Here is a 72089-nt window from a genome sequence, read left to right as displayed (position 1 = left end):
GCCCCTTTATTCCCGCTGTCACTGGCTCTCCTCTTGCTGTTCTGGGCAGATCACCATTAGAGCCAAGGGGCTTGAGTCCCACAAGGATCAGAGTATCTTTGAATGCAAGGACTAGCTTTTAAGTTACAACACACTGTGAAGAGCGTAGTGTTATTCTTGAATCTTAACCATTAGAAGGCTTCTTCCTTCCTACTTGTAGGGGTAGCATTTTGCCACGTGTTAGAGAGAACTGATGAACAAAAGCATTAATTCAGACTTTCAAAGATGTTTCTGGAAGATGTTTTATCTGTTTTCAGGAAGACAGACACCACCTACCAAGTGTAATTCTTTGAGTGTCTTGCCTTGATATGGTCTCAGACCCAGTGAACTATGGGATGTTCCACGTGGCTTTTAAATCCCATCACAAACTTGGATGTCATCCTAAGCCCAGGCACTGCTGGAACAGGGATCTGGGCTGAGAAACTGCTAAGAAAGATGCAGCAAAGCAACATCAAGGATAGGAAGAGTTAAACGTCTGAAGAAAATTGAAGACAGATAATAATTTGGGATTTTTCCTACTTAAGTCAGCATGAAGGGGAAAAAATGCGGTCACCACAAAGAGTCTGACAAACGGTAGCACAGAGGAAATTGCTGGGGCCAGGAAGTGGGTAGGAGAAAGGCAGTTTACCCACTGGTTTTGATGGAAGCCACAGACTGCTTCGAAAAGGAACAAAGAGTGCTGCAAGAGTCAGAAATTGCAGGCTAAGGCCCAGATCCATCAGAAGCTGAAGGAGGCATAGGCTCAAATTATGGGCCCACCTGGGAGCACTTCTGAGATGCAGGTCTTGATGTGAGCTCTGTCCTCACCCAGATGCCTGTGTGCACAGTTTTCCTCCCCTGGCCTTCCCTCCAATTGCCTTCTCTCCAACTCCTGCTTCTCTTCAATGACTACTGAAAGCCCAGTACAAAACACAAAATCTACTAACTGGGGGCTGTACGCAAATTTCAGAGTTGTATTTTTTCATATTAAAATATTAAAGGCAGTTGGACCCTTTCCATTATAAATCTCCATTTTGTATAAACAAATTTTGTCTGTCAAAATATACAATGTAAGATTTGGGGGGCGTTTCTAGCTCATTTCAGTTTTACCTTGTTTTTCCTCCTTGCACCCTCCCTGGTAAAACTGGCTATTCCCTTTTGCTCAGGCTTTAAAATGTCCCTCATGCAGTCACTTAGCTGGCACATTGAGAACTAGAAAGCAGCAATTTCAAAATCTGATCAGTGCAAAATGCAGCCAGAATGCAAAGTTACACAGACATCTTGGAAAAGTGGTTCTGATTTCTTACAGTTGTTTCATCTTTCTTTTTTTTTATAGACAACTCATTGACCTAACTCTATCATAATGAGAAATAGCAATATCAGAGAGATTTTGAAATAATTAGTGTGATATGGGTAACAGTTTAGAAAATCCCACTCAGTTCAAAAAAATACAGTTCCCTTAAAAAGTTGTCATTTGCAGAGTGTTTAGTGCAAAGTGTTAGCAAAGCTGTTGAAACAGATCAAAACCCAACAACTTTAAAAACAGCAACACAATTTTAAAAGACTGCCTTAGTCAATACCAGTCATTCGTGAAGTAGTCCAAGCACACCAGCCACAGAGGACCCCGTCACCCTACCTGTTTAATATTTTCTCTGTTCTTGGGGAAACCCTTGACTCAATATAAGAGTTTCCTAATGGTTAACACCCATCAAAAACATTAAGATGATTGTGGCAATAGTTCTATTTCTCCATTGTAAATACACAATATAATACTTTGTCACCTGTGAGATATTTCCAGCTTGTTCAATATTATATTTGTTCAGGCCAAATAAATATAAACCGTTAATAGAGCTAAATCTTGACATTTGACCTCTTCTGATGCCTGATAAGGGGGTGGAAATATTTCATTTTGGCTCCTCCCTTTGTCCTGTGTCTCTGCTTGTTTGTTTGGGGTTTTTTATTGTTGTTGTTGTTTTGGTTTTTTGTAGATTTCTATTTAAGACTTTACTAACCAGGTCCCCCTCCCAACCCCAAGTGGAATAATCTACTCCCACTTCCAGGTATGTGCTAAGACTTCTCCATCACATACAAAAGGAAAACAGGAGACACCAGAGATCAGTTTCATCCTCATTCTTCACCCTTGGAAACAGTCAAAAGCAATCGGACATGGTCCTGGGCAACCTGCTCTGGGTGGCCCTATTTGAGTAGGGGGCTTGGACAAGATAACCAATTCATTCACAGTGGAAGTACAGTGCCCACCGTTCTAACATCATTATGTACAGCTGTACCACAGCAGCAAAGTTTGGCAGGTTAAAGCTGTTGGATGTTCAGCCATGAAATATGAACCTGAAGTTGTAGCTGGAAACCCAGGTGCAGACTGACAAAAGGGATGCAGAACAACTCCTGTGGTCACCCTGGCCTCATTCTCCCCCAAACCAGTCTATTTCTTCTACTGTAGCCACATTCCTTGTAGAACCAGAACAGTACACCTGCTTCTAGTCCATTAAGTTTGGCCCTAATTTTCCTTTGTGTAATTTCACTAAAATTCAATAGAATTACACCAGGGTGAAGTCACTATTTTGATTTCTTTTTATGTTAGGTTCTAAACTACCTCCTTATTTGTGCTGTTAGGTCTTAATCTGTTAGAGAGCCATCAACAAATTACAACCTAACTGCATAAATTAGGGATGTAATTTGTTGATTGTTTCCTGTTTTGTTGTTGTTGTGGTTTTTTAAACAGCAATCCCACCAAATCCCAAGAATTACAGTCAACCACAAAACAATTGCAACCATTACTGAACCAGCTAAAAGCAATTCAACAGTTGCATCTTCTAAAATGTTACTGAGTCCAAAGACCTACAAATAATACAGACTCATAATACTAGCTACAATTACAATGTGGCTTATAGAGCATGGATAACTATGAATTACATGATAAGAGAAAGATCTTCAATTTATAAGGTAGTTTAAAAGTTGTGTGTAGTGTATAACAAAAGCAAGCAAATGACAGCTAAAATCTTTCTAATATTTTATATATTTTTATATGCATATGGTTTAAATCTATTATTTCATATTGGTTTTTGTGCTTCTTACAGAATAACTGATCAAGATACTGGGTCTGATGCAGAGACATATATGTATATACACGCACAGTCCTCCATGAGAAGATTCTGCATAACTTGCTATAGAAAAGCTTTGCAAACAGTAATTGATTTATTGGGGGGGGGGGGAGCGAAAGCATCAGTGTGACTTGGTTTTGGTGGACAAGAACCTACCAGATCTTGTCTCCCATTCACAACTAGGCATAAAATCCTGATTTTTATAGTGTATTAGAGAAATGGGCCTCCATTTTTCTAAATCTTTGATATTCCTTGTTGTAACTGCTGAACAGCTGCCCAGATTGTTGAATCTGGGTTTCAGAGAGTACATCAGACTCAAATCAAGTAGAGATAGAATAATCTGTTAGCTCACATTACTGCCTTCACTACTTCCTTGCTAGAAAAATCCTGTGCATTTAAAATTTTATAAATAAGCAGTTAGGAACAGGTAGGTATTCACAAATATTTCAATGTCAAATGTATTCCTACAAAACAACTTAGTTTAAGTTGGTACCTATTTCAATCTATATGCAATGAGTGTCACTTAGTGTCAATTCTGTTATCAAATTATTTCTTGGCTTCTTCTGATGTTTTACCACTTTGAAAATTATTCAGCCTGAAGTGTGTTGTGTATTTCCTTTTTGCCTGATGGGCAATTTTACTATTTTGAAATTGGCCCTGTGGTTCTCTTCTTTGGTGTACCTCCTCGTATCATTTTATCTCTCTTCCCCCTTTCATTTGTACCTGAGAACCCCACCAAAGTCAGAGTGTCTGAATTAGTTTTGTTTTCCTGTGTTAGGACAACCTCCCAATCTACTCTTTTACACCTATCTTTGAATGGAAGACTGGTTTGGTAGCCTAGCAGAGAAGCTTTTCTTGTACACTCTCCCTCTCTTATACACACATATTTGAAAGGATCTGTTGATCCATTCATTGGAAGGATGAGCAATATGCAATGCTGGGGAGGTGGATATACAAAGCATTATTTACTTCTAAAATTTTGTCGATGTCCTGTAACTGAAGAATAATTTGTTGTTGCAAGCCTAGAGGTGTACACTTGTGTATGAATTATGCTCATTTAGAAATTATCTAGGTAGGTAGACAGATGAATTAGTAGTTCACTACATAAACCCCAAACTGAGGACACGGTCCCAAGTAAGGGGCATTTGTTTGTTGAAGCTCTTTTAATTAATTGTTTTTGCTAAAAGATGAAAGGGGAGGAGGCATTCCTGTTGTAAATTCAAGTCACGTACATTTTTCTGAGTATCCAACCAAGTCTCTATGGTGTAATCCAGTTATTTCAGTTCCTTCTTTTGACCACTTTGCCAGCTGAATGGAAACAGCTCTGGGCTGAGCTACACAGTAAGTGAAAGAGTCTCCAAATTCCCCAGAGACCTTCCATTCCACCTCTGGACTGCTTCCAGAACACCAGTAATTGTACAATTATAGCAGCATTATATATAGAAAATCAACATGAGTTCTGAAGTTGTTCAACAGTAGCTAAGCACAATTATTTACATTACAGTCACAGAATTTCTGGGAGAAAAAAACTCAACCACAACCTAAAATCAGGCTTTTGGGGAAGGCAAATTGTAGCAATTACTGGCCTAGCAGCTCTTTTTAAAGTAATGTTGATTTATTCAAAAGGAAGAAATTTTGTTGGGTTTTCTTTCAACTGCAACGCTAGCTCTAATGCTGCAATCAGTCTGTGTGTACTCACTTAAGAAAGCAGATTGAGCTGTCTGATGGCAATTACAGTTCTCACTGCTAGGGAGCCAGGTCACAAATTAGCAATCTGTGACTTCTCATCATATCTTGCAAAAAAGACAGGCTTCATATCCTTGGGAAGACAAGAGAATATGCATTGCATTATACTGTAAGATAGAGTTGGTAATTAATTTATACCTACAGAATTATTACATTTCACTAGGACTGAGTAAAAACAATAAAAACTACTTACTGCTATGGGGTATTTACAGCAGCGAAACTAAACCTGGTTCTTTTGTAGTGGCAAAAAAAGCCTCTTCTTGAAAAATAAGTAGAATAATCAAAGAGCCATGATGATGCAAAACAGTATGAAGAAAAATAGGCCCTGAAACATAACATAATCAGGTACAAGTAATATACTTTTTAAAAGTGTGACCAAGATAAGTGAATGCACCAAATTATTGCAGCAGCATACCTACCAACAAATTAAAACAATCAGTTATTAAAAGTCACAGTTACAATGAATTAGTACAAGTCCTATTTTCCACAAATAGAAAATCCTGCTGTAATCGAAACCACTGTGGTTCTTTGGTTCAGCATTGTCAAACCCCGCATGTAGAGATCTCACCCCCTCGCCCAGTGAAGCTGTACTCCTTGGGATAATCAAGAGCCATGCTAGTGCATTTAGTAATTGCCAGTGCTGTGCGTGTAGCAGAAGAGTGAATTAGCTGAAAGAGACAGTCAGTAAGGGCCTTTTCTTCAAAGGATGCTCACAGCCACAATGCAACAAGGAACCATAAAAAATGGAAATAAAGAGTTCATCACGTACAATCTAGTGGTCAGTCTGGCCCTATGCCCACAAGCACAAATGTCAGTCTTACCCTGCAGGCAGCCTTCCCAAAAGTAAAGGAAGAAGCGTAACTGAAATTAATGGCCTTTTTTGCTGGGGCCCAGGGAAAGCCCTAATTAATAAGAAAATACGTTGAACAGTGAACATAATTTATAACATGTGCAATCTTTAGAAGACATAAAAAGCACTGACCAACATGACACTGAGTGAGAAATGTCTTATGCCTTTCTCACTTTGCTTTTTAGAGACATTTTTACCTGTCCAGTTTAAAGTTAGCATTCAAGTTTTTATTTTTTTGAAGGCCAATATGCTTGCTTTATACACTGGCATTATCCAAACTCTTGCTGATGTCACACCAAGGAGATATGGCTTCAAGTCAGTTTACATTGTGGTCACAGATTATAGGCTTCTGTAAATCTACGTTAAAGTAATTGCACTTATATTTGTTGCTTTTTCTTGTAGTGACATTTTTCTAGGCTTTCTTGAAATGTTAAATTTAGTTTTTCTCCACTTCCTATCACCTTCAATGACCTTACATATTTTTGCTTACACTGTTGTGGGACAACACCTTTCCACATAAAACAAGGCCAAAAATTTTCACACAGTAATTCCTGCCTCAAACCAACTGTTCTCAGATGAAATAGACTGGTATCCTGTTAAAAGGTATATCATTTAAGAATTTCACATCATAGAGATTTAATCATTCATATAACATACACAACACACACGCATACTTTCAAAGGTAAGAGAAAATAATTTACTATTTCTTTCATTACATATTTGTTTAATGTTACACTTCAAGAATCTTTGCAGATGTCCTGAAAAGTCCTGCACAAAACGGTCAACATCATGCAATACTTCATTTTTTCTGATACGCACACGCATGTGTCCTTGTGTTTTATATCAAGAAATATAAATACACTCACAAATACACATATAAAGTATACTTATTCAGTCTGAAATAATTATATTCAGATGCTGAACAGATTACCTAATAAATAGCAGAAATAAATCAGTGTGTAATATTATATCTTCAAATTTTTCTGTTATCATCATTACTAAACAATGCTCTACTTTTCCTCAGTAGACAAATCTATTAAAACAGAGAACCAGATTTTTTTCTTTCTTTACCAGTCTACTTTAAAAATTCTGCTTGCATCTTCTCTTTTATTCTAACCATAATTTTAATTCTGCTTTGTCTAGAAGTCTGATTCTTCGAAATGCTCCAATGAAACCAAAATCCTTCCATGTTGTGCAGCCATCCTTCCTTTTAACCTCTGCTTTCAGTCAATGCTTGCGTCTTCTCATTTACTCTTCACTAGCTTAGTTGCAGTGCTTGAGTGAGTAGCACTGCCAATTCATATATCATCACCCTAAACATAACTGTCACAATCTGCAAATTATAAAACATTCAATAAGAAATTCAGACAGATGTAATTCTGTTGATTGCAGCGAGCTGTACCTAACTACAAACAGTCTCATTGGGCTCCTAACATTTTATTGAACAGCCTGTATGTAAGCTGAATATTCCTTAATACTCACACATAATACAATCATCTTCCATAAATTTTAGTGCTTTACATTATGATATTTGCATGCTATGCTAATGGACTTAATAAATTTCTTTGCAGCATGCATTTTCCTCACACCTAGTTTGCTGCATGAAATTCTTTAACTTGGAAAGAAAACTGTTCTTAAGAAAACTCATCCTACTTGAAGGATGCTCATCCTACCCTAAAGCAAACAAAGTCAAATTTGTTACATACTGTTAAAATGAATGTCAGTTCTATGGATAATGCATAAAGCAGTAATAATTTGTCTATATAATGAAAAAATTCTTTTATACTCCTATGAATTCAAAATGTACTCTTATTTTTCAATATATTTGGTATACAAAAAAAAAAAAGAATTTAAAAAAATTTAATTCCCATTCCCAACAGAATGGCAGGTTGCCCCAAAACATGGTCTAGAATCCAAAATTTTTAATCACCTTTCTAGTGTTATACATGATGATATATCAAGTATATATCATGTATAGATAGATAAAGACATATCATGTACCAAAAGCTTTGCCACAAAAGCTTCAATTCATATCATATTTACACAGGAAAAGACTTGTATTTTGTAATTATTATGCTTCACTCAAGTCCAAAAAAAGTATTTCCCTGAAGTTATGGCATTCTTATAAATTTTACATTTCAACTATTTTATGCTCAAACTCAGTTTCTGGTGTATTTTTAAAAATCTATGATTCTATACAAAATACATTGAATTTGTTTGATGTTACTGCATTATGCATAGCCTTTTTTTAGAGAATATAAGAATTCCAGTATTTTTTTCTACCTCCGACTTAGGGTCTCATTCTGTTGTTTTATTAGGAAATGGTCTCTCATTTCCGAGAATGGGAAAGATTGACTCATGCAGTCAGCAACAATTCTCCCGTTGACTCCTGTGGCGGCAAGATTAGACTTCCCTTGTACACCTTTACAAAATTATTCTTACAAAACATATTTACTTTACTCGCAAAATAAAGCTGCTAATATCTCATTTATTTGTGTTTCAAGGAAACATTTTTACTGTAAAAGACTGAGCATTATAACACTTAATGCAAAGTGGCTGAACAAAACCCAGTTCTAACTGACTCTGTTAGGAATACTCACCAGATTTTCTGCTACGCAAACTTTAAATGCTTTTGCAATCAGGCACCCAGTATTCTTTGGTACTGATTCCACAGTGTACTGTCATATGACCGTGAGGGCTCCTCTCGCCATCTCCACATCCTTTCTTCCCAGACAAGCACAGAAGTGCTGAAAATTAACACTGCTCAAAACACCTTTAGGCCTGGTCCTGTCCTGCATGTTTTTACATACAGAAAAGTAATTTCTCAGTCAAATAGATTTTTGATTGCACAAAAATACCCTAGTTCTGATTAGGTGCAGATTTAAATGTGCTTAATAAACAAACACTGAGATCAACCAGTGGCATTGTAAAGTGTGCAAAGTGAAGCACGTATTCAAGTCTTCCTGGGAGTAAGACCTGTGTTACAAGAATAAGTTTTATAAATATATCCACAGATTAAATAGCAGGGCTTTTACCACAAGGTCTTGATCTTATTCTTTTTACCCGTTCCAAAGCTCCTATTTACTTTCTTGGGTCCTCTGTATAGTTGGATGAGGATCTCAGAAACCACACAAAACACCACACAGAAAGATTTTTAGATTCTCTATTTTTTAGCATTTCTACACTGTACTAATGTCTCAGCAACCCTATTCAAACTGATCAAGGTTCAGAGCTTGGGGTTCTTCCTCAGTCTGTGTTGGCACAAGTTCACATTCAATTCACAATTAAAACTAAACAGTAGCCTTAGCATTTGCCTTACTGTTTTTAATGTGAGGGATAATGTATGACTTTTGTCTCATATTCTTAAGGAAACAAAAGAGCTCACAAAAATTATATGAGACAAATTAGACAGTTTTAGGATTGACTTTTATTGAAAAATTAAAACTGCATTGCATATCTTCTTTATAACTTTGACATTTCTTAAACCACAAAACAGAGATTCTGTTTAAAAAAAATCTCCTCATATTTGTCACCATTCAAAAAACAGATTATGAACTAAGTCAATGATGATTTTAAAATCCTGGGTTATTCCCAAGGCCCCTGTTCTGTCTGTCTCTTGTGAATGGTATCATCTAACTGTCTTCTCTAGAAGTACCTTTAATAATACAATCAGAATTTTTCTCATTCAAAATCAATGGCTGCTGTTGATTTTTATCCAAGGGTCAGTCTTTTCCAAATAAATTACCTTAGTTAATAAACACTCCAGCTACATGTTCAACTAAGGTCTTGCCTATTGTTTATTTGAACTGAAATCATCCACACAAAATTACAGTGGTCATTCGTGTGATTTTAAAGGCAAAATTGCTACCTTAGAGTATCTTTCAAACCTCAGAAAAACAAAGTTACTCACCTGGAATTGCAATGCTTTGACTTAGTCAACACTTCTGTATCCATATTTCCTGATCTCTCACAGTCAATAGTATATGGATTAAAAAGCAGGAAAATTCCAGGTAAGCTTTTATCTGAGAAGCTGTAACATATTACTCAGATGAAAATCACCTACTGAGAAGAAAACACAGATGTGTTTTCCCACTGATGACCATAACTGCTCTGTTAAAGTCAGCTAACCAAGTGGGAAATTAATGAGCCCTGTGCCTGTGGAAGCAGGTACATGTAATAAGGAAACACTCCAGAGTCTGATATTAGAATTAAAAGTTTTGCAAAAATCTAATTGTGGGTATCATCTGTGTCAAGACACACACACTGCAGAAAGGCCAGATAAAATGCAGAGGGTAGGAAGATAAAATTAAACCCCCTGGCTTTAGAGGAGACACCTCTGTGATAATTGTCTCACTTTGAAACAGGCAGGAGGAGCCTCCATTATTCCCACCTAACTGCAAACCATCAACGGCAGTAGGTAGAATCTCTGATGCTTTTGACCTCCAAAACACAAGATACTCTATTAAATGAAGAAGCAGAAACTGTAGTGAGCAAAACATTGTATATATGCTGAAGAGATCTAGATCTATTTCTGACTACATCACAGGACTGTCCAAGGTTTGCTGTATGAATGCCAGTAAGCCATATTATGGTCTTTCCTATAGTTTCATGATCAGTTACATAACAGTGATTCTCTTTACCTAGTTTATATGCTTATAGGAGATAAAACATTTCAAATACAATAAATTATTATTAGAATAATGAGGATGATTTGGATACAAGGTCAATGAGGTTAAAATATTAAGGTTAGAGGATTAAGGGTAAGTTGGGATCTTTAGTAATACTGTTGCTGAAATATCTTAACCAGGGAGATGGAGAAAGTCAGAAATTGCCACCTAAAAACTGGTTGAAGAAATCACAAGGACTATGGTGCTGCTTGTGTGGAAGATGTAAAATCCCCTAGTGAACCTAGGTCAGCAGTTATACATCTTTGCATTGATTATACTGGTTCATATTGTTTCTCATAAACAAGAAGGACTGAGGGAAATCTTTCAATCTTCTGTAGCTGCCTTTAATCAAAGTAAAATTGTGACAGAGACCAGATTTCAGGCAGAAGCCTGTAAATCAAAATGGGATGTGTACTTCCTCTTCAAAATAAACCTCCTTCTGTACTCTAAAAAGAAGTCTCAATGAGAGGCCCTCTAGTTTTGATGAATAGTGGATACCTATGAAGAACAGCATTTAATATTATGGAAGTTGGTACTGAAGTCAATGTTCATGCTGACTACTTCTGTATTGCAGGCCTCAGGTCATACAGCATGGAAGTTTACATCAAGAAAAGTTAAGTTTTGAAGACATGATAAGATATCAGGGTTATAATTAAGGAAGATTGAGGTTTAATATCAAGAAGGCAAGAAACCAACTACACTGTCTTGAGGAAAATAACCTAATGAAAGAAATACTGTGCTGGTGAGATTACTGGGGGGTTTCATGGCATAAAAGTAACAACGTAGATAATCTTTCGAAAGTCATACTCATAAATCTAAAAGACAGTGATAAATTTATAATAATTTTTAGATTCAACTCAAATAATTTCAAGAAGAAGTTTTACAGAAGGTTACAGAAGAGAGTTAAGCAATAGTCCTACGAAAAGCTAGAAAGACTGTGCTATATGATATGGCATTTACCATGACAGCTTCTTCCTTCTCCCTCCTCTGACCCAGCCAAAGATGTGAGACAGCATCCTCAGAAGAAAACCAGTGGGACCTGCACGATGGAAATCTCTCCTGGCTGTAGCTGTCCTTTCACATGACTGAGGGGGGCCAGAGAGGCTGCGAAAACTGCATAGCATGACTCCATTTCACTGAATGTTTCTAAAATAATTTAGTTTTATCACTGATTGGGGGGGGGGGGCGGGGGGGGGGGACACCCAATAATTACTGACTTGCATAGAAGATAGCCATAGAAGCATGTATGAAAAGATTTGAAATTAGCATATTCCATTTATCACCATGACAGTAACTCAGTAGACAGAGGATTATTAAATCTTCATTTTGTTCCACTACTCTGCTTCCAGTATGGAGTTTTCCACTCAGTAGTATTGATTATCTAATGATTAAAACTGAACAAGCTATAGATGACTCTGGTGTCTATATTTTGAAAAGTCTAGCCAGTTTAAACTGTTTTAACAAGCCAGCTGTATTTAAAGATTCTGAGATTACTTTTGTTTTTATTTTATAAGCTCCAAACACATAGTGAATTCCATTTCATTAAAAGAATGATGCTGGTTAAAACTGCCACAGAAATGCTACAGACCTTCAGGAATCTTCCCACAGAGTTTAGTTAAAATGGTCATAGAGATTAGTCCTGAAATACAACTCAAAAACAGGGGCCTTGGTTAGCAACAATATTCACTAGAAAAGCATTCAGAACACTGTACAGTCTAACATTACAATAAATAAACCTGAAAATTCTAATAGATTAAAGGGATCTCATCATTTGACAGTCTATACACAATGTTAGAATTCCTTATATTCAGTAAAATTATCTGTAAGTTATTATTTTAAGGGCACTAGGATTTAAATGAAAGTGTCAACTAATATTTTTGTATTTTTTCTTTGGCTCACAAAGACACTAAAATACCATAAACATTATTTAGAACTTCAATAATATATAAATAGGATACATTACAAATGGAAGAAAATACAAGACAACTCTTCAGCATGGTAGATCTCTGCATATAAATAAACAAATATTTCATATACCTACAATTCAACAGTTATCTTGCTGTAAAACTATTACATTTAAATCCTTTTACACAAAGTCATTTAACAATAATATACACAATCTACACAAATTAACCTCTAAAAATACAGCAATAATATACCTGTTACAATGACTCTGCTACTATTATCCCCTGATGTGACACTAAAGGGGAAATACAACTATTTTACTTGAAGGTGCTGTTAGAGATTGCTGTTTTGTATGTGAGTTTACGCACCAACAATAAGATTTAATACTGTTACACATTTTCTTCAGCTCCTAAGAATCTACATTTTAGAAATGTTTCTATATGTCTATTTTTACCTGGCAGAAAAATCTGTAGCACATTATCCACATCATTAGTTGTTGAAGGAAAAGTTAATTCTCTTAAAGTGGAAAACATGCTGTGCCTTAGATCTACGTTTATAACCACTTTATATTTATATATGTATGTATATATATAATTATATATATTTATTTATACTGTACATATATACTGTGCAGAGTTCTTAATTTGCTATTTTAGTACTTACTAATTTCCTGCTGACTACAATAAACAAGACCAATGCAAGAGTCAATAGTACTTCAACTTCAAGATAATACATTTTCCCTCAGTAATATGATCTACCAATACATGTATGTTTCAGTAGCCTATAGTTGTTTTGTTTAAAGATGTCTTAGGAGATCAGAACTTACAGAAAGAGAATTTCCTTATAACATGTTCTGCAGAACTGGGTTAAAAAAATAGCCAGTGCTGGAAAACAGTGAATTAGAGGAATAAATAGTTCAGCCACTGTACTACAGCTCCTGCCCCAATCTCTCTATTTCCTCAATGAGGAAGTCAATGTCAGACTTAGTTGCTGCTGGGTTTGAAATGACCATTCGGAAGAAGTTGACTTTATCGCCCTGAGGCTGATATCCAACCATGGTAGTACCTGACTCCATCATCAGTGCTTTGATTTTCGGTGCCACCTTTATAATTTAGAAAAGAGAGAGGGAGAAGAGTAATTAAAAAAATTATCCTTTTTTGTATGTCACAGCATTTCTTAATTTGGAAAAAATAAATGGACAGATCAGAAAGGCACTAGTTTTTATAAAATGATCTGTAAGAGAAAAAGCTTGAAAAACTAAATATGTAGGATTGGAAATTTAAAGAAAAATTGACAACAGTAATATTCATCTTTTGATTAATAGACTAATAGCATCCTAGAGTATTCACTATGTAATAATTTAAATATTAAGTGTACATGTCATTTATCTGTGCTGAAGATTTTGTCATGAAGAAATATTTTCTGTCTTTTTATGAAAACCTACTCCAGAACCCCCTTTTTGAGGGTAACAGATGTTTTCCATGAGAATATTATGTATTCTCAAAGTCATTGGGGGGGGGCGGGGCAGAACGATGGTGGAAATTTTTCGACAAGGTCTATATCATAAAGAATATTTTCTGTTAGCATAAGCCATGGAATCCTTCCAGTAGCTTTGCAGTACTGTGTATTTACTGCAATCTCAATTCCTCACTTTAATTTACAAGGAATAATGTTCTGACAATCTTAATATCTGGTATTGACTGAGCCCAGTTTTGCCATTTCTTTCTTCTGCTCTACTCTCTGCCAGCCAAGGTCAGGTGTCTGGCTCTTTTACTGTTTTGTAGGATGCTTTATAATGTCCTCTAACATTTAACAGGGTCAAGTAAAACTTTTCATCCTTCTTCCCAGTCTTATCTATATTCCTGTTTTCTCTCTTTTTTGGCAATTTCTTTACCTAACACGTCACCGAGTTGACCCAGGAATTTCTATTCTCCTGTGTTCTCTTTCCCCAGTGTGATGCAGACATAAAATCCAATCCTCTACAAAAACTCCCAAATTTGCCCATTCTTCTCCCTTCCCAAACAAAAAATTTGCAATTCATTTTGACAACTATAAAATCATTCTTCCGTCTCCTGAATGTATTTCATTCCACTTCTGTCTGTCTAAAATGCTACTACAAAATTAATGTATTTCACTTCCCTCAAGTCCTAAGTAATGTGATACTCTTCCTGGTGGTGCCTCTACGATGCCTTCACTTCCCTCTATCATTTCTTCAAATAAATTTATCCCAAAGTCCTCCAAAGGGTATTCATTTTCACTGAAATGCATTAATGCATGACTAGCCAAGCACATTTAAAATCAAAACAAAGACCTGAGAAGAAGGACTTACAGGTTTCCATGTCCTTTACCTGTCCCAGCATTTCAAATGATTACCCTTCCATTTCTCTTGCTGATATGCTGTCCTATTCAAACAGGACTGGGACATCTTTGTGCCTAGCTACTTTTTAACGATTCATAACAGTTTTGGGATCACATAACACTTTGTATCGCAGAAGTGATACAAAACAAAGAATAATTAAGTATGTTCTGTATCTGGTTCTATAGCGGAAATGTGACTTCAGCCTCAGTATAAATGGGACACAAAGGTGAACAAATATCAAGGTCATAACAAGCAATTGGAGAACTGACATCCCAGAATTTGGAATATGAGTCAACACACAGATACATTATTTTTAATAAATAGAATAGTTTGGGTTGAAAGAGTAGACTATATTTTTGCATTTAACAAAAAACACATACCCTGTGTAACTTCTCCCTTCTCTCATCGCAGTCTGGCATGCCCCTGAGACTTGGCGGAATATACCAAAAACATACATTTGTATGCTCTGGCTGCAAAAAGAACCAAATACATACATCAGTAAACAAAATAATAGAGATCAATCACACACTAAAGGCTAGTCAGTAGCATATTTTAGCACAGACATGGAAGACAAAATATAGTATCCTAGTTCTGCATGTTAAAATAAAATAAATGGATTACAGTACTGCTGCTTGCATCTGCTATCTTAGATTCTCTCCACATTGTCCCATTTACAGTCTTTTAGGGTGCTAATGAAGTGCAAATACTTTTCACCTTCATGCAGTTTTATGAGAAAGTGCAAATACTTTTCACCTTCATGCAGTTTTATGAGAAAGTGTTTTCCAGGATTGCAGCAAGGGCAACACGATTTTCTTTTTCTTAGTAAATGGAAAGACAAAGTATATTTGTTATTCTAACAACCAAGAGCTCATGCAGTGGCACTAGCAACAGAAGATACAGAAAAGATAGCAGATTCTCAGTTACATATGTTAATGTGGAATCTCAGCATGAGTAGATTGTATTAAGGTAGTCCTCATGCCCTAAACTGAGAAGTCCTCTGCAGAAGGGAAGGAGATAAATCTGACATTTATTATACAAAACCACATGCATTTGGCAAAAAAACTGCCCAGATGCCAATAGTCATGTAGTTCTTTAAAAAATAAGAGCAGTTTTGCATAGCTGGCTTGAAGAACTGTGAGCAGTGTGAAGACTGTTTTCTGAATTCCATACAGATTTGCCTCCTACACACAGGTTAAGTGAAAGAAAACTTACCTCTCCTTCAAAAACCATCTCAAATTCTTCTCTGTTTTTGATTTTAGTGTAGAGATATTCTGCCAGCTCCAGGCATTTGTTGATCTGATTTTCAAATCCTACTGTACCCTGTTTTAAAAAGAAAGCAAGTATTAATTGTATGGTCATTTTTCCTCCTCCAACGCAATCATCTTTTCAGACAGGTTTCACTCTTAAATGTTTTCAGTCAGAAAACATTTAGCAGTGCCTTTTCTTGTAATTTAAAAATAAAGTTTACCAACACTACAAAAGTGGCTAAATGTGGCTAAATGTAAAATAACAAGGGCTTTTGATATTTTTAATAGATTATTTTTAGCTCTCTTTTTTTCAGTTCCAAAAAATTTTATGCATATTAAGTCTTGGCTTCCCAGCTCTTGCTGAAAGACTAGGAACATGGAATGGGAACTCAGTTGAAAGGGTAAGTGTTGGGAAGTAATTTATTTCCTCTGAACAGTTTGCTAGAAATTTGCATTTTAAAAAGTCAGCAAACAAAAGCCTGCAATACATTTGCTAAAACTCATTTGCCTACCTAGTGATGTTTTGTCATATCTGATTTGTTTTGAAAGATTATAAACCCAGATAAAGTAGATGGATGTTGAAAATAAATGAAATGAGAAAAAAAAAAAGTTGTGGGTTTTTTTTTTTTTAAGTACACTTCTGTACACAAATGAAGAAGTAAGAAAGACAAGTACACTCTTAATTTATTGCATATTTGCATAAGTTCTTTGTACTAAATAAAATGACTGAAGGTAAAGTCACAAGAATAGTTCTGGACCTAGGCTGTATATTTCTACTATGAGGACAAGAGTATGATAACTCATGGTGGCTATTGCTGAAGGAAAAATTTCCATAACTCACAATGTCTTGTTTTCTTAACATTTTAGTAATCTGCTAGAAACAGGTTCTACCCAATACCTCAGAGCACTTGGGTCCAAGAAATCTGAATCTGTCTCAAGACTAAACATAAATCCAAAGTAACTGGAGAAAATCCAAAGTAATTTCTGGAGAAATTTAAATTCCAGATATACAGATTAACTTAGCAATTTTAATCTACATTATTTTTAAAGAATCACATCCACATATATCCCACTTCTAAATTTTGAATATGACCCACATCCATTATGGTTTCACTGTAATTTTTTTCTTTATGGTGAAGTGCTAGTGAAACCAGTTTAACTGGTGAATATAACAGCAGATAGAGTCAGCATGCTAGTTTTAACAAAATGTGTTCAGCTGGTATTTAGAAAAACGTTCAGCCCGTGCTTTGATGGTGTCTGCAGTCAGCACTTGGTAATTTGAACCATAAACGACACACTTCAAAGTTGCTAGTCACAGTCCTATTCTAATGTGTTATAAGCAGTTTCACGTTACTGGATTACAGTACCAAAATTATTTATTTTGGAGGAAGAACCGAGTCTGAACTGAAATTTACTTAGCCTGTTAATCAAACCTATAACAATTACTTCAGTAATCAGCATAAGTAGTTTGTGTTGAATTGTTGTGTTTCTGAAGTACTTCTTAAAAGAAACAATGACAACTCTACAGTCTGTTTAAAAGTAACCGTATCTAAAGTGCTGTTACTTTCTTTCCTCAGTCTTCAATATGAAGGAAATCTGCATGAAAACATCTTTCACCATCACAGCTTATTTACTATTACTGTCTCTCACCCAAAGTGAAAACTGTTTTTTGATTGTACATTTTGCCATTAGATTTAATCTCAGTTTTATAAAAAAGATTAGACTGTGGACAGGTTACCCAACTGAATTCCCATTTTGTCAGCAGAATAAAAAGAAGAATAGTAATAAGATGACTGCAAATAAAGAAATACAAATGAAATCTGTTTTCTTGACTACATGGACACTCATCTTGTAAACATGTAAGCCTATATGCAAGCCTGTGCTTAAATTCAGCCATCCAGGCATACCACAGTAGTACCAGGGAATCAACTGTTAAATCGTTAGTTGGGCAAAGCTTCTTAAGAAAAAGGCTGTGTTTTCAAAGTTGCTTATAAAATCCATGCATAGAAACATGATCCTCAAAGGACACTTGTAAGTCATCAAGTCTACTCTGCTGCTACTACAAGTAATCTGTAATAAAATACATATGTAAGTGTATAGAATCACAACAGAAGACCATTTCAGTGTACTGCCCTCACTGGTGTTACTGCAGGACGCATCTAGTGACTTAAACATTTCTTCTAATTTCCAGCTGAATTTATTGATGGCTAACATTGTTCTACAATTTAAAAGGCTCTTTTCTGGCTTAATACTCAGATAGCTGTGTGTTTAGAGATTGTAATTACACAAAAATTTATGTTTAAAAAAGTGTTCCGTTACATGAGAATTATAAACTAAATAAATACATTTCTGGTTTTTGAGCTGAACTTTTATTATTTACCTTTGCCTTCCACATCAACCAGAATTTGAAAATGTCCACATGTCGACCACACTGTATTGCCTTATCTCCAGTGTCATAGGATACATCATACTGTTTGTCTTGCTGGAAGAGGTAGCCTGCACACATTTGATTGCAGCCTTGAAGTATACCCTGTAATGAAAAACATGTACTTACATGACTTATATGGCATATGTGCATATGAAACTGTATGCATTAATAATATCTAAAAAAACATACTTCAAATATATACAGAACAATTGTTCTTTAATGGGCCATATTATAAAATACTGACCTTGTTTTGTAAACCTGAACCACAAAAATAATTTCATAACCTAAGGTGGTTCTCTTAGAAGTCCCTGAGTAGTCATATGGTTTTACACACCCACACCTGAAAAAACATTCTCAGATTAATTTGGATTCTTGGTTTTAGATACTAACTTTGTCCACTTCACTTTGTAAAGCTATGTTCATAGGACTTAAATTTTTGGTATGTTAAATTACACACTAAAATGAAGCTGAGGTCTCTCAGTGCAGCAGATAGCTACAGAAAATGAAGGAAAAAAATAATTGAAGTCTTCAATGTTATATATTGTCCAGCTTTATGACATTTAACATTAGTGACAAATATAAGTACAAATGACCTAAACCAGACATTTTTTGCTTACAAATAAATATGGTTCACAGACCAATAGAAACCTACAGATTACTAGTAAACATCTCTGAAGGAAACACAGAGGAGCAAATTCCTGTATGTTACACAGAAGTCTTACACGTGACATTTCTAAAATGGTTTGCATCTCCTTTAGAGTTTATTAGTGGTTCTTGAAGATGCTCAAAGACACTGGTGTATCTGATAAATACAAAAACACCTATAAAAGTTCTCATATAGAGAACAAAAAATTTTGCCAAAATCCTGCAAAAGTTCACATAATAAGCATGTGTGCCACTAAATAATGGCTAGTGCTTCCCTCCAATAGATGTCAAAGTGTTTTATAAAGGGAAATAAAAGCTGCAGTCTTCAGCTTACAGATGGGTCACCTGGAAGAGCAATGGCAGACCTAGAGCTGGAACACACAAGTCCTTCATCCCAGTTCTACGCACAGTTCTACCACTTCTTCAACTAACCTCTTCTAGTAGCTACTGACATGCCAGAAATTAGTAGGCAACAGAATTGGTCCTATCCACAGATGACACGACCTTTTTTTTTAATCATCTAAGGAAAATACATATTGGCTATAAGAGTTAAGACACTGGTCTTGCTTTCGTTGATGACAATGAAGAATCTGGAAGCCCTAAAATATATATATGGAGTCATAATAAAAGCAGCATGGTTTCTTTTCAACATAATTGAGAAATTTTTAAACCACTGTGTAAGGTAAAAAAGTTGCTTTTTATTTAAGCAGTTTAGACTGTGACCAATTACTAAGACCAAGGGTGTATGTTCAATATATCATAGAAACAATGGGGCAGATGCTCAGATGAAGTACATTAGCACGGCTCTAGTGTTGTTATTAGAATATGCAAAGATCTGACCCCTATCGTCTACATCTTTAACAAAAAAAAACCCAAACAAACAAAAAAAAACAACCCAGAAAAGATAAAACCACTTCCTAAACACAATGTAAATCCACACAATTATTCCTTCCAAAAGAAGTTTTGAAATCAAATGGATTTTTCACTACCCTCTTAAAAAGTAAGGCTTGATATTTACTCTCCCCCACCCACCCACCCCCACCCACCCCCGCCAACTGCTTAATTATTAAATATAAGGCAGACCTTCTCCCGGACAAGAATGGCAGAACATTGTAACAACACTCCCATCATCTTGTGTGGATTCCAAGTGACTGAGTTGGCTCTGCAAAAAAATTACACATTCAGATAGCTCTGGAAAACAGAAACTTAACCTGAAGCGATCACCTTTGTTTTCTGCTTTCAGCTGGAAATGTATGGAGTTTTGACAATGATGATTTCACTATGGAGATTATTACTGTCTAAAGTGTCTCCTTTCCCAGTTATACTGTCCAAGAAAGGAATTTTTCATCCGTTAATGTTGCAATGTCAGACTTCTGATTAGTTTACATTATTACTGATACAAGCTAATTAGTGTCAGACTATGCTGATTAACTGATATAGCACCTTCATCCCCAGAAGACTCCACTTCTAGAAATAGCACTAATAAAACTAACAAAACCAGTTTGACAGGTTACATCAATTCAAGGTACTGATTGGAGGAGGGGGTTGTCAGAGAATTAAGACGATAATATGAATTCTGGAAGAATACAGTTCTTTACTGAACAGCTGCTGGAAATGTAGAAAGCAAAGGAAAAGACACTCCTCATGCTTATCTGCTTTTCCAGGCCACAAGAGGCCTTTCCTGTACTAGCCTGTCAAGTTAAAAGGCTATAACACCTTACATCACAATCCTACCATTCTGTATGTAAAGCTTAAAACATTTTATATGGAAACACAGGTGGATGCACAAGATCACCTAATTTACTAGCCAGACAGATGAGCTGTTCTGTATTTTTAACATACTATCCTAGACACTTTAATGATTACGCTAAAATAAATGTGCCAACATTGCACATCTGTTGACCTCTTCACCCTAAGTAATTAATTACCAAATGTCCCGTTGATTCACTGTGTGTTCCAGAGAAGAAAAGTGTGTAATCATATTTCACAGACTATGCATGTGTTCTTAAAGTGTGGTTGAAAGAAAATTCAAAGATATTTCCTCTTCTACACCCTGCTCTCAGAGGACACAGACACAACCACAGTTCCTCTGTTTTGAGCAACACAATGACTCCTTCACCCCAGTCTGAGGACCACTAATTGCATAAAGATTCCAGAGAGAATTCCAACCTCTAGGTTAGATCGTAGCATCCCTCAGCCAAAAAACCAGCACAGCCTCTGCTGTACCTGGGGAGCTCACCATCCCTCTAAAATCTCCTGCTTAGGCAGTGCGAACCAGCAGGTATACAGCTCAGAATTAGGAGGCAATTATCTTTTAAAAAACTTCACTAACAGTTCAGATAGAGTAGTCAAGAAACAGGAATTTATATAACAGCTCATTTCCCTTTGAGAGCACTATGGTTTGAGTTTAGCACATTTATTTAACTTTCAGGGTTCCAAACAAAGACAATTTCAAGTCGTTTTCTCAAGGAGCATTAGGTTTATTTTAACATGACAATGTCACTCTCTGCCCTGCACAGCCAGGCAGCTGGAGGCTATCCCACCAGAGGCTATCCCACCGGAGGCAATCCCAGCTCGGTACCCTGGCAGCACGCCAGCCCTTACGTGCCCATGTCTCCAGGCAGGCCAAATCTGGCCTGAGTGTTAGACCCCAGCTGGGGCCCATGACAAGCAATTACGCAGTACATGTGGGCCCTGTCCCATGTTTGAAGATCTGTACAGCTGACTAGAAAAGAAATAATATCACACTTCGTGGCCTGCTGTTTTCTGTATTTGCTTAAGATTACGGCCTTAATTAGCACCTCTGGGTTGACCTCAGGTCAAGACCTGTGCCAAACTACTGTGGCCAAACCTGTGTAGCTTAAGGAAAGTATGTTACAATGCTGACCTCATATTAGACATGTTGCCATAACATGAGTGCCTAGCAAATTGGATTGGGCAGAAGTTGATAGGATTCTGCTACTTCAGAGTACTCCAGCCATGCCACGCACTGCTGTCCCTGCAACAGAAGGGTCCAGATGGTTCTCCTGCCAGTCCTTCTATACATTATTTTTTATCTTGTACTTGTTCTTCATGTACAGTATGAGATGCCCACTACTAGGAAAGTTTGTTTTCCCTAAGGAAGAGCATTGCTCACTGTTCTCATATTATGCCTTTACACAGTGCCCACATTCAGCACAGGAAGCAATTTGGTGCTAATTTGAGAGTACATGGGTAGAGCTTGTTTCAAATCTTTTTTGCTTCCCTGGAAGCTGATATCTGCAATGATGGCAAAGATCTTATGTTTCTGATTCTCCATTGCTTTTCTGATTTTTATTCAGACAGGCAGCCTTTTATGAAAGAGTAGTTTCAGAGAAAATCTAGAGACAAACACACACATGGGGTTGTAAACACAGCATCTTCTACAGCCTACAACCTTGTCATCATTGGATATGGGAACAACTATGCCAAAGACTACACATGGGACTCCTCGCGAGTCTGAATTGTAAGGGCTGGGGGGAGGGTCACACTCTCACTCTGCTATCACTTCCAACATGAATGTTTTGCCTTTTTAAATTTGGTTCAATTATTTGTTTAATAAAGGCTGGCTTCTGGTCTCAGTGGGCATCTTGGTAATCTGAGTTACGTGCTTGAGGGCACACACACACTCTGTTCTGCAGACTGCCTCTACAAGAGCTTCCTGTTTGTTTCATGTAATCCCCCCATGGCACCAACTCATAGGCCCCTTTACCTCGAGACGCGGTGAGTATCTGTGACTCTTTCTGGCCTCCCTGTAAGTTCCCTCACAGTCTTCTGTTGGGCACCGTAGAACTGTGCCAGTTCTGTGCTATCATAGTCCTTTCCAGACTTAGAGGCACTGAAATTTGGCCCTAAAAATTGCAGTTAATTCAGTCTCTACCACATGCTCCTCTCTTTGTTGTATACACCTATATATTTATGGGTATATCTATATAAAAGCAAGACAAAAGCAAGCATATATATATATATTATAAACTTTCATTTACAGAACACTCGTTTTCAGGCTCTATTTTCTGGAAATAACTGCAAACATCTTTCAGGGGAGAACCTCTACAAATTCCCACCATGTCATGACTTCCCATCATAGGTATTCATCCTCAAACACCCTCCTGGATTCCTCATTTCTCACTGCTATTCTCAAAGCCCTACATTTCAGAGATTGCATAGCCCTCACACTTCATTTTTTCCTAAAACCCTCCTTCACCCATTCCCAGACTTATTATCCCTTCAAAGCTATGCATAAAACAATCTCCTTTCCTTTTTGCCAAGCAATATACTTGTCCTCCTTCAAATCTGCTGAAAACTTACCTTTCACTCAGCTGCACATCACTGTTTTCTTCAGTCTTCCTAGCGTGAACCTTTCCTGTCTGTCTTCCTTTTGTTTAATTTAGTGTTTAAACTCCTTATTGCAGCAAATTCATCTTTTCATGAATTTGTGCAGTGTCATGTACCTCATGAAAATACTTAAATAACAGTATTACAAATAAGCACCATGTAGTACCTTTCTATTCCATTCAATTTATGACGATGCTTTTGGGACATTAAGAGTCCACCTCCCCAGGCAGCCTGGAAGAGAGAGAAACAAAGAGAAGACTCGTTGTTTTGGAAAAGCCTAACATGTTTTAATTTACCCAGGATCTCATAATAAATATTTTATTTCAAGACAAAACACATGTAAACAAAAATCCTCTTTTGCTTGAATAATAGCACTTCATTTAGTTACTTACATCTACGTGGAGCCAAAGGTTATATTTTTCACATATATCTGCAATCTCCTGTATTGGATCAAAGGCTCCATACACTGTTGTGCCTGCAGTTGCATTTACAAAAAGAGGAATGTATCCCTATGATAAAAATAAAAATATTAAATACAAAATCCAACTTCTTTCAGGGGAAAAAAAAAAAAAGTGAAAATCATTTTAGAAATGTTGCTATCCCATTTTCCAGCCTAAAAATATTCTTCTTCCCATGTGAAAGGTACATATAAGCAACAGTAGAAACTAGCAAATTGTATACATGGTAGGAACAAACTCTGTTTTCATTGTACTGTAACTTCACAAAATTAACTAGTCAGAAGGTAAAGAATATTATTTTGTCTAATCTCTTCCAGTGAAGAGATTCAAATGTTCTACTAGAAGACTAGCAATAGTCAAGTAAAGTTGAGACTTTTACAACAGTATAAAGGAAAATTAATGAAATATTATTTGTAAGTTGTGATTTGAAGGCTTGAAGTTGTTCCTTTAGTCTTTATCTACTAATAAACAGAACAAAGCAGAACAAAGCAATCCAAAACAAAAGCAATAAATGTGGAACTATCAGATCAAAGTGAGACAATTTTTAACTAGATGAAATAAATATGAACTGCAGTTTCATAGAGTGCCCAAATGTAAAGAAGTTAAGAAATAAATAATAATCTTGATTGCTCTAATTTTGGTGGGTTTTATACAAAATTAATGGATTTTTCATTGCATTGATTCAAGAAATAACAATGAATGTCTCAGAAATTTAAACTTACTGGCTACATTTACTAACCCTGAAGTCTCACACTTGAAATCTATGGGAATTTTTAGGACTTTAGTAGAATTTTTGATGGTTTTGGCTAAACTGTAAAGTTTGGATAAAAGTAGGTTTAGTTTCATGTTTTCATACTTTTTTCTATTTCCAAATAGGCAGTTATTTTTAAAAGTTATAAAATACAGATGTGCTTCAAGAGTTAAAAATACTTTGTTTTTAAACAGTAAATGGAAACTTCAGCAGGACATATAGATCATTCCCTAAAAAATGCATGAATGTATAATTAAGCAGCTGAAAAATATTATTATAACATTCATATCATTATAATGTTCTCTTTTAATGTTAACCCTCAGCCTTCAAAGGAAGAGGTAATTTTACTAAGCCAAGCATTTACGCACTAATTTTTAAAAACACAAACCTTTTGTTTTGCTTCCAAAATTTTTGCCTCCAAATCAGCTGGTATTATTTTGCCTCTGTAATTATTGTAGAAACAGAAAGACAAAGAAAATTAAAGCATGCATATGGAAATACTAGGTACAGTTGAAATAATTTAACAGGATTTTCTCAACAGGCCCTTAGCAACTTGACACACTGTACTGAACCAGTCCTTAAGCACAATAGAACAAATTTAACAGATGAACACATTTAATATATCAAAACCTTAGCATTCATCCTACCTTTCATTGCATTTTATCAAAATCACATTGTCTGTTCCAAATCCAAGTGCAGCTCCAGCTTTCTTTATTGAGTAGTGACTCTGCAGCAAAACATGCACATTTAATGGAGTGGTTGTTTAATGATGAAGCATCTTCACAACATACATCAATAAATTAAGAATTAGCAGTGTATGGAGCTCACATGTTCCGAGGTAAAGAGGACCAGTTTAGGGACTGCAGCCATGCCTTTAGTTTTGATTTCAGGGAAATACTTGTAGCGTGCAGCCATTATGCTGTACATGTTGGAGATAGCTCCTCCTGCGATTGAATAAATTAATGAATAATAAAATAGCGATAATGAGAAAAAATGCATATTAGACTAAAGACATACAAGTCTCATTTGCATTATGCAGTGAAAGTGGCAATGAACTATGAAAAAATAAATCTCTGAAATGCATTGTCACCTGTCTAAACAACACAGGGACAGACTCTCTAGAAAGTCATACTGATAGTTAGAATTTCCTATCCATCATCTCTTTCAATTGCTAACATTTTGTAACATATTCCTAAAAAGTTCAGCCTTCATTGTGCTGCTTTTGCATGACAACTTGTTGTCAGCAAGAATAACAGGAACTTATCAAATTGTCTGAGGCTGAAGAAATGTCGCATACTGGATGGACTTATCCCATCTCACTGTAGATATAGAAGTAGATGCCTAAAGGTAGATTTCTACAGCTGACCTACTTATGCTAAACTTCCTTATAGTCAGTTAGGGAAAGAGGCACTTTGCAGGCTATGATTCAACTAATCTATTCTGACACTTTCTAAGAATGTGAATTGAGGGAAAGCACCTATTTCTCTTGGTTTACTGCTAAAAACAGCCCAGGACAATTACCTCAGTTCTATGATGCAGACCTCAAGAGTTAGTAATTTGAATCTCATCCATAAAGTCTAGGATAACTTACTCCTCTAATATTTCTTCATCAACGAGAACGCTGAGAAATATCTGTATTTTTCTAGCGGATGGGACTGGAGACCAAGCAAGTGTGCATTCCTGGATTTTATGCGGGCTGTTCCAAAAGGAGGTGGAATTGTCCTTCATCCTCTGAAACACGATGGTGTGTGTCGTCCCCCCAACCCAGAAATGTGAAGTTCTCCTGGGCACCCACATTGTCCACACATGGACCCGTGACCTCCGCATGGTTTACCAGTCTTTTCTGCCACTGCTGACTGTCTTTATATCACCTTCATGGGAAGACACTTTGCCTTGGTCTTCAGAATAATACTTGTGAATCCAGTCAGATTATGTCCCAGCTAATATGTCCCAGAAAGTGACAGGCAGTCACAGTCTTTTTCTGACTGTGAGCCCAAACCCTCTCTGACCATCAAAGAAGTCAGCACATGATTCTCTAGAGCTGTTGGTCAGCCGGAGTTGTAGCTGCTCAGCACCTCCAAAAATGAAGTGCAAAAAAAGTGTGCCTAACTATGTACTAGAGCTCGTAGTCAAGTTTTAAAATGTTAGCCAGACATGATACATCGCCATAGTCAAAAATTTCCACACCCACCCCCCCCAATTTTTTGTGGGATGCTTAAACAAAGCATGTACTTCAGGTGGGAAATTCCTACTTCTAAATATCTGATACATTGTTTTGTGTTGCAGATATTGTGGGCATTCAGACACAGCTTATGTTTATTTTAACTTTTGAAGTTTTAGTCAAAACACCAAAACAGAGAGGAAAAACTCACCAGGTGAGAATATTCCATCGCCATCTTTATTTGACCATCCAATAATCTCTCTCATCTTTCGAAGTGTTATTTGTTCCATGAGGACAAAAACAGGGGCAATTTCATAGGTAAACCTGCATGGGTAAAGCAAACAAAACCAACCAAACAAGATCAAATACAGATTCTAAAAACCACACTATAAATTCCCAGTCTATGATTCTTTGTGAAAGTGCTTAAGATTCCTAAAAGTTTTCCTATAAATTGAAGTTCTGATATTGCAACCTTTACCCAAGCAAAACTCCTCAGGAAGACAATACTGGAAATATTGGTCAATAAAAACTGCAGTATTAGCTCTTTTGCAACTTTCTATATAACCAGCATAAGACCTAATCCTCACCATCATAGGGCTGCTGATTGACGTACAAGGTTGTACTGTAAAACATTTGTTTCCTAAAGTGCCAATTTCACACTCGTGGAATAACATATTGCCAAATCCTTATGAAAACAGTGAACTTCACTGAGCTAAACACAACCATAATTAGAAGTATTGAGCCAGGGCTTCAAGGTCTAAATACAATTAATTATGTGGATTTATTCTGTTGATGATCTCCAAGGACAACTTATTTCTACAATACCATACGATCAATAACTGTCAAGAGTAATTATAAATGATGATTTTCTAATTACCAATTACAAAAAACAAGTCAGCAGTCAACTATTGTATCCACTTAACGAGGGCAAAAAACACTGCATAGTACGGTATGCCCTGATGTCACAGACAGATATGTGGATGGAAAGTGACAGCCATACAACCATTTTTGGTGATCAAGGTACACTGATAAATTGCTACTGCTGTAAACAAACTCTGCTTGCTGTGTATGCCAGGGAAAAAAAAAAAAAAAAAAAAAAACAAACTAAAAAAGGAGGAGAGGAAAGGAAGCAGAAAGAAACTAAACTATCAACCCATGATTTCCAAAGGAATCTGTAAGAATGGAGACATGTGGTATGAAGAAGGGAACATGTGTCTGAAAAGGTTGTCTTTTATTTACAGCTACACTGGTTAGTTAAAATATTAAACTTTTCTACAATCCTTATGTGTCCTTGGCCTGTAAGAGAAACACCACCACTATGTTTAAAACATTCCTTGAAGATTAAACAGCATTTTTAATTTAATTGCTGTAATTGCTATTTTCAGAAGCCAAAATACTGCTTATTTTGCTTTTATTATCATTAGAACTGTCAGAGACAGACAGTTGAACACTGATCTGAAGTTTGGGTGCTGCCAATATTTACAGAGAGACAAAATTAATAAACCAGTTGGTGTCGGCTGACAGTGGGGATTTTTTGTTTTGTTTTTAAGCACTGCAAGTCTAGGTTATATTCCAATCTTTATTTAGGCAGAATGACCAACTGAAGTCAACAGGAACTCAGCAGTGCATAGATCACTATAGCCTAATACAAGATATGTTTAAGTCAATGTGATTTTTTCCATCAATTTAAACACATTTTGAATTTTGTCCTGAGACCTTTTGCACTGATCCCTACATACTTCCTGGAAGACTTAAAGGCTTGTATAAAAAATATATAATGTTAAGCAAGTTTCTTGTACATAAATATCAAGTGTTCACAAGGGGAATTATGAATATACTTAAATCCAAGTAAAATAGCATTTGTTTATTTTATTAATTATTTTCTGAGTTTCCAAAGACTGACAAAGAAATAAAAGAAAACTCCAGCTGATTATAAATGATAAGGCCAATGCAGCTATATTGAATGGTGGGGATGATTTAAAAAAAAAAAAAAAAAAAAAAAATCACATCTTGCTAAACTTCACTTATTTTAAACTTAAAGAATTTTGAAAAATTCAGTTAAACACAGAAAATGTGTTTGGCTTGGAAGTAACTGTCTGACTTTGGAACCAATCTCCTAACAAAAAATGCTGATTATGTTTTTCATACAGTTACAACCTTTACAGGTATTTCTAAGAATTAACTAAAACAGTCATCAGTCTTAGCCCTTTACTAAACAGAACAAATAAATGGGGTTTTTTGGTAGTGGCCAGCTGGCTTAATTCTGCTCTCACCTAAAGGCCAAACCATTTTATCAGGCCAAATCATTCTAACTACGTGTTCTCCTGTTTGCCAGTATGTAAAAAGCATTCTGAGAATAAACATAAAGCATTTTACATAATTTTTCTGTTACATTTTCATAAGCATAAATGCATAATGCTGAAAATACCAATATAATTCTCCCATCTCAGCTAACAGTGGGCACAAAAAGAATTTCCAGATAATATCATTGCTTTTTAACCTCAGCTGGCTGCTGCATGGTAGGCAAACGCCCTGCACGACAGATCCCTAGAGCTGGATGAAAAACAGCAACTTCTGAAATTTCCACCCTGAAGGTCTTATGATTAGTGATTGCTTTATGAATAGCACATTGATACATTATTTCCAAGTCAATGTGGGAAGCTTATTATGTTTAATTTAATATATTATCTTCACAGTGACATTTAAATAACATTTCCTAATGACAATTTAAAATTTTAAGAGAGTACAGATGTTTTGATTACTCAAAACTCATTTGTGAAAGAAAACACATATTTTTGTAATTGTTCACAAATATTTTAAGTATTGTTTATAGGTGGAAAAGAAAAAATGGGAAATGGAAAACATTCCCTAGCATAATCCAATGTTACTGTCACTCATGTGTTACGTGCTTGTGTAGCTGAAATAGGTTAGAACAGTTTCTAGGTAAAGGTCAGAACCTGCTCTTCTGTGCTGGAACACTGCTCAAAACAAGTAACATGTTCCCTAGAGCCCACAGAGATGATTTGGCTATTTTTAATGACCTTCTCTGTCAGTTCTTTGAATCATATTTTACAAACATCTTGCTTTAACCTTACTTGCAATTATTGTGTTATTTGAAAGCATATCATGTTGACCTTGGTTTGCTGAAAAAAAAGAGAGCAATGTATTATTCTGCATTTGCTAAACCTCATACAAGCAAATAGATACTCAATTTTCATGCTCGCAGAAAAGTATTTTCAAGATATGTTCTTGTTTAAAGTATAGATGGATCAGAAACTAGCTTTATAGAACTAGCTATTTCATAATTTACCTTTAAAACCAAACAAAGGCAAAAGCAACTGCATTTTTTAAAAAAAAGTTACTCTTTCAGAACTGAGTGAGTGCAATGTTCTTAATAATGACGGCAGTATTTCGTAACACTATCACAGTCTGCCACAGAGCTGAATTCTATTATATCCTATCAGATTTGTGCAATTTCACTGATTACAAAAAGATAACTAAGTTAGTCAAAGGAAAAGGGGCTTGCAAAAAGTGACATTCTCTGAAGTGTGTTTTTGTCACAGAGGAACAATATTTAAGTAAACTTTTCTTTTAGAAATGCAATCAGATTTGTTTTCACTTTTAATTGTGGTGTAAAAAAACCAAAACCAAACCCACTTTGCAATACTTGGTTCACAATTAAAACATATGTTCCTGGGTTTTCTTCCCAATCAGCTTTTAAATCTGAATGTCTCATACCAATTTTTAGGAAACAAAGAACTAATTGAGAAGACATTTATTACAAAGAGCAGGCTGGTTTTGGCTGGAGCACCTTATGTATTTTTCTTTATTGCTAATGTCACAAAACAGGCACAGCTGATAATCTACATAGAGCTACTAGTAATCAGCTATACTTAATGAACCATTTACTCATGGATAGGCCAGTGAGAATATCGTTCATTTTCCAATCTGCAGATACATTTCCCATGTTCTGCCAATTAGCAACGAACTACCCAAAACAGAGGTAGCTTTAGAATTAAAACACATCCAATGCAAGACTAAACCAGAAGGCAGTCTGTTACCTGCCAAGTATTTGGACTCCCATCACATTTTTGAGCATATACAAATCAAAAAATAAAAACTGCTGAAAAGGTTTTTTGGTTTGGTGGGGTTTTTTTCCATTAATTGCACTCTTCATTGCAAAAAATCAACAGAATACCTTACATTTATATCTAGCATTCATTAATTTTGAGGTCAAGAAAAATTAGGAAAAGTTTCCTCATTGGTATGTTCTAGATGTAAAATTTTACCTTTAATATACTTCCATTTATTTATTTATTTACACACCACTTTAATAAGTCTTAGACTGAGTAATTCCTTCATTGGCATCAAATTAATATTCAATGTTACATTTTTAATCATTTTGAAGACACCCAGAAGCCACTTCTTTACCAGCACATGAAGAGGAAAAGGTGGTGCCCTAAGCCTGCTACCTCTGAAGTCAACAGGAGAACAGACAATAAAGTTTTACATATTTTGTATTCTAGTGTTAATATATGGATAGCTGCAGAATTACTCAGTTTACTTTAAAAAAAAATCGTGAAAGGTAAAGAAGATTGGTGCAAGAGAAGAAAAATAATTTCATGTTATTATGTTAGAATCAGCATGTTTTACTTACCACGTGCTCTGGGGTATTTGCATTTCTATTTATCAGAAATGTACAACTGTTCAGCTTTATGTAACTATTCTCACTGTATTACTGCCACATTAAGACAAATATGAGACGCTTTTATTGAAGACGCAGCAACCGGCATTTAAAGAAGAATATCATACACGTCTATGACAATACATGTCTACCACGATAGATGGCAGCCCCTCTAGGCACCGGTCACAGGCGCTGACGACAAGACACTGCTTACATGTTTGTATTAGCAGTGGATGTCAGCCACTCCCCAGCCAGGCCAATGATGTCCAGTCCTGTGGAGAGCTGATTGAAAAAGCGGGGATGACCTGGAACGAGAATTGAGAGCGACTTAGAACAACCCCACGGCTATCCCTCAGGTTCCAGTTTTAACCCGCCCCACCACTCTGCCGCGGAGGTTCGTTCTGCGCTCCTAGGACAGGTGGGGCGAAGCGTGCAAAGCAAGTCCTGCTGGCGGGGAGGCCCATAACCACCTCTCACGGATGTCCTGTTACAAACTTGGAAAACCGCCTCGGAGGGAGCTCCTCTATGGAGTCGCTGGTGTTTAGATTGAAAGACAGAACCTCAGAGGCGATTGAGCCTCTGTAAAACACCCCCGGAACCTGTGCAAGGGCTCGGGCTAGCCCATCCCCAGACACACACACCCCCCCCCCGCCGCGCTGTGAATTCGGGGGGGCGGGGGTGGTACCTGGCAGTAACAACCTGCAGGTGCTGGGGCCGTTTGCATCCGAATGGGGAAAGCGAGGAAGGCTCATCCTCTTGTGCTGAAGCTGTAGGGATAAGGGAGGGCTGCGGAGGAGCCGCTCGCTTGCGGAGCCGCGCGGCCACGGCAGCGGCGTTTCGCGGGGTGTCGCCGGGAAATGTCCCAGTGCGGTGGGGCGCGGAGGGGCCCCCAAGAGCCCCTCGGCACGGGCGGTTCCTCCCCATGGTTTAAAAGCTAGGATTCATCTCATAAACAAAGGCTTTGCTATCAAACCGAAGTCAGGCATATTCTTGTATTTCAGCCAAAGTTGCTTTAACAGCTTTTATAAGCAATAAGCCTGCTATTGGGGCTCTACTTCTCTAGCATGAAGAGGTGAAATTCCTAACAAACGATGACGGGCTTTGAGGGGAGGGGAAGGTGTCATGATTTAGCCCTTATCTCTGCTCTCTTGGGAAAAGACACGCAGATAACAGACTGGGGACAGCCCAGCCCGAGAGGGGGGGTTCAGCGCTCGACGCCCGGAGGGACCCTGTCACGCCGCGTTTGGCTCAACACTGGGAACATCAGCATCTTTTGACGTAAAGAAATAAATGCGATTCTGCTCCGAGCGATGTCAGCGGGAACCTTTTGGAGGCGTGGGCCTGCCGGCGCTGCCACGTCTCGGCACACCCTGAAGAGGAGCTGCCACGGAAAGTGGGGGCACACGGGGGCGAAGCGACCGGGCTGCTCCCGCTCCGGGGCGGGGGGGGGGGCAGCGGCTCAGGGCTAAAGCCCAGAAATACCGCTATGGCTTAGCTGTTTGCTTTGCAAATCAGCACTTCTCTCCCTTGCCATGACACACAGCTTGGGAAGTTCTTTGAAGGGACATTTCACTGGCCTCCCAAAGGGAGGAGCCTGCTGTCTCCCGAGGCTGGGCTGCAGATTCATTCCCGCTGGCCTTAAAGGGAGCTTTGCCTGGAGAGAGAACGTGAGCCCTTGGGGCCCGGGAAGCCAGGGCCTATGTCCTGGGACGTCACTCGGCCCCAGCAGCTCGTCTTTAAAGCTGCACCAGGTACTGCTTGGAACAGAGCTTGTCTCTGATCGGATACCTGCATCTCAGCTCCCGGGGACAGGTCCCGCCAGTCCTGCAAAAGCTCCAGGGGTGCTCGGGGTGAGGGAAGAGCTTGCTGGACATCCCGGCGCAATCGATAGCGGAATAATGGTGCAAGCACACAGACCGCAGCGACTCCGGCTTTGCTGCTGGCCACCTGTTCAACAACCCACGGGTCCGGGAGTGAAATACGCTCGCCTTTGATTAAGGGCACAAAATCAAAATATGCCCCTGATGTTCTTGAATAAATCAAATCGCCACGTAAATGGGGAAAGACAGGAAGCTACCCGCCACATTTGTTGCCAAGATTTTGTTCCTTGAATGCACTGCGTTGCTTTTTCACAGCTGCAGAACTAAACAGTGGAGAAAGCAGCGCCCCGTCCTTCAGGAGCCATTGCTCGCAGCTGCCTAGCCAGAGACTGTCAGACAAAAGCCTCCCTCTCCCAGCTCCCGCCGCCCCGCCACGCCAGCTCCGCGGGGAGACCGCCGCCCGCCATGGCAGCAGTGCTCGCCGTGCCGTGCCGTGCCGTATTGACGAGGGCTGCTCGCCGGGCAGAGCTCAGCAGCCTTGAACCGCTGGAGCCGGACGGTGGAGGGGAGGCACGGCCCCCGCTCCGTTATCGCTCCAGTTCCTGACCTGCTGGGGTACGCACAGCAGTCAGGGCTTGTTGCCAGCCGAGCTTTCTGTAAAACATTTCGGGCCAAACAGCCTGAAAGAGCACAGACTCTGCTCTCGAGCCTGGCTACAGCTCACCCAGTAAAAGAAGTGATTACAAACGGGCATTTCTATCTGAATCACAAGGACCTAGGCAGGCGGAGCTCCTGGGTAACGGGCTGAAATCCACAGGGTTCCTTTATTGATGATTCCTAGGATTTCAGTCTCTTTTTCATTAAACGTCTGGTGAACATAAAGAAGAAAAACTGCAAATTCAGTGTCATTTATGCCCTCATTTACCTAATGATATTGCTCCCCGGAGATACAGACAGCTCGCATTTCATCAAGTGAAAGAGATTACGTCTTAAAAACTTGTTTCTAGGCTCTGCAAACAGCACCGGGGCCTGCCCACGGGGGACGGAGGGAGCATCAATAACAGAAGTTTCTGAGCAGAGGCATTTCCAGCGCCCGCAGACAGCCCTGAAGCTGAGCCTCCAGGGAGGCAGAGTCGAGGGCGTGGAGAGGGTGTGAGCTTACCTCCGTGGGCTCAAGACCACTCCCTTCACCGTGGGCCAGGGAAAAGCCCCGGGAGGTACTTTTCCTGTTCCCCGTGTGCGAGAACCTACCTGTCCTCACTCCGTATTTCAGCGTGTCGCGGCAGTCCACCAGAATCTGTTCCAGGGACTCGGGGTTGTCCGAGAGCTCCAGGTTAAAGCCCTCCATGCCCTCCAGGAGCTGGTGCGGGTGGTGGAAGTCCAGCACTTTGGTGGATCTGTCAAAGGTCTTCCTCACGTAGTTGAGGAGGATGTCCACGACTTCCAGCAGGAACTGCATGGTCTGCTCCTCGCCATTCTTAGCGGGCAGCAAATCTGCGGGGCAAACCAGCCGTCAGCGCCTGCTTTGGGAGCGAGAGGCGGAGGTGAACCAGCCCCTGCCGTCCACGGCGCTCCCAGGCCTGGAAGCTGCGGAGTGGAAGGCGAAGGGAAACCCTCCGCTGCCGCCGGGGCTCCCGGCCCCTCTCGCCCGGTGGGGAAGGGCGAGCCCGGGTGGCCCACGGGAAGTGCGGAGGGCACCTCCGAGACACCCCGGCCAAGAGCACGCCCTGCACCGCGAACGCTGTGCGGTACGGGGCACTTACCTCCCCGGGGCCAAGAGCACCCCAGCTCCGCACCTGCTCTTCTGCTGCAACGTTCCCCCCTCTCCGCAAAGGAACTGATTTCCCTTCCCCACCCTCCTCGTCAATGGCCCCGTACCAGCAATCACAGACAGTTTCATTGCTGTTTTACTGAGGAGGAAATAAAATATAAAATTACTCTCCTCCCGGGGGCTGGATCTGGAGTGACCCCGGAGGAACGGCTGGAGCTGAGCTACAGAGGATCAGCCCAGAGTACGTAAAATTGCATTTCAGGAAGCTTGTACGCATCGCCAGCGCGGCTCTCAGCAAACACACACACACACACAGAGCTTCCTTCAGAAACAACCAAGCAAAAGCACGGTCTGAACGTGGCTGCACTTCCAAGGGAGGCGAGGGCAGACTGCTAAGGGACGTGCCCGAGCTGGAGCAAGCAGAAGCTGTGAAGAGCGCTTACCTCTGGCATACAAATTGGAGAAGTCTGTCTCGGTGCGTCGGAACCTGGATTCCTTCTCGCTGTTCTCGCAGGCCAGCAGGCTCTTGGAGGACTGCCTCTCCTTCAGGGAGCTGACGATCCGGCCCTTGTCTTCCAGGCTGTTGGTCCTTTGCAGGAACCCTACATTGTTATTGCAAGGTGCACAGGTCAGAGTTTTCTCACTTCCCAACATGTTTAGAAATATCTAAAGCAGCTCTCTAGACAACAGTTCAAAGTAGTGTTGGCTCGGGATCTGACTAATGAGGTCAGGAATAAGAGTATTTATGGGGATTATTTGCCTCCAGGAGGGAGAGCTCAAAATGCCATCAACTGCAAAAACCCAGCCATGCAAAAAACAAATTTTCGTCATTTAGTGCAGTGGTAAATTCTTATTAAGTCGATCAGACAGATTCCACTTCAGTAATCAGCCATTGGAAGAGAGTTCAGGATGAGTCAATGCTATTTCAGCCTGCAGGCGAAGTTTATGGACCTAGTAGAGAGGGGCAATGATGTATGATTAAAATCAGGGCCACTTTCAGTTCTCCTCGTGGTGCTGTCAGGCACAAAAGGCATGAGAACAAGCAGCCATTCTGGAGCAGCTGTCCTGAGAGCGCCGGAGCTCTGAGGACACCGGTAGCACTCATCAATCCCACCTTCCTGTTATCAGTACGTACCAGCACGTGTCCAAGAGATGCGGACTTTCCACCTGAAAAGACGCTTTGATACTAGCACTAATCATCTCCGGGCTCTCCAGGAGCTCCGCTCTCGCCGGAGACGCAGCCCCGGCGCCCAGGACCCGATCACAACCGCTGTTGTTATGTGCAACGGCAATGATAAATCCCCTCGCCCAAAGAATGACGGCGGTGGACGCCGCGCAGGGCCCGTGGCGAGTAACGCGACCCATCTACGTTAACAAGGTAGAGAGAACAATCAGTTTTCATTACTTGATCCACTAAATCCATGGCCGCTAAAACACGCATAATCTTGGGCTTTTCGTTATCAACGAAGGCAACAGATTTTGCCCTCCCAGGCTGCAGCGAGCGTGCCTGTGTGTCTGGAGGAGTCAGTACGGCAGCGCCGGCCTCCTTTTTTCTTTCTTTTCTTTTAAAACAAGTAACAATTGAAACCAACACTCGTCGCGGCTGGGGATGTCCGCCAGAGAGGAGGACTTCGGAGGGAGGAAAACCAACGCCGTAACTTCGCTCACACACGTCCCCCGACGCCGCTTCTCTCCAGCGCCCCCCGCTTTCCCGCCATGTGCCCCCGCTCTCCGGAGCCCCGACGGCGAACCAGGACTGCGGGGTCCTCCCGCCGGGCCCCCACCGCCGGCCCGCCCGGGCCGCCTGCAGCTCGGGCAGGCCCCGGGGGCTGCATCTCCGTGCGGAGAAAAGGGAGCGACACTGAGCCGCTGAGCGAATGGCTCCCGGCACGGTACCTGTGCCTCGGACCCTGCTGCCAGCCTGACAGCCGCGCAAGAGCTACCGAAAATGTAGCCCCCGGCCGGCAGCCCCGGCGGCATCCCTCGGGCACCCAAACGAGTCTCCGAGAGGGTTGTTCGCAGGCAGGTTTGTCTAGCCCGCCCTTTCAGTGAACACTGCACGTTTTGCCTTTTAATATTGATCTTCTACTAAATAATTTCTTTCTATGATGCTTTTAGGAATACGAGTTATACGAGATAAAACTATATAAGGGAAACTCTCTTCGTCCATAAGTTAAGAGTAGCCGTCCAGGATCGATGACGTTTTATTTTTATTTTTTTTAGTTTTGTTGTTACTGCTTGCAGCGATCACTAGCTCCTGCAGCAGCTAGTGTTGTTCGCCTGGTCATTAGCTGAAACCGAAGCAGGTGCAGTCTAGACTGAATTCCGGAGCGATCCTCTTTCCTCAGGTCCTGTGGCTTCATTTGGATTTCTTTTTCCACCTGTCTTTCTTCTAGGCTCTCGGTGGCGATGCTCAGTGGGAAGGGTTACGCGAGAAGAGACGTCTGCAAGAACAGCAGTCGTGTCCCCCCCCCCCCCGACAGCCGTGCTCCCCGCAGCATTACGGGCGCTCTTCTCGGCGAGCGGACACACGTCCCTCGGAGGCTGCGGTGGGAAAGGAGGGGGCAGCGCTTCAGTAACCGAGAAAGGCTGCGGTTGCCTCCGGTGCGGCTCGGATCGGGCTCAGAGAGGCCGGAGCTTCGCTGAAGGGTCCGGCCTAACTGGAGCTGCGCCAGGGAGGCAGCGGTGACAGCACGCCGGGGGCACGGAGCTCACCCCTTGCCCAAGCGACTTCGCGGCGGTTCTTCCCCGCGGGGGCTCACCGGCCGTGTTATTATGTACCGAAGCCGGCGGCAGGGAGCTCAGGCGGTGGGGATCAGCTGGGGCTCGGAGCAGCTTCGCACGGGGCCTGTCAGCGTGCGCCGCGTGGGGCCGCGGGGCTGCACGGCCGTGCGTGGGGCGGCTCGAAGGCGGAGATTTAAAAAAAAAAAAAGCCTGAAGAGAGGAACTTGCTGCCGCCCGGCATCAGCTCATTCGGCTGTAGATAACGTGTCGTTCGCCCAGGTCCCTCGGCCACGGCAGTACCTCACGGACCTGGAGGGTCCGGTACGTGGGGGAGCCCAGTGCGGCAGGGGCACCCCCCCCCCCCCCGCTTTGGGGCCGCCGGACCCTCTTGCTCCCCGAGCTCCTCCCCCGGGAGGGTGGGGGACGGTCCCCAGCGCCGAGATGCATCCCGGGCTGCAGGGAAGCGCGGCAGCCTGCCCTCGAGGGCTCCTTCCACTCCTGGAGGGAAGCGCATGACTGTAGCAAACCTTTCATCTGTATCCGATGTGAAAAGTTAGGTCGCTGTAGGAGAGATCCAGCAAGTAGCAGCGCATGAAATAGCGTCCGCGCTGCTTCTCCTGTAGCAGCGGAGAGCGCAGCCTTTCCCAGCAGCAGCTACCTCCCGCAGGTGCTCCACTCACAGGTATTTTCATCGATGCGCTTTAAGAGAGCGAGTTTTTAAAAGCCAAGTGAGACCAGACTGCCGAGGGAGTCCCTCGGTCCCCAACGTGACCACAAATCCGGCGTGACTTCACATCAGGCCTGGCACAAGGCAGGCGTGTGAACCCTCCTCGGCCTCGCCGGCCTGCGGGGACCTCGGCTTCCGAGGCAGGGACAGACCTTCCCGGCCACGGCCCGTGCCGTGGCCGCCGGTCGATGCACGTCGGGGACGGCTGCAGGAGATCCTGGTTCCCTCCGCGCCGGGGGGTTCAGCACCGCCTGCGTGACTTGACAGCATAAATCCCACCGACTCCGGAGACGAGCTGAGTTTCTAACTTACATGGCTGCTTTTGACATCCCACCCCCCTGCGTTGCTCGCTGGGCTGGGAATCATCAGCTGGAGGGGGCCAAACAGCTGAAGACGCACCTGAGCGATTTTACTACGTCGAATATTCCACTGATGCCAAGCAAATGTTAGCAGGATCGGTCCCAGCAGCGATAATAATTGCCGAGATGGGAGTGAAAGGTGTAGCATGCAACTCCAGACACAGGGGGAAATCTGCACGTACTTCGCCCGCCGTGACAGTTCATTAAACAGCTCTAAAATGTGTTTTCTTTTTTTTAAGTGGGTATGTGCAGAGACGAAGAGCGGTGGGGTGTGACAGCGGCAGGGCTCTTTTCAGGCGGTGGCTTTCAACCAGAAAGGAAAGGAGCTAATCCTTAAATCGGTCAGTTGTTTGAGAAGAAATGACATACATCTTGGATACGTAATTACTGAAAATGTCCAACACATAATAGACAACACAGGTGGAAGAACCGCCTCATTGTTCAAGACCTGCCTTTTCTCTGAGCTCAGCCCTTATTTAAAGTTTGCATTCAAAATTAATCGATTTCTGCGTGATACACACAGAAAGAACAATTCCGAGACGCCTGGTTTACTACAGCTTTGTGACTGCACAATATTTAGGGTCCGGAATGATGTCTTGTGAAAGGTAAGGACGAGGGGATATCATCTGTAATAGTCAAACGTCAACTTGTTTAGCATGCTTCATTAGGATTCTTGGCAACCTTAATACTTAATTCTATATATTTACCAAAGGCAACCTTCCCTCTCTGTCTTTGTAAAGTTGTTAGATTCAAGTGGGAAGGCTCATACGGGCAAAAACAGTGGTCACGATCGAATCCGATTATTCCGAATCACTGTCACTATTCAGGGTGTGTTTTTCGTGTAAAACAGAAAAGAGCCAGAAAAGGAAAACCAAGCACCAAACGCGAGACAAAAATACAGCAGCCCTGCTTGTTTTGAACTCCCTTCACAGAGCCTCTACTACACTCTCTTTTGCCTTTCTCAAATCCAAAATGGTGGGATATTTAATTTTCAGTGTATTCGATCTCATTGAGAGAAGCGGCGATGTCCCTCTGTAACCCCGGTAGTCTAGCAACACGGAACAAGCCTAACAGTGCGTTACTTTATCAGTTCTGCTTGCCGGGCTAAATTAAAATGATGATGAAAAAGCCCATCGCTCCAGCCACTGAAGGGACTGGTAGGGAAACGGTCCATTAAACCCAGATCAGGAGCTATTTATAGAACTAAGAGACCACTCGTTAATGTCGCCTGCGGGTACCAGTGAAATCTCTAATAGACACAGGGCTAAACATTCGCACCCTGACTCTTTTCCAGTCCAAATTTCCATGTAACAAAACGTTTAGCGAACGATCTTCGACTCGGGCAAGTGGGGCAAGAGGTTTAAATTTATCTTTGCTTTGAAAAAAGGCCCGTTTCTCCCACGAAATAATCCCCCACTCCCCAAAAAAAGAGGTAGCTGAGGAAAATGGGAAATAATTTCTATTCATAAGGGGCACGGGCTAAGCTGAACGATTCTCCCCATCAGAAAATGAGGATTTGGCTGTTTGTCTCCGAAAGCGAAGGCGCTACTGAGAAACCTGGAGAAGGAAGACAGCTTGTTATCTGCAAATGAATCTCTTGCTATAACGTTGTGATCTGATTGTGCATTTGTTTCCCTTCCTGCATTTCATGTGCCTGCGCGCTGACTGGCTGCCAGCGCTATCTTACCACCACAGCAAGCTGACGAATTGCTCTTTAATAAGGCTCTCGTTAATCTTTTTCCCCCAGGAGATCCGTATTTTCTAGTCAGATAAGGTTGAAAAATTTCAGACAGTGAGAGGCGGCCAAACGCCGCGCTCGTTCCTCGCCGCCGGCCTCCCCGGAGGGCCCCGCGCACCCCCCGCCCCGGGGGCAGCCGGCGCCTGCACACTCCCGTTTATCGCAGGAGGGGCGGCGGGGCCCGCAGCCGCCCCTCCCGCGGCGGACAAGGCCTCGGCCAACGCTCATCCAAGGGAGGGCACGGCAGCGGGTGGCGGCGGCGGGGCCGCGAAGCGGAGCCGCCGTGCGCCCGGCAGGGGGCGCCCGGGGCCGGTCGGCCGGCGCTGCCCCCGGCGCTGGGGGCGACCCGCCGCGGGAGGGCCCCGGGCCCCGGGCCCCGGCGGAGGCAGGGCGCGTCGCGAAGCGTGGGTGTGTGGGGTGTCGCACGAAGAGGCACGGGCGCACTTACCGCATATCTTCAGCCCGATCTTCCTGGTGCACCCGTGAGCCACGCCGCACCACGAGTCGTAAGCTGGAAGAGAGGGCAGAGACGTTCCCCTGGGGCGGCGGGTCTCCCCGGCCGCCCTGCCGCCCTCCCGGCCCCCTGCACAGCCCCCCGCGGCCCCCTCGCCGGGAGAGACGGCTGCTTCCCGACCCTGGCGGCGCCGGAGCGTGCCGGGCGCGGGGCAGCTGAAGCCCGGGTGGCAGCGAGGTGACACGCTGGCCCGCCGAGAAGAGAGGGAAAGGCACCCGGGACCCGACCATCTAGTAATTTACTGGCGGGGCTCCAGGCAAGTGGCAGCTTAAAATAAAGTGGCGTGAAATGGGGTCACAAAAGAGTTCAGGAATTAATTAGGTGAAAAATAGTATTTGACTAGATGATCGGACGTGCACGGCTAAGCCTCAGCCGGCCTGACGAGCCGCCGACGGCCGCAGTGGGGACGCTCCCGGCCCGGCCCCTGCCCCGGAGCAGCCCTGTGCCCCGCGGCTCGGCCGGCCCGGCCCGGCCCGGCCCACTATATGGCGGCCCCGGGGACGGCAGCCCCCCGCCCGCCGACTGTGCAGGCCCGCCGAAACGCCGCCGAGAGGCTCCTACGCGGGTGCAGCGCCGGCGGCGCGACCGCACCGACGGAGGGGACAGGCTCCTTCCCAGCCCCGTGAGCCGCGGCACGGCCACGCCCCGGTCGGCCCCAGCTGAGCCCCGGGGAAGCGGGGGGAGCGAAGCCCGGGGCTGAGGTGGAGCGGGCGCCGGCCTCGGCCCAGGGCACGGCCGAGCCGCGGCGGACCCCAGGGGGAGACCGGGGGGGGCGCTGACGGGGCCGCGGCGCCGAGGGGGCTTTGGGACGTGAGGGGAGAAGGCGGCAGAGGGGCTGGGACGGGGGCGGCTCACCTGGGCGGGGAGGGCAGCGGCCGGCCCCCGGGGAGGGAGCAGCGGGGGCAGCGCCCCGGCGCTGCCGGCCGGGCGGAGGAGCCCTCTCGGCGGGGGCGCTGCCCGTGCTGGTAGGAGGGGGGCCCCGGGCGGGCAGGACAGGGTGCTGCTGTCAGAGGTTATCTCGTTTTTAGCCGCGTTGCCAGTTAATTCGATTTCTGCGTGTGACACCTCAGCCGAAGGCAGCAGAGCCTGTCACCCCCGCCTGGAACAAGACCCGGTGCTGCCGTTCGCCCCCTCCCCCGTTCCTTCCAGCGGCAGAATAATGACAATAATGACTCCGATGCTCGTGCCTCGTAGCCCTTTCAGGGTAAAAGCTATTCCCCGCTTTGCTGTGCCTGACAACCTTTCATTTCTTACTGCTGCCCGCTCTTTGTCTCTGATGCTTTATAGCATCGAGCCTCTTTTTTATTTATTTTCGGTAGGCGACGGTCTGAATTGCCTGGCAGGGCTGTAAACTGATTCTCTATCCACCTGCAGCAGCCTCTGCTTCCCACTCACACCTCAATAACTCAAGGCGAATTCAGAGCAATTAGAAAAACAAGGCTTTGAAAAGCTGCAATTAGCATCCAAATTTCGCTTGATTACAGGCTTCAGCGTAGGCTGAAAGGAAGCTGCAACATTAGCATTTATAAAATGTAAGGGGGGGGGACACCCTCTTTAAGCCACTGGTGTAACTTCGCCCTTTAACTGATTCATTTTCTCCACACCCCTTACAACACCACGATTTTTTGGCCATCTGGGGGTTCAGTTTATTGTCTAAATTCCTCAAATGTGGCTGTAAGATAAAGGCAGCGCTGAGGTGGGCTTTTCCTCCCACCGTCTTGTTCGCCACGGACCAACCTCTCCCGCTCCCACCAGGAAGATGGTTTCTTTGTGTAGAGCACTTTCCGCACCTTGCTTAACGGCGCGGAACAGGGCTTCATGGATTTATCGTTTCGTTTCGAAATTGGTCTTTCCAAGCCTAGGTGGAAAAAACCTCCAAAATACTTTAAACGAGGAAAATATTAAAACCTACTTGTGGGTCGTAAATTAGTTGGGGTGGGGTCCGGAGCGTCGTTGGAGGACGAGGGAGCGGAGGAAGCCATCCCTTCAGAAAAGCCCCAGTCCCCGGAGCCCGGGTTTCCTCCGATATTCCTCTGAGGGGTGGGCAGCGAGGAATTTGCTGGAAGGAAGAAAAGGCGGCTTTAGTAGTTTGGTCTCCAGGAGAACCTCACCGGAGTCCGGTCCGGACGCCGGTGGGCAGCAGTCCGCAGCCCAGCGTGAGCCGCGCAGCTCCCGGGGCGGCGGCAGGGCGGGCAGGGGCCGGCCGCGCCGGGGCCGCGGGGCCAGGCGCAAGCGGCGCGCCGGGAAGACGCCTCGACAGGCTGAAGAGCAAAATCGTCCCTTCTCTGGATGCCGAGGCGCTACCCCCCGCGCCTGAATGACGGATTTAGCAGAGCATGAAGTCTATCGCAATTATATCGGTGGCCGCTGAGCAGGGCAATTACGTGGCTCGCGTCAAATGGAAACCAGCGTGCAAAGCGGGCTTCGAAATTACCAGCCCAAACGACCTACAATCCCAAACGGAGCCCGTTTCTGTGCGTTATCATCCGGTCTCCAAACACACGCCAGGCTAAGCATTCAGGAAAGGCTGACAGATAAACCCCCGCCACCACAAAGGTGCATCTGTCCAGCTCCAATGACAGGCGCCACACACATGTGTATTCGCACACACATGTTTCAGCAAATCGTGACCAGTACGCGCTCCAGCACTAACCAGCGCTCTCCCGCGCCCGCTTCAGCGGCACAAATGGCAGGAGAAGGCATGTCTGTCTGGGGGAAGAAAGGTGCTGGACCAGCCCTCGCTCCTCGCCAGATGTTCGGCTCTTTCCTGGCGGACACGGCGCTCCGACAACCAATACAGGGTCGCCGATCGAGAATTGCCGGGTCAGTGCCCCGCCTGTCTCTTTGTCCCCACGGCTACCTGCGATTTATTTTATTCCCCTTGTAAAGAAAATGAAGGTCGCGGTAACGAACGAGCGCTTTCTTTGTTAGCTGCTTTTTTCAGGTCGGTAGCTGCCGATTCATTTCCACTGCCGGGCGGATTTACGCCCGCGTGTAAACGCAACGGATCAATGATTTCGATGGAAAACAGATATTTCGCTTTTTTTTTTTAGGAGGAAAAAGAAAACAACTATAAAGCAGAAGAGATTCTCTAGACAATGCCTGGAAGTGAAGTAACAGGTTAACACAATGTCTAAGGCGTTGGCTGTCTCAGAATACCCTTTATCCCTTTATAGGTACAACAGCGACCAAAACCGATTGGGGGGGGGGGGGGGGGGGGAAGCTCCAGATCCTGAAACATGCTCCCAAAGGTTTCAAAAAATAGGATGCTGTTTAGAGCAGACTTACCGAGGAGGCGAGCAGACCACTCTTACTGCCGGAGTCCAAGCAGGCAGGGCGACTCCAGCCTGGGAGCGACCCGCCGCTTATAAACTCCGCCAGAAACGACGTCGGAATACCAATCGCGCCGCGGAATTTAATGCGAGATGACCTTTTTCTCCAGAAGTGCTCGGGTTTGCTTTTTTAAAAGCGTGAATCGCCGGTTGATCTGCTTCGACGCAGGCATGAGTCACAGGGCTGCCGCCGCCCCCCCCGCGCTGCTCCGCACGGGGGCTGGGGACCGCCGGGGCGGCCGGCTCGGGCGGGGAGGGGCGGCCCACCCAGCCCCGGCTGCCGCCGCCGGTCCGCTTCGCCCCGGGGCGGCGGGGCTGGTTCCCGCGGCGAGTGGGGCTGCCCAGCAGCGGCGGGGGCGGCAGCCCAGGCAGGGGTTTCTGCCTTGCGAGTCCCCCGTTAAGTCCCTTGTGCGGGCGGCGCCGGAGGCTTTCCCTAAATAGCACTGGCTTGACCCGAGGTGGCGGGCTGTGCTAACAGGCGGCAGAGCACCGCAGGCATCAGCGTACTGGCAGAGGCAAGGGGGCCGAACTCCCGCTCGGACCGTCCCTGCGGCCCCGGCGCTCCCCTGCGCACGGTGCGGGCCGCGAGTGAGCCAGGCGCGGTCCCTGTTAAATGTAGCTTAGCAAAACCACCCCCGCCTCGCCGTGCCGAGGGCGTGATGTGCCCCGCTGGCTCACCCCGCGGTCCCCGCGGCCGGCTGTCGGCAGCGCCCTCCGCCCCGCTCTCCGCCAGAGGGTGGCAGAGGCACGGGCACCGCTGCACTCGTTTTGTCCTCCCGGCCACAAGGGAACACCTGGATTTCTGTGCCTCGCCCTCGGCGTTGCCGTTAGATTACGATTTCATACCAGACATCCTTTTGCGGAAACGAGAAACATTAAGACAACATTTTTTTTTTTTTGTACCCCCGACAACCCGAAATCTGTGTTTCTCCATCCCAGATCCCAAACGCGCTTTGCCAACACTTTGCGCTGGTGACCGCGGTGGTACATTTCAGCATGTCGCGGTAGCTACGCAGATGCCTAAGCCAAACCCTTCTCACAAAGATGGCACGTAAGGGGCTGGGAGGAATCTGCAATGAGGCGGAAGGAGGGGAAACAGGCCGATGGAGCCAGAGAATTTCATCCCGTGCGGGGGGTGCTGGGCAGTGCAACGAACAGCAGGGACGTGTCCTTCTTGAAGGACTCGAGGGAAGAGCAAAAACTTACAAGCCCTTTTTGGAAAGGAGACCGGCCGACTGACAGCATTAAGTAGCCAAGACGATTGCTTTGCCGAGCACACCTACTGTCTAGGAACTGGACGCGTAACGAAAACACCGACAGCACAAAAGCCAGCTTTTAAACATAGCTTTAAAGGTATTAACAGCCCTAGCTGACATAACCTTTTTCCATGTGTTCCCGGCTATCGTTTTAAAGGTGGTTTCAACCAACCGGGCAAAATGTTCGCTCAGTGCAGAGCGTGAGAAATAATGATATAACTGTAGCTAATTGTCTTTATAAACGTAAACAAACATTCATAGGAAATCGTGGCAGGATTGCAGTGCAAAGAGTCAACGAAAGATCACGCAAAGAACTCCTAAGTCATCAGTCACTGCAAGGTGAGACCCGGCTGGGTCTGTGCCCGGCAGGCACACAGCGTGTGCGCTCATTCCTTCCCTCCTGCCCTTCCAGAAGTGCGTGCGTCTGGAGTAAACAGACACGTTTTAACATAAACATTTACATCCTCGGAGAAGCTGAGGCCCCTCAGAAGCAGCCAGACAATGAAGACCAGAGGGCTTTCCGCGGCACGCCAGAAGTAAGAGGCGTTCTGGCACCTCGATGCCCCCGGCGGCGCGGCGCCTCCCGCCGCCCCGCGCCCCGCTCGGGCCCGGGCCCCGCCGCTCCGCTCAGCACCGCGGACAGCGCCCGCCCCGCCCGTCCCCCCCGCCAGCGCCAGCGCGGGGCGGTGCGCTGCCCCGGCAAGGTCAGCGGCAGGGCCCAGGGGGACGCGGCAAGGGCAGCAGCCCCGCATGGCCCCAGGCGGGTATGCAACGCCCTCGCTCCCGGGCGGGCAGGAAAATGTCGAAACCAAACCCCTCCGCGCCCGGCACCGCCCCCCCGCCTCACGTCCCCTCTAGGTGGTGCTGTATCTCAAGCCCAGACCCCCGGCAAAGCCGGCCTGCGCAGAGCCCGCCCGGGAGCGGCTGCGGCCGCTCGGAGCCCGCGCTGGCGAGTGTCTCTTCGTCCTGTCCCCGGCGGCGACAGGAGGAGCGGGAGGCAGCAAACCCCGGGGCTCCGCAGGTCCCCCTCCTCGCTCATCCCGCTCATCTACAGCGCGGCTGTACAGCACACAAGGAAACGCTTGGTAACGCTCATTTGCAACGGACTCCCTTAAAAATCCGACCGAAAAATCAAACCACTCCAGCTCTGGAGGCTTCCTTCAGCACTCGCCACACCAACTGGGACCTTTGAAACACCCTTGCCAGATGCACACGCCCAGGCGGGGCCACTCAGAGAGGTACCAGTTTCAGTGAGAAAGTTCAAAGCCTTCTCCTCCAGCTGCGCTGCTTGAGCTTTCCGCTCAACCCCTCTTTGCTCTTTTCCCTTTTCATGTGCCAGTCCCTTCCCTGTGGCTGTTGCTCGAGCGCACTGTAGGCATAGGTTACAGAGAATGTCTTTTGCAGGTTGGAGGCCCAGAAGACTTGGGTTTTGCTTTGAACCCAGGCATTTACCGAGGATGTGAAACACACAGGAAAAAACACTGACCCACAGTATCAGCAAGGCAGCAGGATGCAGATGTATAATTCCCTTAGTTGAAGCTTGTAACCAGCACGTCGGTCAGAACTCACCTAAAAAAGCCAGACCATGGGGTATCTTTTAAGTTCACCTCCATCCACTAACTGGACATGCTACAATATGAATCTTGAGTACCCTGAGGGGGCACAGGAATGAAAGTGATGCAATAAATATCTTTAGCAACAAAGACCAGTGAATGATTATACAGTGTTTACAACTGTGGGCATATAAAAATGACTGCTGAGCAGAGGAAAATTGTTTATCATTTGTATTGCAGTCTGCGGGTTTGAAGAGTCGTCGTGTTAGGAGTTGCATACAATATTTTAAGAGACCGGAGCGCCTCCTGCCTACACTGTAAGGAGTTCACAATGTAACCACATGCCAACGGAAAAGCAAATAGGGGAAAGGCACTGTGCCGTAATGTTTCTCATTTCTTCATATTCTGAACTATAGTCATGTTATATATGCATTTATCTGCAGGCAGGGCAGTAAATTGGCCTTCTGGTGATTATGATGATTGTGTTTTTCCCTCCATGAGTGTTCTCTCCCTGTTGCCTTTTAATTGCCTTTTTGTTTGGATTGTGAGTATTTTACCTGGTTGGGATCAGGCACGCTCTTTCCTTAAAAAATTATAAAACGATATGTACACTGAACATCTGTGATGTTCCTGAAATTGTGGTTTTGTATTTTTATCTTTGCTGCCTGTGATTTTTTTTTTAATCACACAGTTATAATCATTTGTAATCCAGTACATTATTACAAAATATATTCATTGCATCAGGTACCTGTTTCTTTTCCCACCATTTCTGGCACACAATTATGTCTCATTTACCTGCCTCTTTGATAGAATGGAATAATTTAAATGCTAAATTTCCTTAACTCTTGACAAAGAAAAATTGGAAAACTGTTCAAAACTAAGTATTTCAGAACTTTCCTGGCTATCACCTGCAGTGCTAAAAAATACAGATATAAATTACTGTATATCTGTAACCAAAAAAATGAACATGCCAAGAAAAAATAACAAACTATTGCTCTAATTATTTGGCCCTGTCCAGAAATTCTACAAATGGAAATTTGGTGAAGACCATGGATTTATACTCCTATTCTACAGAAAACTTTTGCTGTTTTATGGCACTTGAAAAAAATGTATTGAAGGTGAGCGATATTATGATCAGTCAGCCACTGATGTACCCAACCGTCCCATATTTAAGGATCATTCCATACCTGGAATTTCAAAGACGGCTCAAGATGAGCTGCCAGCTAGAACATTCAGCACTGCTGTGATGAAGGGCATTTAGAAAAGTCTAATCTGAAGCACATTGTTTTACATACTTCGTAGCATCTTGTTTCAGGATGTCCCCTTCCTGACCCACGCTGGCACGTGTTGCTGTCCGTTTTGATCTGCTTCATCTGAAAAACATCCCAAAGAACAACCCACATCCTGAAACAATAGCAGCAGTAAATCCCAACTCTCAATATACCCAAGCAAACATGGAAGTAAGCAAAGAAGCCCTCTAACTTCCAAACCATAACAAAATAAAACCCAGCGAAAACCTTATTTATCTAGGTGGATCAAACAAAATTACTTAAGTTGGAGAACTGTGATTGTAGCATGAAAAAATAACAAAAGTGATAGTACACCCAGCAAGTCTGCTCTCTACCAGTTTTAGGGAATTGCAACTGTTTACCCTGTGTTTGAAATAAAATTTATTTCCCGCCTCCCCCAATAACGCTGTAGACCCAAGACAGCTAATGCCTGGATTTTCCCCTTGTGGTATGTTGTTATAACTGTTACATGTCTCACTGAATTATATCTTTTTATCCCATAGGAGGGCATCAGTTTACAATGAGAACATTCAGTAATTTCAGTAATGCTGCTGCAGGAGATAATGCAGTTTGGCTGTCCAATCTCAGGATGAATTCAGAGAGCTGGACTCTGAGCCTTTTTAATACGTGATTTATGTAAATTAAGCATATTTCATAAATAATCCTCAGGAAACAAGAAACATGGGCTTTTCTGTTACTTTTGAAAAACACTTCTCAAATCATAACTCAGTCTCAGGTATGGGCTTTCCCAAGCCTCAAAAGTTTTCAGGATCATTACAGTTGTGAGCTTAACTAGGCTCTTTTTTCTTTTTATCTTTTTTGTTTTCCCCCTTTTCTCTGTGGTAGATAAGTCAGGTTCTGCTTTGATGAGTTTGTCAGTTCATCCTGAATAGTCATCAGTAGTAGTGAAAGAGTAGGCCTTCTGCAGCACCATACTTAAAACCCTTCACCCTCCTGGTTTCTTTTTAGCTCCAGTATTACAGAAATTGAACTAAAAACTTTTCCAAAAAGGAAGGTTAAGTGCACTTGATTGAAATGAAAGTGGTTTAAGCAGAAAGCCAATACCTAAATTATATAACAAGGTGCAAACATAGCACAGAAACACAAACAGGATGATATGAACAGCTACAAAAACAGACAATTGGCACACTGTACTCTGAGAAGTTAGATACCGAGTTCGTCCACCAGAGAAAAGAGATGGGCAGGTGAGAAAAAACTTCTTTCTCTCTGTTTGACTGAGTAGTTCATATTCCCTAATCTGAGCGGATTTCATTAGCACTCTCACAATAAATAGATTCCTATTCTGAGGTAACGGAGGAGCGCATAAGATTTAAGCAAAACTGTCAGCTGTTACACCCCCCTCTCTTTTCAGTATTAGTATGGAAGATTATGACAGCATTGAGGGGCAATTTTAAGAAAAAACCACTTCTCCCAGATCAAGACACAGGTGATTCAAACTGAAGACATCAGCTCCCGGGCAGAAAATCAGATTAGAGTTATCATGTTACAGATACATATTTATGTGTCTATATATGTAATAAATACCTGTCCTCTACTTTGGCCCTTCAAAACTTTTCTTCAAGCCCACATTTGCCTAATGCTCTTGACTCCTCTGGCTGGCTTTTTGATAGCGGCAGTGGAAGAAGATGACCACAGGAAAAAGCAAAGCCGCTGTCATCTGGGGCAGTGTTAGTAACTCAGCACTAGAACAAGAGACACAATTTAGCCATGCTATCTTTTAACAGTTCATATTCAGCCACAACAAAGTTTTTTAAAGCTTATGCACATCAGATAAAGAGCAGCACTGCTCTGAACAATGAATCAAGCATAACCTCTCTCTTTATAATCTTAAGGTATACTTAATGTCTGCAAGGGTTTAAAGGAAATGTCTGGGAAGGGATTCAAGAGAGTACAATGGATAGCACTCTGGTTTCCAACAGCCCTGTTCTCTACAGGACAGGTAACAAGGCTACTTGCACTCCTCTCTGGCTACAATGAGAGAACACCAACCTGGGACTTCACTCCTCAGCATTCTTCTACCAGTCATCTTTTCTCTTCAGAGATTAATAATCTCTTTAAACAGAAGTCTAAACTAAACTACACTGAAGGTAAGGTGAGCTAGCAAAAATTCTGAAACATTTGACAGATATCCAGGCTCATGCTATTCATGCCATAGAGAAAAGCTTACAGTTAGAGATGTAATTCCACTGGCCTCTTCCTTCAGAGAAAATTCGTACAAAGGCTTTAGGGATCTGAAGACTGCAAAAAGACCAATGCACAGCTTTTCTAGGATGTAAATGAGTCCAGAATTTCCCCCTCTGGTATGTGAAATGTTAGGCTTGGAATCTGTCTTGTGTATTGGTGTAAATTAGCCCTCAATGCCTTCAAATATTAACGTGTCCATTGCTTGCTAGAGGCAGGCTATATAAAGTGCTGCAACAGACTGTAGCCTGCAGTAAGCAAGACTGTTCTGACTGCATTCTGGTTACTGTTTTTTAACATGTTAAAAAAATTACTGTATTTATTTGCAAGTGAATAGGCTCTTCCTCAAGACACATACAGCATGGAAACTAGGTGAGTGAAGGATAACTGCCAAGAGTTTTAAGAAATTTTTGTTCAAGTCGAGGCACTAGATTGATCTGCTACTTTCAAGTGTTTGTTGGTCAACAGCCAGTTTGAAAATGCAAATTTTAAACCAAAAAAACCCACAAAAGATGGAAAGTCCTTTCAGAAACTATTTGACCAATTTCAACCACTCAAAAGATCTAGAAACATTTGTTTACTAATGAGGTTTTAAACCCCCCATATTCAGCAGAGAGTGAAAATTAGTTTTATGTTTTACAGTTATAAATATAACTTGTGTCATTAGACATAAGAAATTAGATCCAATATATTTAATTAAATACTTAATTTCCCTAAAAATGTAGGTAAAGACAAACTGGTTTTAAAAAAAAGTCTACTTTCCAGACAGTCCTGAGAAGCCCTGAAAAGCATTATTAAAAGCCTTCAATACTTACAGCTGAAGAGGTAAAAATCCCTTTATATGCTTTGCATATTCAGTTTCAGTTACTCAGAATAATCTCTACCATTATCAGAGTCACTAGGTTGATCCTCCCTGCAGATTCCTAATTTTGATTAGCCAGACAGAATTAGTTTCAGTAAAACTTCGGTCCCTTCAGAGACCCTCCACATTAGTCCATTTGTCTTTGCTCATGCTTTTCTGTCCAATTCCTCAGTAACAGTATGTGATCTTCTCCTAGTCTTATTTATGGACACTGTATGAAGATAACAACAAAATAGCTATGGCAATCATTCAAACTTCAGAGCACCTTAAGCACTTCCCATTCCCGGAGGGCCACTTTCTGAGTACTGTGACATGTACCTTGTTTTTTTCATGAGCATGGGACTGTGAAAGCAGAGGACAGGCCCATTTTGAAAGCAATTTGAAAAAAACCCCACAGTTATCCTTCTCTCCCACTTTGCAGTAATTCTCTACAAGAAACACGAAGAACAAGAATATGCTGCTAATGACAGGGACTCCAGGAATGACCTTAGATGCTACCAAGATACACAGACATTGTACCTTGTACCAAGATGAAGTACTGGAGAACAGCAAAAGCACCTCTGCAACACAGGAAGACCTCTTCAAGTAAAACAAATTATCTCCAAATCTGTGGTTTCATGTCGTTTATGCTGCTGGGGTTAAACAAAGAAACAGACACTGCAAAGCTAAGCCCTGTGAGTCACAAGTATTTGATAAGCATCTTCTCTGTCATATTTACGCAAACAGATCTGCATCAGGAATTACTGAAAGAAAAAATAACACAACACAGAGATACCACAGCAGCTAAAGGTAATAAGAAACCAATGGAAGTTTTCTTATATAGGCACATCTATCTAAGCATGAGAATATTAACCAACTATTTCTCTAAGACTTACAAACTTAGAGTCTTATTATTACTTGAACACTTATTTTTCATATGAAAAAGAACATGCAAAGCATTTATTCAATAACATTTAGACACATCATTGGTAAAAAGAGTTTTTTCTTATACTGAGGTAAAAGGAAAATACACCCTTAAAATTATAGCATGAAATGGCTACTATATAGTCTTAAACATTAATATCAGGCCTTAGAATTTCTGTAGTGAAAAGCAATACTAAACTTTAATGTACTCATGTGTTTAATAAAATATGTTTATTGTATCTTTTCTTCTGCCTACCCCAGAACAGCATATTAGATATGTTTGGTTTTCATTAGTTGACTTTACTCAATGTGATTCCACTCAGTCCAATTCTCCATCCCCATATAACTTAAGGTTCTGTACAATAAAATTCTTACTATTTTTAAAAAATAAACTGTAAATACAGTAAGAGTTGGGTACCAGCCTTACCTGCAGTAGCATGGCTTAATCAAAGTATTTTTTCATCATTTTAAAGCAAGAGAGTTGCACTATCTGTCGAGTTAGGAGCATACCTTTTTACAGGCATGCCAGCCAATTTATATCTGAACTTTTAAAAACATTTAACTTATTATCTATTTCTTTTAGCATTGTAACGTGGTTCACTTAGTCCTCACCATGTGGACACCAACTGATTTGAGGTAATACATATGGCAGACATCCCACATAGATGTCTGCATTAAAAATGGCAGAAGATATTAGCACAAAATGTAAACCATCTTGAGTTTATATATCCGATCTATTCTTGAGATACTCTACTATAAGGGAATTTGACTCTCAAGAGCATATCTGAATCACTTTAAAGTTTTAAAGCCAGTCCAGAAAAATCAGCATATTTATAAAGTAGAAAGAATGACTCCCACTCTATGATTTTTCCCTGTCATTTTTAAAAGCATGAATATGAATTCATTTAGGACTTGAGCAAATTGTTCTCTCAGAAAAATCTCCAAATTAAAAAACAAGCAATAGGAGCTGAATGATATGGACACTAAAATGAATATTAGTAATTCAGGAATCACCACCTCAAAGAGGTTGATCATTTTAATTCCTTTCAATTTAAGTGAGAAGGAAGGTGTTCCACTTCTCTCTGGACAGCAGCTGGCTTACTTATCTTTTATCCATTTCTAGAAACTAAACTTTTGTTTTTTCTACAGCCTAGCTGTGGCCAGAGAAGCAGCTGAATATCTGCAGTAAATTTACTCACGAGTTTCAATCCTATAATCTCTTTATGCAGACCAAACTCACCAGGAGTGTGAATTCAACCTTCCCCAGTTGAGTATGAATATTTCACACCACAGTGACAGCTACCATCGCTACTGCAGTTCATGCCATCTCAGTCTATAACTTTTATAAATGTTAACAATAAATGAATACTAAACTGGTACAAGTCACAATCTTATTAGTTGTGTAGATTTTCCGATCAATTTTACAACTGGCACTTAGTCAACAGTGCTATATGGTTTATCTCCAAATCTGGACAAGAGACATTCACTGAAGCTATAAATTTTTACAAAGACCTCAGATAAGGCTTTTCAGTTGAAATATTCATAACAGCTATTTCATTAATGTCAAGGCTATAAAAATCACAATAATTTTCAGCAAGCAGTGTTTTTATTTTAAGGCAACATTTCTGTCACTCAAAACTACATCATTTTGCAGAATAGGGAGTTTCATATAATCATGCTGGAAGAGTCATTTTCTCCTGTTCAAGTGGTGCAAAGGAACATAGCAAGTCTAATACTCCTAAAATACTATGTTTTGCTCAACTGACAATCTGTATCAGAGTTTCCATGTGACTTGCTGCTCCAGTGGGAAAATACTTTATCAATTACTGCTGCATACATCAAGTTTGAATGTGTCATCAAGTTACAGAACAAGGTAATTTTTGCAGGTGTAAGTTTGAAAATATTACAAGGACTACAAAAATTCTAAGACCTGATATTAATGTTAGTAAAGACTATTGAAATTTGTAAGAAAAATTATGATTAAACAGTTTACTTCAACATGCCTGTTGGAGAATCAAAATCATCAACTGAAATACTGTAGAATCTCCAAACTAATTTTCCTTGGAATCACCAGAATTTTCCTCATTTTCTTCATCATTGCTATTTGAACAGCTAGTACTCTTTGTGTTGCTATTGCTGCTTTCATCACTTGTTTGTTCTTCATCTTCACTCTCCCCACTGGCAAGTTTCTGTACTTCTCTGCCATAAAAATATACAAGATCATTCATTGCTGCAGTACATTTTATATTAAAAAGAAGTTAAAAAGAAGCAAGTAGGGTAATTAGTTTCATCTATTTTCAATTAAATCATTACATACTGATTAATCCTTTCTAGCAAGTGAAAAGAGCCCTGTAATGATTGTGTGGCAGACTGCAGAGTCAAAACTATGAAGTCAGCTTGTATCCTGAAATGTGCTGCAACCACTTTGCACTTGGAATTGGCTCAACATAGCTCTAAAAACAGCACAGCTGGTTACCAGAAAATCACTCGTTTATGGGAGAATGCTCAGATGAATTAAGCCACTGTTCAAGCTTCTTTGTTGTTCCTGTTTCCTGTAGCTACACAGCGGCAAGAGAATGGAAGATTTCCCGTCTCTACCCCCTGCCCCAGGTATCGTTATATCCTAATTGGCACAGGACTAGGAAGTCTTGATCATGAATAAGTGGTGTAAGCTAAAGTTAATATGTGAGAGAAGAAAACATACATCTAAACCAGGCTTGGGAGAATCCAAAGATGGATTAAACTAATCTTTGTAATTCTTTCCTTCTCATTATTTCCTTCTCATATTACAGAATTCAGAGGGACTTCCTTGAGGTTGACATCCTTCAGCCTAATACCCATTTCATGACAAACATGGCTTACATTTTGGCACAATTCAATCGCCTTTGTCACAGGTAACATCTCAGAGCATCATCAGATGTCTTTTTGTAAATCTAGCTGGGGTAGTTCAAAAGCTGATTTCCTTTACTAATTTTTACATATTCTCTGCTGGAAGTTTCTTGCCTAAGTGCTAAAAGAGTTCTTGAGCGTTCCCCTTCCACTTCAGTGCAGGGTGAGCCAGATTAGTTTAAGGTCTTCATTGATGCGTTCGACTAAGCTAGTTGACATTATACGGAGACAGATGATGGGAGCTCACCTGGTCCATTATACTTGCTCTGAGTTTAGAAGACTATTTCTAAATTTGTAAGATTTCTGACTCTTTTCTTCCTCCCTTAATATACTGTAAAATGAATACTTGCAATTGAACATTAACAACTAGAGAATGTTTATTCTGACATTTTATAGACCAAGGCAGCCTATTTAAGATGTAGAAAGTCCAGATGTAATGTAAGTATTTTCTCAATTACTGGCTTTTTAAACACAAGGTCAGCTTCCTATTGGTAAAATAATTCTCAATGTTTATCTGTGAAAGGCAAGAATGCCTCTACAATAAATAAATATTGTAGCTGAAATTCTCAAACTTACCCATCAACAACTTTTCTTCAAGAAGTGGAAAAAACTGCTTGGCCTCAATATTTTCTGGTTCATAGATCAGAACTGCAATCTGACAACGTAATATATGACAAACATGTATATGATGACAAAATAAACAGAAAAAAAACAGAAATAAGTCTGCCACTTATGGTTCATGAAAGTGCAATTATACCAATGAAAAACTTTACATATACACATATCAGAAATGGATATTCATAACCTGAAGAATATCAAGCTTACTGTTACAACCTATGCTCTTGGGTAGTATCATTATGTTAAGTAAATGTCTGCAATGCAAAACAAAAGATTTCTCAGCTAATGGCATTAATAATTTCAGGTAAAACTTTAATTCTAGAATTAGGATGGAAAGAAGACAAATGACATTTAAGAGCAATAAGATCATAAAGATCTTAAATAAAGATAATAATTGATATAATCATTATATCATAAATAACAATAACAAACACAGAAAATTCAGACACCAGGTTAAACTTGAAAGAAACCCAAAAATAGTAAGACATGAAAAAGCTTTAATATTATTTTGCATACCACATGCACCATAAAGTGAGCAAACCCAACTGAATTCAAAAATTCCACATGGAAGAATAATTTTGAGATGAAAACTGCCCTAATTAAATCCCTCAAGATTCAGTTAGACAGTGGCTGTGCAGTTGTAATTTTTTACAAGATAGTACAAAATTCACTGTTCTTGTTATAGCAAAGTGCCCAGTATTTTGGGTTTTGCCATCCTGCCTCCCCTTATCAACCTTCCTTCCCTATTGCATTATCTACAAAAAACAATTAAATGAGTTGAAATGAAGGTTCCCTTCCCCATCCTAAAGAACAGTGCATGCAGGACCTTGTGACCAAGTAGTGAACAGGAAGCCAGGAGAAATCAGCAGAGGTCACTTGGAGACAACGGCAACAGAGATCCAAGAACATAATACTAAAGCCAACTACTCGATTAACTGATGGCAAGCAGGCAGGCAAGAGAGAAACAATTGCAACCCAACCAACTATGCGTCTGAAGTGTCCAAAGCTGTGCTGCTTGACAAACATAGCAAAACACATAAATAAGTTTATCATCAGGAGTTGTTGCTGAGAAATTATGGTAATAACTGACACAAGGTATCATTTTCATCAATGAGTATTTTTCACTATAAGCCAAAATCACATGTAAACCCAGAACTGGCAATGAAAGGCTGGCTGACTAGGTAATTAATACTGATGACAAATCTTGACAAGAATTAAGAAGTATTCACTGCAGAATTGATGTCCCAGCTTACCTGAGTCCCTAATACTTAGCCATGCTACCAATTTGTTATTTTAATAAAGGAAAACATACCTCTCCCAACAATTCTATTCGTGCAGTAAGTTTTCTCTCTTCATTTTCACTTTGTTCATTGCTACTTTCTTCATCACCATCTGATATTTCCCCCAGTGGCTCATCATTATTTTGATTTTCAATAGTTTTTGGCTCAATTTCAACACCAAGTTCATTACTGGGTGCTTTCTTAATGTTCCTAGATTCTTTTTCATCTGAATTAAAGAAGTAGAATAATCAATTCATGACAACAATAGCAAACAATAGCACTTGCAGAGCATTTTATATGTTCAGACTAACTCCCAAACATTTATTCATTAATGGTGATCACTGATAAGGTCTTTTTGTATATGGTTTAAAATATTTTCTATTTAATGATTACATCAAAAAGGTTCCTTTTAAAAATTTACTTAAAAGAGTTTATGAACTTTAAAGATATTAATATTATACCTGAAGAAAAAAAATAAAAATCTCTTACTGCAAGAATGCAATGGGACTGAGATAGTATCTTCCACTAGTAAGAACTCAAAATGCCAGCTGTCTAAATCTCTCTCGTCTATACACCCACCTGATTTTAAATGCAATCCTCCTGTTGACACGTAGGACAAAAAGCTGAATGAATGTGTTCATCAATGATTGAGTTTTTGAGTTTAAAAATCACTCTCAGGCTACAAACAGAATCACATTACTGGGCTTGACTTAGTCTCAGTGATATTAATCTTACCAGCTTTGTCCCATAAGATTCAGTTGCAAAGAAATTTTTGTAAAAGTAGGCATCAAAGAATACAGTAGCAAGGGAAAAAAAGTAAAGAAAATTTTAAATTTTATATTATATGAAAAAGTCAAAGAAGTGATGCAGACTAGAACATCTTTATGGAAACATCAGTTGCAGTTCCAGCATAACAATGAGTTACACATATTAAAGGAGAGAATGGACATCTTTACTTTAGATTAAAAAACCCTTAATGTTCACAAATAACTTTGTTTGAGTTTTGTCTTTAGTAGAACACATACAGCGAAACTCCTTTCTTTGAAATTGGCTGTTCTCTAGCCTTGTTCTCAATGGAAAGTCAAAGGCTAAATTCTGCCATTTTCCCCAAGTGGCTTGTTTTCAAGAAAGTTTGGCCCCTCATTCCTTGGAAACTATAGTGAAAGGGGGCATCTGCTGTAAACTTTTAAATAAAATTCTCAAAAATCTCTCTGAACATTTTGGGGACAAACCCTTCATGCAAGACAGTGTTTCAGGTAAGAATAAACAAAGCAAAATCAAGGCAATGAGTCAGTACTATGTATTTTAGGTCTACCCAACCGGGAAGGCAGTAGGAAAGAAAGCACTAAAATATGCCTGCACATGTATGTAGAGGTCCATAAAAATAAGGGAAGGCATACAGGAATGAAGAAAATCAGAAGAGGGTGCATACGCTCAAAGGGGAGTACACAAGAACAAGACTGGATGGAATTAGGAGGGAGAAATCTGATGCATGTTCCTTAAGAGATAAACACCTTACTCCTCCCATCCATCCCCTTAATTAATATAGCTTCTATTTTAAAAGTACCAATTATCTTTTCTCTTGCAGTCTAACTATAGATATCAATTTAAACTCAGACCACCTTAGTCTTAACTTACACTTAGCTTTGAAGTCTTCTATTTCAATATTAGACCTGAAGAAGTGCTTCTGTGTCCAGTATTTACCTACTTTTCCTCAGTTATGCAAATTGGTGGAACAAAAGATATTAACTCTGTCCTCACACCTTGCCTATGTCTTTAGCTCATTACAAATATCAAAATACTGTCACAGGAGTCATTCTCACACTTGTTCTGTCCTTGGTGGCATGATGAATATTTAATACAATGGGAAAAGGAGCAATTTCAGCAAAAATGTCCAACACAGCCCCTATCCATAATGGCCTATAATTTGGTAATATTTTTTTTACTGCTGGGGAGTGGGAATTGAGATTTAAATCCCTGCAGGCAAAAGGAACTGAGTTTCAAAAAAATCTCAGAATGTATAACTACTGAGATTTCACAAAAAGAGAGAACAGCACTCTCGCTCTGTCTTTTCCTCTGTGCTAAGAGAAAGGATGGGTGCCTAACTCTTGGAAAAGGGTCAGGATGGAAACTCTTCTGAGGAGACTTAAACTCCTTATTTCCAATTTACTGGCTTAGGAGGCTTCTCAGCTCAGCATGTTGAATTAGAGGCATCCCTCCCTTGAGCACCTAACCCCTCCCCATAGTAGCTATTTATTTATCATTAATGCCAAAAAGGAAAAGTTTGAAAAAAATGGAAAAGAGAACTCTACAAAAGACATTGGCATGGAGAATTAAGAATAATTCAGAGTATACTTCAGTTCAAACATTCATGTCCAACTTCCTTGATTTTTGATTTCTAGATACAAGTAATATAAATAAGGTTTTAATAACTGATCATTGCATTACTTAAAAAAAGGTAATCTATTTCTATATTCTGTTGAGATATAAAATAAAATTTTCACTGAACTCCTCTGTAGAATTTCTTTACACTGGCCAAATCTTCTTGTCTGCCACACAAAGTTATTGCTGCAATCAGAATTTCAAACCCTCCAGCTTCAGAAAGTAGAAACTTTATTTTGGAGCAATTATTCTGTAGCGTGCCTGCCATCAGGTGTTAGTTCAATGCCAATCTAGCTAGAGGGCATCCACCATGCATTTACTGAACTCTGTAACACATTGGTAAAAGCCAAATGTTTTCTTTTTGTTACTACATAAAAGACTATTCTCTACAGAGCTACATTCAGGAGACAACAGAACTAAAAAACATGGTTCCCATAGCCTGAAGTATGTTTACAGGCAAATGCTTTACCGAGATAAGCACTCATCCCATGGGTGAAACCTTCTCCATAAAGCCAGATAAAAACAGGTGCCAAGACAGCATATTCAGACCTGAGGGGAAAAAAATAATTCTTTTGCACAATTGAGCTGCACAACTACAAGTTGCTCATAACATCTACCATAAATCAACCCATCATAAGTCTCTCAGTTGAACAGTCACACCCACAAAACATAGGTAATTTTAAGCAAATACAAATTGTACCTGTATTTTCTTATATCATCTGGGGAAGAATGCTGGATGAATTCTTATTTTTCACACTTTTGGATGAAACATCCCATATACATATATTGCAAGAAATTTTCCAGTAGTGGGGAAAAAAAAAGAAAAAAAAACCCCAAGCACATAAATATAAGAAATACTAAAAATTGCATCATTATTCACCAAACTGATCTCTAATGAGGTTTTACAGCCACAGCAAAATAATATAACCTGTGATAACCCTATACTAAACATTAAATCTTTACAGAAAAATGGGTTGGCTGAAAACTAAACATACATGAAAATGAAGGACAAAATAGTTCTAGACATAATATGATACATTAGTAACTCACTCTTGAAGCTGAAAATTCCTCATTTATAAAGTATCAGAAAGGAACAGTCAGTTAGCTTGCTACCTTTCTCCTTTCTCACTTTCCACAAAGAAAAAGGAATTTTATCTCACATTTTAACAAGTCTTCTATTATCCAAGCTTTTCAAGGAGTATGATGAATAATGAATTTTTTTCTTTGCAATTAATTTCAAGGCAACCCAGATCAAAGCTGGATTGACCGACAAAAAATACGGTTTACAATAGCTCCAAATTTTAGAATATGTTTATTTTTAAGTTACGTCCAGCAGACAAAACCATGCAGCACAAACCTTGTTTTCTCTGGCTGCCTGAGATGCTGTTTTTCTCCCCTCTGCTTGTGTTCACTCTAGGCAATGGCAGATCATGCTGACTGCAGCTGCCTCATCTGTGCCACCAGTCTCTTCGGGACATCTACCATATATCAGAAAGACAAGTTGGGATAGAAAATATATAGTTCCCGGCACATCTTGCTAACCTGCAGTTTGAGACTGTGGTCATGAACAAGTGAAGGGAGGAGCCACAGAGGTCGGTATGACAAGATTTCTTGTTGAGCATTTTGTCCCAATGGCCATCAGCTATCTCCTGTTGACAGACCTTCCACTGACCAACCATTAAAAGAACTGGATACTACCTAAACTGTTCAGAGGATTTAACACCTATTAAAAAACCCTCCTGGTAATATTTACATAGCACTTATTAATCAAAAGTACATAGAGGGGTAAAATCAGACCTGTTTTTCAACAGCTATTTGAAAGATTTGTTTTGCAGGGGAGACAGCATTGCTTACCACTTGTGGTCCAAATCCTAAACTGCCTTATACTAAAAATCAGTGATTTTCCACATAGCGAAAACAAAATACACTCTCCTCCAAAATTATAGTAACATTCCAGTAAAAATACAGTATTTTTCAGCTTTTACTGAACAAAGTTAGTGAGCTTCCAGTCTGTACCATGGCAAAAAAAGGTTGTGATCTGAACATGAGTCCCAAGAAAAGGTTCTTTTGCATGTTTATTTTTCACTTAAATATAATTCATGACACAGAAAGCTCCCACACAGTAAGGACCCATCTGGGGTCAAGAGCATCATTCTGTTCTTTGACACATATTAAATGATGGCAACAGCTGTTCCATTCACTTCCTTGAACTTTTTCATTTACAACTCACAGATATTTGCCTCCCCTTTTTAATTGTTCTTTGAGAATGACACTGAAAACATATTTCAGCAACTGAAAGTGCTCCAAACAGTGAGTGTATGAAGTTAATTATGTTAAAACATACGGAAATCTTATTTCTCCTTACTGAACCTTCAAATCCCCTCAATTATTTGTTATTGGAAGTCTTAGATCAGTATTATCAGTAGCTTCCATAAACACCAAATCACCATCAGCAGGATCAAAATCACACAGTATTTATGTTGTTGGTTATAAGGGTGGTGAAAATAGTACTGCAAGAAATAAACCCAGAGACAGAAGATTCAAATGTGAAAGTTCATGCTACAGCTATAAAATTCAGAGAGTATTTATCTAATGTTCTACAAGGTTTCCCTTCACCTTTCAAATCCAAACCAACAATTTTAAAAGTCCAATTATAGTAGTATAGGGACATGACAGAAACAAGTTTCTTTAAATTGAGTTTAATAACCACCCTCAGAATTTCTGCATAATGGTGCCCACTCCAGAAGTGTATACTACTTCCAAATGGCACATACGAACATTTGAATGGCCATTTATGTCCAGAACAGGTATTGCCTGAGTAGTTATCAGCCTCTTTCAGTGCTACATGCAGCCCCAAGCAGAGCTGGGAGCTGCTGCTACTTTTGCCTCCATATGGGAGAAAGCAGCAGGACTGGAGGTACGCTTTCTCCTGGACATGTTCCTGGTGCTGCTTTGTTACACGCTTAATGTGGTACCTGAGCAAACTTAAGCTGGGGAACCCTTGAGCAGTGCAAGGTAGCAGGGCTCATGAATAGAAGGCAGTAGTCATTACGTGTCACAACTTTAGTAAACTGCACATATCGTTTCACATTACACTACAGGCAAACTCTATTTTTTTAGTCCAGAACATGCTTGTCTAAAGTGAGTATTCTTTTCAAGATAACCCACTTGGAAAGCCATACAAATGTAATAAGCAATGCTAGGTCTATAGTCTTAAGGGACACAGAAATTCCTTGACTGAGTAAACAATTTTAAACTTCAGCAAAAATACAAAGGTAGTGAAATAACCACTTCATACTGGAATGTGCTAACCTAGTATACACATTACAGTCAAATAATCTTCCTGTACCAGAGCTGAATGATAAAGAATAACATCTTTTTATTCTACCTTTCTAGAGCTAATGTTCCTACTTTTTGATTAGTTATGCATGTGCATACACAAAATTATGTGACTCACTCTGTCTGCAGAAAGAAAAGGCTTCCCTGTAAGATGCGGGGAAAAAAAAAAACAAACACATTTCTGAATAGCATTATATCAAAATAAATCTAGATGCACACCCCTGAAGTCTTTAGCATTATCCCAAGTTTATATTAGAACAAATAAGTTGCCAGTCTGGAAACTCAAGATGAGTTTACAAATACAACCTACAAATGCAAAATAAAATTTTTAAGAGAGTCACAGACCAAGAAGGTGAAGAATACCAAGCTTTCAGATTATCTGAAGCAAGATGACACATATTTCAGTTGATTAGATATTTAGGTGAGATATCAGGAAAAAACCCCCCACAACTTCATTATAAGAGTAGTCAAACACTGTAATAGGCTGCTCAGCAAGACTGTGAAATCTCCATCCTTGGAGACACTTGTTTCTTCACTGGATGAAGACCTGAGCAACATAAGTTGGCCCTGATTTGAGTAGGGCATTGGACCAGATGACCTCCAAAAGTCTCTTGTGACTATGTTATTCCACAATTCATACACCTCTTTTCAAGAACACAAAAATCTGAGTCATCATTTGCTATGTGTACAAGTTCAGCACAGAAATTCCAGAAATTAGGTCTCATTACACTTTCCATATTGGAATTGCCTTTACACTGCCTCTCCCAGGGAGGAGCAGAATCTTGTCAGGAAGCATCATTCTGATGCACTGGAATAACAGGATATCATGACTTCAAGATTAGAAGTATAAAAAAAGCATAGGATCTGGTTTATTTTGGCATGCCCATAGCTTTCTCTTAGCCTTATAAGAACTTTGGCTTCGGTGCTTAAGGTTTTCAAAGCTGTGAAGTTAATATAGGGCAGAAGCCTGCACACACTAATGCCCTTGATAAAGTTTCTGTTGATGTTGGGGCATAGAATCAGCCCTGGACAAGCATTTTCACAATAATTTTTTCAATTATCATTTCTAATTGTAATGAATTTACATATTCTATACAAAACAAAAACATGTTACATTTATTTATCCATATGTTTATCTATAGTAATAATAAAACTATTAAAAAAATTAAATGACAAGTCACAGAACATGAAGATGTTGAGTTCCTATAATATAGCTTACCCAATGTATTTTTTTTAGTTGATCTAAATAACAATGGTGCCAAGTGAACCACAGGTTAAAGAGTTCATCCATGTATTTCCAGTCTTTCAAAATTAATTGGGTGACAGATGATTGCATTATTGAGCTCTAATTGCTTAAAAAAGCATGTAATAGATCAGCTGCAAAACCAAAGACATCTTCTTACCGTGGTATGGCTTGAAATGATTCAATAGCTACTTCTGAAAACCAAATACAAACCAGCTGTTTAACATTTTGGTTCACCTGATGCAAATTTTGTTCCTTAACTCTTAAGATTTCTTTAACTTGAAGCTGTATGGTGATCTTTCAAAAAGTTCCACTTCAAATATGCACTACTGAATTGCTCAACCCCATGCTTACTTAGATTTCCCTGGTTAAGTAACAAGTATTTTAAGGCAAGTATTGGTTTAAAAGTTAGCAATTGTTAAATAATTTGCCTTTTGGCTCCAAAATACATAATTTTTCATTTCTGTCTATCTGTTTGCTCCCAAAATAGAAACAGTAACTTTAAAAAGCGTTAATTTTCTATTCATGGTATTACTAAATTCCCAAGGCAGTGAAAATTTTCAGCAATTGTAACACAAATCCACGCAAAGATACAAACTGAAACTTTGGCATCATTTCATCTACTGCATGAATATTCACACAATGAAATTTAAAACATCGTTCAACAGAATATCTAAATAAGAAATGAAACTAATCTATTGCCACAAAGGAGGTTTATATTTAAGTTTTGGAGTAAGCTGATGCTTACTTTCTTTGTCCTTTTTAAACAACTGTACCTAGTAGAAAATTAAAAAACTGAAAAAACCCCAACTGTGGTGGTTTTTTTTTTTACAGTAGACTACCAGAATTTGTCCAAATAGACATGATAGACATGCAACATCAAAACAAATAGAACACCTTTTTTTTTTTTCTTTTTTAATGTTGGAACAGCATGTTTCTACTCAGCTTTAGTTACTGAAGCAATTAATTCCTATCGACTCAACGTCTAACTCAAATAAAGAAAAAAACCAACCAAACAGAACAAAGAAAACAAATCAGGACTTTCCCAGCGTTTTCTACAAGCTCTTGAGATGGGCTTCTACCCTAGGGACTCCATCTCTGTTAGAAGTGATCTATCCAGCAAAGCACAAATGTACGTGCTCACGCTCCACCTGATTATGTAAACAACTGCAGTACATTCTTATGTCCTATTGAGATCACTGAAACTTAAATGTGTGCTTAAAAGAATTTCTCTGTGGATTCCTTAGTATGCAAACCACGTGAATGCTACTATTACGCTCTTTAGCATTTATGAGGTGCTAGAATGTGTAATTATAACTTCCGATGGCCTTGATTTTCCACTGCTAGCAAACCTTCATCAGTACAGAGTGATTACGTAGTACTAGCAGATCATCACAACAGAGCAATACGGAACAAATGTACAAAGATTTAAAAAATGTGTCTAATGTATACTCTTTGTCATTACAGAAACAAAAAATTAAGCTTTTATGTTATAACTTCCACATATCTTACTCTAGAGCCATTTGAAGATCTTATTTGCTACACCTTACTAAAATCATGTTTGAGCCTACAACAGTTATTTCACACCTGCATAAGACAGGTAGCTTGGCCCATCCCTTGGATAACAGCAGTTTAAAACTGACCTGAGAGAGAACAGGCAGTATACAGCCCCTCCTGATTCACTGAGCTGTCGTTGGCATTGAAGGAGAGCAAGTGGGAACACGATAGCTCTAGAAACAGAGTCAGGCTGTAGGCCATGCAGTCCCTTTTCCTCTGTCTAGCAGATCCCAAACCAGGTAACTAGGAAGGCTTGTTTGACATTTTACGACTGTGAAATGGTGAAGTTCTTCAGCATGAGGAGCAACAGCAGTATCTAGAGTAGTACAGCAAAGAGATACCCAGAAGTTAGTGTGAATTCAAAATGAAAAAGATTTATTGTACCTTCACAAGTACCTAACCTAAAAAAGCCTCCAGTAGCTACAAAAAACCTACCTTTTTCCTCAACTGTAGCTACAGTGTCACTTACATAACTACATAAAATCAAAATACAAAATTTGAATGTAGAAGTTTGAACATTTATGAAAAATGCTTAAAATTTGACATATCACAAAAATGACACCAAGTGCAGTAAGTACCATACTTAACCTACTTTGCCCTTCAGAATGTGCACTTACTATAAGTCTAATTTGGTCCACTGGATGGATTGCTCCTCTTTTATCCATCAGGCTTGATAAAATCAGTGCAATAGAAGAACTGCTGATGCATGAAACGATAGGTCAATGCAACCCTGTCATGGTGTAATATCCCTGCAAATCACAGTAAACAAATAAAACAATTCATTTTATATGCTCTAGGTATTAGGCATAAATTACCAAAACCTAAAGCAGGAACATTTTTACTTCAAATATAATATATTGCTGCATACTACTATATGAAAACCTCATTTAAATAACTTAACAAACAATAAGGGGAAAAATATTTACAAATAAATAGTGGTTGTAGTGGCCATTACCAAATCCCCTTCATCCACCACTGGACCTTCCCAGATCAGTAGAACTCATTTCTTCTTATGGCCTTCGTACAATGAAGGCTTTCTAAAAACTTTTGGCATCAAGATGTGTCTTTCTTTTCTTGCCTTGTCCATTACAGATGTCTCTAGAGTAAGTTCATCTAAACAGCAGGCACAGTACATTTACCACAATTTTTACATACAAAGGTTCTTTTTTTTTGCAATTTGTATTTTTTCAGTATTAATTAGTTTACCACAACAAAGTTAGCATTACATTATGTACTTAAAAAGAGATTTGTCTATGAGATGATTCATGATCACATAAGAAGATACTTTGTAAGACAAGTGTAAAGGTAGCAAAATACTGAACTACCACCCGAGTAGTCACATGCTAAGACATCATCCCATAAAACATATTGGAACATTAATAATGTGTGATTTTATTCTTAACAGCATTAGATGTTCTACAAGGATATCTGCTGTGCATTGCTATTAATACAAAATCTTTGTTTAAAACTTTTAGAATAAGCTATATATATATTTGTGTGAGTATATACACACATTTCTACTGACTAGAGTTGGTAAATATGACTTAGAGGAGCTTACAAGGCCAGTGCTGTGTAATTCTGAGAGTATATGCTAATACTGTTTTTATGTAGCAACAGTAAAATATAATTTAAATGAAATTTAAATGGTATTTCTAACTGGAGTATCTAATCTTGAACAGTTTGCTGTATGTGACAACTGTATAGAGGACAAATTATGTGTCCTACTGAGTACCTAATGTGTGCTGAACTTTTGAGGTGGGTGGGGTTTTTTTTCTTTCCTAAAATATTCTTAGGTAGTTACAGGGATACTTTTCTTAATTAAGAAGTGTTTACTTTTATAAACAAACACAGAGAAACTATTATAAACTTCAGGGATCAGTAAATGGAAAAAACCTTACATGATTATTTTATGTTAGACAATAAATGTTTAAAATATGCATGTTATACAAAACTGCATCGTTTAACATGAAAAAACTGCAAAATAATTTTGATGTCTAAAATGTAGTGTTGAGAGTTATATATTTAATGTGGGACAGAGGTGTTGGAAACAGGCATTGAATAGATTTCATTTTTCATTTGGGACATGAGAGGGAACACACATGTATTCTCATGATATCTCAAGTAGGGTACTCTTGTCAGAACGGTTTTCAGAAAGTGGATGTGTCAACTACACAATCTACACTGTAAAACCAAGAGACTACGCTACAATGCCATTACTAGTTTTCACCAGGGTCTGCCTAGCCACATGAAAGACAAGATACAAATATTAATAATATATTTCTTAAAAACCTGAACAAAACTTTCAAAATAAAAAATTATATATTAAAATATGCTACTTATGCTCTCATAATTAGCTTAATAAAAACACACAGATAAGAAAATACATCTGGACTGATCACTTCTGGTGCTCCAAAAACCTGAGGAATAAAATAAAACATAAAGAAATAATTTTTAAACAAGTTTGGCAACAATATCCACTATAAAATCTAGTAGAGTTATCTGGTGGCTCCTATAAGCAGAATCAGCTGGTTTTCCTTTAATCTTAGGCTGAAAGGGCCTATGACACAGTAGCCATATGCCAAAAAAATATTAAGAACATTGAACAAAAAGATCTGCAACTTCTCTGGGTCAAAAATAAAGCTATCTATTTTGTGGTCAGTCTTAAGAATACACTCACTTTCCTATAGCATACAGATCAGAAGCTCAGAAGCTCAATAACAAAAAGCAGAATTCCTCAACATGCAGTAGTTGTGCATCCTTGAAAGCAACAGACCCATGTCTCTCTGCTCTCCTTGCCAGCACTGGCATTTATAAACATTTTCTCCTTGCTGCTATCTCACTTTGAAGCAGCCAAAGCAAGCTGTATTTTGTTGCTGGGTTTTGGACTCCCCTCACAGAAGGCACACAGCTGTCAGGGAAGCACGATGCTTTATGTTTGATCTCCATTGCAGGGCCAGACCCCGCTCCCTTAAAAGTCAGAGAAAGTTTTTCCTTTGACTTAATTAGGAGCAGAAAGAGGTCTTGAGTAGTAAGTTTCTTCAATAACGTGTGTATTTCAATGGAGTAAAGTGACAGGCAGAAAGCAGTGCTACCACCTGAGGAAGTGACTGAAATTCAGACATCTCATCGACACCCCAGGTGCGATCCTCCTTACTCTTCTGACAGCGGATGGAAAAGGCCACTGAAATAACCACAGCAGCACAGCGTAGGTGATTAGCAGATTTCCCTATGGGTGCCTGCAACTATGTATATAGAGTTGCTCCACATACAAGGCCTCTCTCAGAGCCCCGAGAGCAGGCAACACCACCGCATGGCTGCCACTCTTACCCCTGCCTCGTTCTCACCTGCTGTTACTTTTTGTACCCTGGGAACCGATGAGACCCGGTACTCCCTCCCAGAACAGCCCCCTTGCAGGGGCTGATTCAAGAGTAGGAACGAACAGCTCAAGCAGAAGGAGGGAAGTAAAAAAGAGAGCAGTAACTACTTAACCTGGCCTAATTAGCACAGACGCCGAATGTTGAACCACATCTCTTGCGACAAATATCCGTCACCCGAAGCCTACAGGAAATTTGCCAGATCTTGTACGTTGTCTTGGGAATATATACGTAAGAAAAACATGTTAGGAAGTTTATCCTGAGAGAAATAAAGCATCAGAACGGCTATCACCTTTCAGATGTTAGCATCTTAACCATTTTCACTTTTTTGTACGATGCAATAAAGGGACAAGATAAAAGTCAGGACTGTCTGCTTGTCAAATCACATTTTATTCTTTAAATCAGCTTTCATGTTATACAGGTATATAAAAAGGTTTGGAAAGCTGCAAACCCATATATTTTAACTCACTCTAACTCCAAAGTTGTCCACTAATGGGAGAAAAGGTTCTCTGGACTTCGCATACCATGGTTCAGCCTGCGGTGACATTTTACAGCCCAGGGACAAGCTGTGAGGAACACAGCTCTGAATGGAAATGCTGGCACATATCCGACCTTCAAAAACAACAAATTAAGACAACGCCAAAGCTTACAACACCGCAGGGAAAGATGAACAAGCCATGGTACAGAAATAAAAGCTAGGAGCCTCGACACCAAGCAACTTCCTTTTTGAAAAAAACGTTGAGGGACTTGGACCCACGGTTCTGTGAAATGACTTTCAATTTGCTGCAAAAACGTCTGAAATATGCCTAACATTCCCGTCAGGTTTATTTTCTCAACTCTCCACAGCTACCGTCCGCCCCAGAGCAGAACGGCGCCCGCAGAAGAGGGCGAGCCCGCCTGAGGGAACGGCCCCCCCGCGCTCCAGCGGCAGCGCGGCCGCCGCCCTGACACCGACCCCACGGCGGGCGAGCTGCTCTGCAGACAAGTGCCGGGCGAGCGATACCTCAGGTACCCGCCTCTCACCTGCGGGGGTAAGGCGCGGCCATGCCAAAGAGGCCCGGGCCCTGGAGGAAGGCGGTCGGGCTGACACACCGCCCTCCCCGCCACAGGGCTCGGCGGGCGGGACGCCGGGGGCTGCACTCGCGGCGGGCACCTGCCGCTGTCCCGCCGGGAGCGGAGGCCCCCTGCTGCGGGGGCGCTGCTACCGCCGCCCGGCGCGGAGGGTAGAGGAAGGGGTGCCGGGCCGGGGGGGTGGTCAGTGCTCCGCGGCCGCTCCGGGCGGGAAGGGCCGGGCCGGGCTCAGGTGCGAGGCCTCGGGGCCGCTGTCGTCCGCGGCTGCGCCAGGCGGTTGCGCGCCCGAGGAGCGCGGTACGAGGCCATGCCGTTGGGAGTGGCCTGGGGGGTGGGAAAACCGCCTCTCTGCGCGGTTCTCGGTGTTAAGGGGCATCCAGGGCAAACTGAAATGCTTATAAAGCCCTCACGCTCTTTGTTTTCAGAGGATATGACCCAGCCGCACGAACAACTATCAAAAGATGTTGTGGACCCACAAAGCGCAAATCCAGTCATAAAGGGATGAGACAAATCTGTGATGGATCGGCCTATCTGCGGCTATTAAACACAACAAACGAAATACGATTCCAGCTCAGGAAGTTTCTGAAGCACTGTTCCCCAGAAGCTGAGAGGCCATGCCAAGGGGAATATCTGTTTTATATATGCCTTGTTTTTAATCCACTTTCCTTAAGCATCTGTTGCTGGAAAACAGGCTCCTAGGTTAAACAGACCTTTGGTCTGGCTCATGAGAGTTATGCATCTCCATTATGTTTACCATTTCCCCTGAGAAAACCATTTCAAGCTTCTCCGTTCCTGCTTGCCAAAGGAAGCCACGTGTAGCAGGGACTCTTCTGCACGCTGGGACTCTCTAATGATTATTTGGTTGGCTCCTGGGGCATGTGCAGTTCTGCCGCTTCCTTAAGGTCTTACACACACACGCCCCCAAAGGCACGGAAATGATTTTAAACAGATGTAGCCGGGATACTGTTAGGTCTTTCCCGAGAGCATTACAGTGGGTAAAATACTCTGACCCCAGAGGCATGAATCAGAGCCCTCCTAAGAAGTCAGAAAAAGCTGCATCTTGGTGGAGAGGTGTTAATAAAAACCTAATCGCTGAGGCCTGAGAGCTGAAGGTGGCAAGATGTGATCCTAACCACACTGTTCTGTTGCCACAGGCCACAAAAACTTACAGGCGTTAGCTGTGTTAACTAACATGCCACCTACCCCTGGGCAGCTCTCTAGGGCTGACCCGATCTTCCTGTGAACCTTTTCAGCTGAAGTGTTGCTTATTGCAGTCTAGTTCAAACTGATTTCCTAATTACTTATTTTAAATGAAAATATGTTTGAGAAAAGTGAAAATGTGAGAAAAGTGTGACTTTACATATACAAATGTTAGAATTTATTTGTAGAATTCAAATTGTAAAAATCCTTGGTATTAATCATCATTAATACAGCTCTAAATGCATCTCACACAGGCATTAATGATATATTCAGATTACTTGGTTAGGATTAATAGAGGATTGACTTTCTGATCAATTAAAAAAATGTTGCACCTTTCTAAAACCAGGTACTTCTTTGTGTCATTAGAGCTGCTGAAGACAAATCTTTTCTTTTTAAGAGTTCTAATTTTGATACTGGATTGTAACCTGTGTATAAGAAACTTCTATACATGGAAAAGGAGAATAGAAAGCCAGGTTGGCCACTTAGTTTGTCTCTGACTGATGTAAGACTTCATGGCTTAACCAACGAGAAAGACGTCTCCTGCAGGCAAAAAATCAGATGAGACTATTTTATGCTTTTGATTTACCTTTTTGAATAAATGATGCTAGATAAAAGTGATATGACTATAAAAAAGTGCTGTGGGATCAGCAGCAAGTCAAGAGGTTTGGTTGCTTTGATTAAGGTTCTTCATGTGG

The 72089-nt window shown here is 41.3% G+C and overlaps 1 protein-coding gene across 1 annotated transcript; it reads right to left on the bottom strand.

Moving 5' to 3' along the window:
• Positions 1 to 13233: 13233 nt before the first annotated feature.
• On the bottom strand, positions 13234 to 48558 carry GAD1 (glutamate decarboxylase 1). Its single transcript, XM_059820361.1, has 18 exons — positions 48489 to 48558; positions 46011 to 46017; positions 42957 to 43103; positions 40979 to 41041; positions 35426 to 35584; positions 34463 to 34705; positions 31606 to 31696; positions 26919 to 27031; positions 25375 to 25490; positions 25194 to 25273; positions 24935 to 24989; positions 23730 to 23846; positions 23504 to 23568; positions 20068 to 20146; positions 18292 to 18441; positions 15877 to 15984; positions 15045 to 15134; positions 13234 to 13407 (listed from the first exon to the last, which is right to left on the bottom strand). The coding sequence occupies exons 3-18, from the start codon at positions 43024 to 43026 to the stop codon at positions 13234 to 13236; spliced, it is 1773 nt and encodes a 590-aa protein (XP_059676344.1). The 5' UTR covers positions 43027 to 43103; positions 46011 to 46017; positions 48489 to 48558.
• Positions 48559 to 72089: the final 23531 nt, after the last annotated feature.

The sequence above is a fragment of the Gavia stellata genome, chromosome 8 (assembly GCF_030936135.1).
Source record: "Gavia stellata isolate bGavSte3 chromosome 8, bGavSte3.hap2, whole genome shotgun sequence".
Taxonomy (NCBI): Eukaryota; Metazoa; Chordata; class Aves; order Gaviiformes; family Gaviidae; genus Gavia; species Gavia stellata.
This window is presented reverse-complemented; position numbering and strand designations above follow the sequence as displayed.

What these genes read in the sequence shown, in the direction of transcription:
- GAD1 (XM_059820361.1), bottom strand. Translation starts at nt 43,026, where the DNA reads ATGGCTTCCTCCGCTCCCTCGTCCTCCAACGACGCTCCGGACCCCACC. An exon ending in AACTAATTTACGACCCACAA is followed by an intron (nt 41,042 to 42,956) that starts GTAGGTTTTAAT and finishes CCTCTCTTCCAG; the next exon opens with CTTACGACTCGTGGTGCGGC. An exon ending in GAAGGGAGAAGTTACACAGG is followed by an intron (nt 13,408 to 15,044) that starts GTATGTGTTTTT and finishes TAAATTATAAAG; the next exon opens with GTGGCACCGAAAATCAAAGC.